Source organism: Ischnura elegans, chromosome 5 (assembly GCF_921293095.1).
Source record: "Ischnura elegans chromosome 5, ioIscEleg1.1, whole genome shotgun sequence".
Classification (NCBI taxonomy): Eukaryota; Metazoa; Arthropoda; class Insecta; order Odonata; family Coenagrionidae; genus Ischnura; species Ischnura elegans.
Window position 1 is genome coordinate 13766088 of NC_060250.1, and position 72089 is coordinate 13838176.

Genomic DNA, 72089 nt, shown 5'->3' on the forward strand with positions numbered 1-72089 from the left:
ATAAAATTTATACTTCAAAAATGAAAAAAAACATTGCATTCCGAGGGTGCAAATTACAAAAATAAGTGACTTTTAATTCATGCTCCTCAGAGTAGCAAGCAAATCGCATTCCCAATCGCAAACATACAACATCAATTATAAAAAATACAAAATGAATCACGAACTCTCATTCATACAAAAACACCTTTTCCTATTAAATCTAAAATTCACACTCTCCACCTCATAAAATCACACACTCCCAAACTAACCCACGCTCTCATTCACACCGAATTTCATACTACCATTCAAACTAAATACCATAGCCATTAATATTCTCAAAACAAAAAATACCCACATGCACACTGAATAAATCATCCTCATTGTTAATCTAAGTTATGCAGTGGTGTATCATATAATTTTACCAGACGAGAAAACACCAACAATTTTTATAAAAGTAAATTTTTCCAATAGACACAAACCCAAAAAATAAGTTTTAAAAATATTTATCCATCACACCGGGAAGATATAAAAAATGCACAGAAGTTTGAATATATCATTGAATTTTTATTGATAAAAGCATTGTAAACTCACAATTTGAGAAATATAAAATAAGTACAATGTTTTGACAATTTCAAATAGACTATAACAACTTATTAATTCCTCACATTTACATGTGAATTAAGTACATAAGTATTCCAGTTAAATATACCAGAAGATCATTATAGAAAAATATATTAAAAGATTCACCACTAAACAGAAAAATGAATATGCAATTACATTGATTTAAAATTATGATTTCTCACAGTAGCACGTCAACCAAGAAGGTACTATTGAAGCTAGATAATTTTACATCACAAAATTTTATTGCAAATATCAGGTGTACATTCAAAAATTTGTTGCAAATCAAATTAATAAACAATTTCAATACAGGTTGATCTCACTACAAACATTACAAATTCTATAGTTTAAAAATAGAAATCTCATATGATTAAAATAATTGTGGTACTTGCAATTTTGACGAATGGAAATTTACCTGTATACACTCTAATGCATACAAATACAATGAGTTACCAACTGCATTAGCCAGCGGAAAGTCATGTGTGGAAACTTATTCCCCAATTATGCACTTTGAAAACATCTATGCGGTTTGCATTAACTCAAATTGCTCAGCTGATGCTTTGAAAAAATATGCAATGAAAACTGCCAAGTAATATGAGGCATATATTTCCTACTGAACCTCGGTGAAACATGACTGTCCGCTGTTACACCCCCTCTCCACGTTGAGGACGCAGTTGGATTTGAGGGGGACATGCACTACACTACTTTCTACACTACACCACTAGATCAGTAGAATAAAATCAAGCACTACTTCCACAATTTAAATAATGAATCCCAATTCACATTCTCACATTCACACTTAAATACAGTGACTCACTCACAAGCAAATTCTCTCATTCATACTAAATCAAAGTCAAAGAAAACATTTGACAACATAACATTTTTAATTAGCAGAAAATCCCAATTGCAAACATAAAACAACAATCGTAAAAATTCAAAATAAATCATGAACTCTCATTTATACAAAATCAATTTTCTAACTTAATCTAAAATTCACACTCTTCACCTCATAAAATCACACCCTCCCAAACTAACTCACGCTCTCTTTCACACAAAATTCCATACTCCCATTCCAACTAAATACCATAGTCACTAATATTCTCACAGCATAAAATACCTGCATTCACACTGAATAACTCATCCTCATTCATACTGGAAACACACCTACTTGCATTCACACTAAAGTAATACCCTCATCAATCTACAATTAATACCATCATTCACTAGGAAAAACACATTCATTAATATACTTTCATTCACACTGAATACCATACCCTCAGTCACACTTACTTGCATACCTTCAACATAATCTCATTCGCACTAAATAACGTAACACTCTCATTGACACTAAATTCCTCATTCACAATAAATCACATTCTCTCACACGTACTAAATTAATACCCTCATTCACACTAAATAAATTACTCTCAGTCATACTAAATATTTTAACACATTGGCATTCACACTAAATAAAGCAACATCTCTCATTTACACTCCATACCATACCATTCATTCACACTAAATTAATACCCTCATTCAAACAAAATAACATAACCTAATTCACACTAAATAATTTTGCTCATTCATGCTACTCTTATTAACCATAATTTATACCCACATTCACAATAATTTGCACTAAATTATTACCCTGATTCACACTCATATTTTACTTTCATTCACACAAAATTTATACCCTCATTCACACGAAATAACGTATTCTCATTCATTCTAAATCAATACCCTCGTTCACACTTAATAAATTACCATCATTCATAAAAATAATGTATCGTCATTCATACAAAACAACATAACCGTTCTCATTCACACTAATCACCCAGATTTACATTGACAAATACTCTGAATCAGACCAAATTATTTACCACATTCATACCAAATAACATAGTCCCATTCACCCAAAATTCTATGATCTAATTCACACCGAATAACATACTCTCATTCACACTAAATAATATACCCTCATTCAAACGAAATATATACATTCATTCTAATTATCATACACTCAACCATACCAAATCAACACCCTCATTCACACTCCACAAAATATCCTCATTCACAGTGAATTTCACACACTCATTCACACAAAATCAATACCATCATTCACACTCAATAAAATATCCTCATTCACAGTGAATTTCACACACTCATTCACACAAAATCAATACCATCATTCACACTCAATAAAATATCCTCATTCACAGTGAATTTCACACACTCATTCACACAAAATCAATACCATCATTCACACTCAATAAAATATCCTCATTCACAGTGAATTTCACACACTCATTCACACAAAATCAATACCCTCATTTACACTCAACAAAATATTCTCATTCGCAGTGAGTTTCACACACTCATTCCCACAAAATCAATACCTCATTCACGCTCAACAAAATATCCTCATTCTTAGTGAATTTCATAACTCATTCAAACATAATCAGTACCTTCATTCCATTCAACAAAATATCCTCATTCACACTGAATTTCATACTCATTCACGCAAAATTAATACCCTCATTCACACTCAACAAAATATCCTCATTCACACTGAATTTCATACTCATTCACACAAAATAATACCCTCATTCACACCTAATCACGTTCTGCCAATAACAAAATCAATATCCTCTTTCAATGATCAAATAAATACAAAATGGCATTACAGACACAAATTTGCAAGCACATTTTAAACAGGCAGAAAATAATAATATAAGCAAAATAAAATAAGCTCTTCAGACTGCTGATGGCCATTCTTCATCTCTTGAGTCTTCAAATAGTTCCTCTTGTGTCTTCAATTCCTGAGTCTTCACAACTCTTCAAGTTTCACGCTGTATATTCTGTTCCTTTCCCACTGTCCTGAGTTCCTGTGTCACTGCACTAAGGCGATGTAGAGGCAGTCAACGGTTGTTTAATTCCTAATTCTACCGTTTCAAGGTCTATGACTGCAAGCTGCCGTATTCCTCCTACTGTGAGAACAACATTCTATGTAATCAACAATACCAGAGAAAGTTCTCTTTCTTAAACATAGTAAGGTATAATTCTTGAAACAACCAATTGAAAATTAATCGAAAAAATATAAATATATTCTTTTTTCATGATTACGTTCTAGTAATAACGTTCAGGTAATACATAATATTATTTGAGATTTAGAAATTGAATAAAATGTAGAGGTTGAAGAATTTAGTTTCGTTGATGAAAATTTGGCCTATCTCAAGTATTTCTGTTATCAAAGATGAAAAATTTATCATTATTCAACACATGAGCGAGACAAACAAAAGGGTAAAATGTTTGATACTAAAAGTTTCAAAAATATTTTTATCTAATGGGACTCTTAACGGTTAAATGACGTAAAAATTATTTTGCCAGCATTAAACGGGCGTGGTACCAAGAGACTGAGCTATCTATAGTCATCTTAAAAGATATAGAGAGGATTCTGAAATAACATTTATATCCACGCCAAAAAGTATGAGTGCATAAAATAAAGTAGAAAACAAAGATGATGTAAAATATCATAGATTAGAATAAGCATTGATTAAGAGCATGAGGAAATGCATAATTTGGAATTTATTCATGAGATTATGAATCCATATCATGCATTGCAGAGAATTTCGACGGAAAAACTGAGTTTATCATTCGTAAATTGTTATATGAAGCACTTCCTCATCGAAATAAAATGTAATTGGTACCAGATAATAGCTGATACACTGTAAAATCATATGAACGATAGAAATACCACTCAACTAGACGCTATACGTAAAGTAGGCTCTAATGATGAAATGATAATGATACAAATTCAGATAACCATAATGACAAGAAATTCGCTGACGAGTTTCGTGACTAAACATTCATTCAATGTTTCCATAAAGGCAGAAAAGGATTGGCTGTAAATATAAATATAGACTGGCTTTCTCTGATGTCACAACTTTACCAGTCCCTTGTGAATGGAAGTGGACGAGATAGAGACACCAAATGCCCCAAAAAGACATTGGAATGGAGGGCAACAGAAAAACCGAAAATTTGAAGGCAGTGAATTAAGGAAAAGGATTACAGATATAATTGAGAACAATGGAGCCCTAATTGGGAAAACGACGACAGTCATAATTAACCTGAAATATATAACGATTTGAATGGAAAACCAGGAGGTGGAAAAGGAAATATTAAACCTCGAAGCAATGGCGTACCCGGAATCAAAACTGGGGGGGCAAAACAAGCAGTGGTCTCTCAAATAGGGTGGTTTCCTATTATTTTTTTATTGCCTAAATCGAAAGTTTATTACTCCTGGAGTACGTATTTCACGCTTTTAGATTTTTAAATGACGATATCTATTTTTCGCGATGAAATGAAAAGTGAAAATTTTCAAGCGCGCGAAAACGCGACGCTTAAGTATGAATGTCGGGAAGTCTCTCCGCGTGACGTATTTCTGGTTCCCCCTCCCGCCCTGCGAGGTGACCTTGAGGCGAGGCTTAGCGCTGATACGACGCAGGCTGCTAGCGGCTAGCCTAGTACCCTGCTGGCTGGTAGCTCTTGGCTTAAATAAGGATTATTAATAACTTATCAAACGAGGAAAACTTTCCGACCTTAGCCAGTTTTAATAAGTGATTGTTAAGACAAGTTTCCCTGAGCTCTGCGTCTCATGCGTGCAATGGTAACCTCAGACGACGTATAACTCCTATCTTCTCGTATAGAAACTAGGTCCCTGTGACGTCACGTGGAGTGGCATCGCATGGGCGCCAATCTGGCCCTTTTCAAATGAGGATAAAAATGGACCATTGCCATTCGTCTAACCCGGTATTTCTAAAACAAAATAATTTGTATATTATGAATAGACTAATGGTGGGAAACGAATCGCAATCAATGCCTTTCGTATTCTTTGATGAAGGAAACCACCCTATTGCACAATTTTGCACGTAAAAGGTGAATGAAACCAAAATTTTAAGGAAGTTATGTCAGCAATTTGTCAGTTTTTATAATTGTTTGTTTGAAAAAATAATTATATTTATTTTAGTTCCATGTCTTATACTAATATCATTTTTCTTCAAAAGGAAAATTCGTTCATAACTTTAGTTTTGAACTAAATTTATTTTCGTTTGTAGGGGGCAGTTTCCCCCCTCATCCCCCCTGGGTACGCCCATGCCTCGAAGTACTACGAATGTTGAAATATAAACGCGAAACGCCAAGCAAACGTATGAAAACTGTATAAGAAAGTGTATGGTGTAGAAAATTTGATGTAATATCGTATTTCTTTTGTCATTGTTTATACTACCCAAAAAACGATCTCTTTCAATTTGCCAGTCAGAATGCATCCTGCACGATTTTAGCTATGTATTCCATGTCAATTCATTGCGTATCTTTTGCTGCAAGCTGAGACTTTCATTTATTGGTTCCCGAGGCGGATACATATGAGGGGGGGGGGGCGAGGGGCTGCCCGCATTGGCGAACATTGCAGAACCACAATTTTAACTTTTTTTATATCGTAAGATGATACTGTCTTGCATATGTGCATAATCAGTTTAGATAAAACTTTCTTATACTTTAGGCTAGACTTGATTACGATATAATTAAAGGTAGATAAGAAATCTTGAGTTTTTTTCTATATCCGCAACTGATTGGTTCCACCGTAAATTTAACAAGGAGGAAAGAGTTGGATGAAGTGAGTCAGAACTATGAGGCTGTTGGTATGCAAAATAAACCATTTAACGCACTCAGGCGATGGCTGACCGGATATATTGCTGATAAAGAGTGCTTCCTGCAGTAGGTACATTGCAGGGGGTCCCGAATAGTACTGTATTCCCGCAGTACAATCAAGGCTGGTGGGGGAGGTTTAGGTGCAACTAATACCGGGGTGTGTGGGGGTATGGAATACCCACCAGGATAAGCAATAGGTGCAAGATTAATAAATTTCTGCGGAATTTTAAGATAAATGGTTCAAAATGGTGAGTTTTACGGCTTTCTGAGGGATATTTTATTAATCCTTACCCTATTATATTACTAATATTAATACAATTAAGTAATATGGAGTAAACTTAAAATTTCTCCGAGCTCTGGGGGGGGGGTTTATTCCCCAAAACCCCCCTCGCTGCGTGACTGGTTCAATGAAGGGATAATTGCGCTAAGGATAGGAGATAAACCGGTAGAACCGTAGCTGTACAGGTTTAAATACCATCGCCGACTGTGAAAATGAAGTGGTCGCAGTCATAAACAGGAATAACGCCGAAGAAATAAAACCGGTAAGACGGTGAGAAAGTTAATTCTTTTATGGGCTTGGAATTGTCGGAGAAGGTCAGGAAGGAAGAGTAACGCGAAAATGAGGCTCAATAAAACGAAATGAAAGAGAAATACTCCCAGAATTCTGCACTGAGCACAAGTGAGTGGTTTCCAACGCACTGCTTAAGAATCACATACGAACAGTGGCGTAACCAGGACTATTCTTTGGGGGGGAGGGATGGGATAGCCTGGGGTGGCTATCCCCCACCCCCGTTGGAGAAAATTTTTGAACTATAAGATGCCTGGAAATTCGTTTCACATCATTTTCGCACTAAAATATTAACTTTAAGCAGACGCAGTTATTAAATGTCAAAACTAGACAATAGTTTTAAATATTTTTTTATTTCTCTGAGGCTTAGGGCTCTCTGAGGCTTTATCTATCCCACTCTTCCCCCCTCATAGTTACGCCACTGCATGCGAATAATATTTGCGTAATACCTAGTTGACAAAAAAGAAATCAGCTATTAAACATTTTAGTGACGCATAGGTTTAAAAACTATGCGAAGATGTTTGAAAGCTACCCCGGGTGTAGAGTAAGTTCAAAAAGTATTCAGACCGTTCTTATTTCCAACCACTTTTGTTATTTTGACTCAGTGGCACTTCTTCTGCGGATTTCATACGACGGCATTGTAATCATTGACTGCTCCTTTAATTTTTAGAAATTAAAGACAGGAAAACTAACATTACTTCTTTAGAAATTGAGTCCAATAGACAAATACGCAAAATAACTTTGGGGCGAAAAAAGTATTCGGATACACGGTGCACGTCTATGATTTGCGCGTGTTTCTCGGAGCGCGCCGGTGTCAGCGCGAACCAGCTTCAGGCGCACACGTCTCCTCTCGACTACACTTACCGAGGAGAGTTGCATCTTTGACAGAGCGACGACCTGAAGTGTTGACAGAAATTGGACGAAAGGCATCTGATACGGCTGAAGACGAGCGGAAGTTCATTATTAGACCCCATAATCAATGGAATCACAGAATCAAATATATAGCATATAAATGTCTAGCTATTTTCATATAGCAGATGACATAGGCCAATTATGTACGACTTAGTATAAATCAGTTCGGGAACACCAAGACTGTTCTAAACAAGCGCTAAAGCGGGCGTCCACGGACATTGACTGACGGTGACAATCGATCCATCATAAGGGAGATCAATTAGGACCCTAAAATAGCGCTCCAAAGGTGTCTGCTGACCAACAGAAGTGCGGTTTGCACGTATTTGTAAATACCGTTGGGTATGTGTAAAAGCAGAACGGGTACCACGGCCGAGTAGCAAGAAGGAAGCCGTGGATCAGCGTGGTCAATCGCAAGAAGCGGGTAGATATCGCGCGGGAGCATCATTATGAGCCTCTATAGCATTGGGATAGCGTGATTTCTGCTAACATTCTGCTCCCATGGTCGCCAAATGGTGTGGCTACAGAGAAATACTGAGCTTAATCCCGAGAACTTGAAAGCAACTGTGAAGCATGAGATGGTGTGGGGGTGAATGTGCTCGTCTGGAGTAGGTTATTTTCAATTTATAGAAGGGATCATGGACCACAAGATATGCATCGACATAATGAAGCAGAATTTGTTGGTTAAAGCTGAGAAAATGGGACTGAGGAACAAATTTATATTTCAACAGGACAATGATCCTGACAAACGCCAAAGAATATAACACACCCAAACAGTTGAACACTACTCCACAATCACGTGACCTCGATCCGATAGGATATCGGTGGAGTATTCTGGAGAGACAAATGACGTAAAGGCATATATAAAACAAGGATGACCTCAAGTCTGCTTTGTTAGAAGAATGGAACGAAATACCCCCTAGAGTGACATCAAAATTTGTCTATTGAAAGGCAAATCGCCTTCACGCAGTCCTGACAGCCGAAGGGAACGTCTACAAAAAATGAGTCTTGCGTATATTATGACTTAATTTAATTTTGAAAAGTTTAGGGGTCCAAATACTTATAGTGCTTCACAGTGTAAGTTCTTTTTCTTTTTTGTTTTAAATTTCGAAATTTTTATTTTGCTGCTGTAGTGCAGTGTATGTACAAATAAAGAATAGAACACACTGATAATCACTTCAAGCCAGAAGCAATCGCGCAACTTAGGGAAAATGGAAATTTTAGCTAGAAACAAGAGCTGTCCGAATACTTTTTGCATTCAAAGTTGATTAGGATGGTCATAATTGAAGTGTTCTAATTTTCGTTTAAGACCCTCCCCATTTCTGTTCAATGTAGTGAGAAAATAAATCTTGTAAATTATTTTTTCAATCGGATACAGGGAAAACGTGACGCATCGAACTTTAAGTTTTTGAAATGTTGGTATTTTTGGGTGTTTTTCGGAAATAACTGGAGAATATGTCACTCTTGGATTATGCTATCACTTTCCTGTTTTATACAACGTCTCGTTAGACATTTGTAAAGTATCAAACCAAATATCTTTCATTTCTGCTAATTGGTTCCCGTGATATCACACCAAGAGTCCCAGGCAGACATTTTGGGTGGCGCGCGGGTTGCATACGCTCAATATTTTTAGATCATTCTCACCCGTCGCAAAACCTTAAAATTCTTTGGATAAACTTTAATCTTCGCCAATATAATCATGATAGTATTATTATCCTACTTATTGCCACAAAGGGCTTAGTAGAAATGATTTATTCTCCATAGCTGTCTCTATCTAAATTCAACGTTAATGCTCGCAAAATCTTTAACTTTGGGGTCCGGGTTTCGGTGATAAATAATATCCGATTTTGAGAAATTTTGGATCTAAGCCCCCGATTTAAGTTGATCCCAGTGATCAAAAGATAATGAGAATGGAAATCCACCTTATTTAATTATAGTTTTGTAAAAAAGCTGCAAAAACGTGGACTACAGGAAGACGAATATCAAATTTCAGAGGAGAAGAGAAATTGTCAAGAAAGCCAATCTCATTTGCGACAGAAAAAAATACACTTGTGTGAAAGCGGAGAGAAAGAAGTATTGCTCCATGAGAATAACGAACGAGTTTTGTCAAAAACCGAGGAAAGATAGCAGAGAACCCTAGCGATGATACTCAAAATAACCCCACCCATTGAACAGAAATGAAACTGCCAATAGAAAGTAGAGGTGGGGAAACACTTATAGGAAATGTGCAAAAGATAAAAATAGCAAAATAATGGCAATAACGGAAATATTCCGAGAAAGAACAAAGGCAAAGTTAACAGATGGAAGGAAAACCTGAGTGAATCAAGACCTAAAAAACCAAAAGAAGAAAAGATAGAATGGGAAGGTGTACATTAACAAGGGAGTTGGTATCTAATGATTTCGCAGATTTGCGTCATGACACAGGGATATGGGACCTGCATAAGAATAAGGCATCAAGGGTAGATGGTATTTTGACAGAGCTAAATTTCAGGAGGGAATACTTATACCAATATCCACAAAAAGTGTGCTTAACTGGAGATATTCCAATTGGTTTTCAGAAATAACTACATCATTCTTATTATACAAAAAAAGAAGGGAGCGGAGACGTGTGAAGATATTAGGAAAATTATCCTAACGTCATCCAATAATGATGAAAGAATGGCTAGAGATAACGGCTCAAAAGATATTCATTTATGGTAGTGAGGTATAGAATCGACAGAAGCAGGGAAGGTGAGAGTGGAAAAATGGTAGAGATACCGTAGAATGATGGTGGTAAAATGTATTGATCGAGTCAGTAATTATAAAGTGCTAAGAGAAGTTTGAAAAGAGAGAAGTCTTAAAACCTTAACAAGAAAACTAGACAGCTTAATCGGCCATATATGTTAAAATAGCGATCCATTGTTAATGATCGTCGAAGGGCAGGTGGACAGAAAGATGGGACACTCGGAAAAAGTTGTTCTAAATGACAAGAATTAAAAAGACAAGCTATACTTTAATATGAAACGGTTATTAGATGGGATAGCGGAGTGTATATCTACGTCAAACCAATCTCCGGATTGATGACTCACGACGATGAATATTATGACTCGGTAGCCACAATATACCTTATGAGGAAACGGTAAAAAACCTTGGAGTCATACTCGATCGAACCCTTAGCTGGAAGCCTCAAACAAATTATGCGAGGCGTAAAATTTTGGGATCACTGCATCAACTTGTCAGAGCCAGAGAAATACTTACACCCGACATACGAATTTCATTAGTTAAAAGACTAGTCTTCCCTCACTTGAATTATTGTACAGCCTTATTCACTATCCAAGACGACGCAAACAATAATAGACTCCCATTGGCCATGAATTCAGCTGTAAGGTTTATTTACGATTTAAAAAAATTGGACCATATTAGTAACTATTACAACCGCCTTAACTGACTTAAGTATAAAGAGCGTCGCACCCTTCACATAATAACTCTAGCCTTTAGTGTCTTAACGACCGGTTACCCGCCATACTTGTACGAGAAATTCGTTAGAAAATCTGAGGTTCATAATATACCTACCCGTAATCATAACATTGACCTCCATATTCCAAAACATCACACGCCTCATATGAACAAATCCTTCATAGTAACCGCCTCACGAATATGGAACTCTCTCCCAGCCCAAATAAGAAGCAGTACAAATATCAATAGGTTTAAACACAGCACATATGGGTTTCTGAAGAATGCCTCCTTATCCCCAAGTTAAATTTCTTTTGTTTATATTCACTTTCTTATGTTCATATTTCTTGTTTATATTCACTTTCTTATGTTCATATTTTTTCGTTTATATTCACTTTCTTATGTTCATATCTCTTGTTCATATTTCTTTTTTTTGTCACCTTAAATTTTGTAATTAGTGTGTTGTATCTAAGTGCGATTATTTATTTTTTTGTTGAAAATATTGTATTGTTTTTTTAATGCACTAGACGATATGCACTGTTCACATTTCACTGTATATGTATATATATTTATTTACTTTTTTCTTTTATTTATCTATCTCAATGTGAAATGTAAAAATGTACATATATTTTCTCATGGGCCCCAGTGCCTACGAAAATAAACGATATTTTTATTATTATGATGAAACAAATAGAAGAACAGTGTGATTTTTGATAGACAGCATTCGTGTCATAGATATAGATAAAATAGCAGTCGAATGCAGTCGTTCTCCAGGTTATACAGTTCTATTCCTTATACTTTCGCAAATCTGAGAAAGTGCAGTATTTACTGGACTATAATTTCCTATCATTAATGAGGGAAGATTGTCTAAAAAATCACGTGCGACACTGATTTTCAAAAAAATCAAATAATTTTCGGAAACATCAAATTGAAAGTTTTAAGAAAAAAGGGAAGCAAGAGGCGACTTGACTATGAATATTTAAAGTCAATCAATCCTAAAACAAAAATGGAAAAACATTGACCAGTTACTTTGAAGGAAAATTCGTAACTTTATCGTCTAATGATCATTATTAGCAGGACATGATTCAGCGGGGAGTTATATCACTAGCCTTCTGGTGAATTGAATTGCGGTATTCGACCCTGACTGAATTAAAAATGGAGAAAGAAACGTTGACCATAAAGGATTCTTCTGAAGAATCGTAGCGACGGAAATAATAATTCAAACATTTTTTCGAACATTAGAATTTGATAGATTTTCTCGCATTGCCACCAATAATCCACCTTTGACCAGGAAATTTTTACTTCTCGCTCGAAAAGTCGCAGCACTATCGTAATATACGAAAACAAATCTCTAAGAAAAATAATAACACTGAATTGAACCAAAATAAACAAGTATGATCCTCCCACTTTTCAAATTACTAAGGCGCATTTACCAAACAACAAACGAACCAACAGAAAAAACGTAGTAAAAAGATATTCTTACCTTCTGCCGTGGTCGGTGCACCGTCGGAGTCCGGATTAGAGTGTTCTTCTGTCAGATTTTTCCTTCCTCATCCGCCGAGATGACTTGCTGTTGAGGAGAGATAAATAGGACAGATATAGAATTTTCCTCTCGGATTTGCATACTCTGAATTACATGACACCAAAATTCACTTGTAAGCATGGAATAATTTTATACACAGCCGTGCGCATATTCAATATTAGTGTAATATGAAGCGCATGCCTTCCCCAAGATGAAAAATTGAATCGGTGATTCATTTCGATAGGGCCGCATAATAGTCCAAATTTATGTTTAAGAAGAACATAATATAATTTATTGAAAAAGGTTAAGAACATAATATGAATTTTTTTTTCAATCATGAAGGCAATTCAAACAGGTATTCTATATGCTCATGGGAAGAAATTGAATTCATCAATTAGAAATGGAAAAGTCACGAAAATAAATAAATGATACTGTAGATTCAGAGCAACACATAATTGGATCAATGCATGGGAATTTAGAAATATGAAAATAGATCAATGAGACTGTTACATAAATTATCATGACCTATCTGAATGACCCCAGGCAAAGACAACTGCGGACTATACGAATACATCTACATTTATTTGTAAAAACAGAAAGAGGTAAGTGTAGTCTGAGACGTGCATGGGGACCTAATGTAAATGAGAAATTTGCATGGCATAGTAAGCAATACGAATTAAAAATATGAAATTCATTCGCATCAACTAAAAAATGAATAAAAAAGCAAAGAAATTATTGCCGGGTACTTGGAAAAACAAAAAGGTTTCCGTGAAATCTTAAAATTCATAATATTATACCACTAAATACAAACGTCAATGTTGACAGTGAATTCTATTTCAGTGGAATTGAGTTAAGGATTAAGAAAAAGACCAAAATAGGTTTCATGGGAAACCAGGGAGAATTATACACTTGTGCGTCTGTCAAACGTAATCGCATCAATCAAATACTAAATATAAAATCGAAACCAAAAGCAAAAATAAAAAAAAACGTTAGAAAATAACGATAACTTCGTTCTTACCGTTTTCTGGTGGCACCGCCGCATGAATTCATGGCTTGGCATGTAACTTCTTCAGTTGCCAGATGTTCACCCTAACGAGGTCTTCATTTCTTCGGCCACACAGATGTCTTCAGTCTAGGGAGAGAGCGGGTTAGTGCAAGCAAGGTAAATTAAAAACCCTTCCACCAAGGAATAGCATACGCCCCATTACAATACACGGAAACTCACAATGACTCAAAGAGGAAATTTCCACATTTCCATCCCAGTGACACAGTTTCATCCCCGTACACTGCAATGGTATTCAGCGAATGCCATACCTTGGTTCGAAACAAAAATAACTATAACTAACGCAAGCTAAAAAACCTAGCCTTACTCGACGCAATGATCACTGCCCTAAGGGCCCAAAAGCTAACCTAGTTTCGAAGCTGGGGTCCTCTTCACGTGAAGTTCCGATGTCTTGAGCCTGGGGAGAGAGTACATACAAGGAAAATAAATGACCCTTCCCCCAAGGAATTGCATCCGCCCCATTACAATGCACGGAAACTTACCATTACACAAGAGGAAATTACCACATTTCCATCCCAGTGACACAGTTTCATCCCCGTACACTGCAATGGTATTCAGCGAATGCCATACCTTGGTTCGAAACAAAAATAACTATAACTAACGCAAGCTTAAAAAACCTAGCCTTACTCGACGCAATGATCACTGCCCTAAGGGCCCAAAAGCTAACCTAGTTTCGAAGCTGGGGTCCTCTTCACGTGAAGTTCCGATGTCTTGAGCCTGGGGAGAGAGTACATACAAGGAAAATAAATGACCCTTCCCCCAAGGAATTGCATCCGCCCCATTACAACACACGGGAAGTCGCCATGACGCAAGGAGGAAATTACCACACTTCCATCCTAGTGACACAGTTTCATCCCCGTACACTGCAATGGTATTCAGCGAATGCCATACCTTGGTTCGACATAAAAATTACTATAACTAACGCAAGCTAAAAAACCTAGCCTTACTCGACGCAATGATCACGGCCCTAAGGGCCCAAAAGCTAACCTAGTTTTGAAGCTGGGGTCCTCTTCACGTGAAGTTCCGATGTCTTGAGCCTGGGGAGAGAGTACATACAAGGAAAATAAATTACCCTTCCCCCAAGGAATTGCATCCGCCCCATTACAATGCACGGAAACTCACCATGACGCAAGGAGGAAATTACCACATTTCCACCCTAGTGACACAGTTTCATCCCCGTACACTGCAATGGTATTCCACGAATGCCATACCTTGGTTCGACACAAAAATAACTATAACTAACGGAAGCTAAAAAACCTAGCCTTACTCGACGCAATGATCACGGCCCTAAGGGCCCAAAAGCTAACCTAGTTTTGAAGCTGGGGTCCTCTTCACGTGAAGTTCCGATGTCTTGAGCCTGGGGAGAGAGTACATACAAGGAAAATAAATGACCCTTCCCCCAAGGAATAGCATACGCCCCATTACAATACACTGAAACTAACCATGACACAAGGAGGAAATTACCACATTCCCATCCCAGTGACACAGTTTCATCCCCGTACACTGCAATGGTATTCAGCGAATGCCATACCTTGGTTCGACACAAAAATAACTATAACTAACGCAAGCTAAAAAAACCTAGCCTTACTCGACGCAATGATCACGGCCCTAAGGGCCCAAAAGCTAACCTAGTTTTGAAGCTGGGGTCCTCTTCACGTGAAGTTCCGATGTCTTGAGCCTGGGGAGAGAGTACATACAAGGAAAATAAATGACCCTTCCCCCAAGGAATTGCATCCGCCCCATTACAACACACGGGAAGTCGCCATGACGCAAGGAGGAAATTACCACACTTCCATCCTAGTGACACAGTTTCATCCCCGTACACTGCAATGGTATTCAGCGAATGCCATACCTTGGTTCGACATAAAAATTACTATAACTAACGCAAGCTAAAAAACCTAGCCTTACTCGACGCAATGATCACGGCCCTAAGGGCCCAAAAGCTAACCTAGTTTTGAAGCTGGGGTCCTCTTCACGTGAAGTTCCGATGTCTTGAGCCTGGGGAGAGAGTACATACAAGGAAAATAAATTACCCTTCCCCCAAGGAATTGCATCCGCCCCATTACAATGCACGGAAACTCACCATGACGCAAGGAGGAAATTACCACATTTCCACCCTAGTGACACAGTTTCATCCCCGTACACTGCAATGGTATTCCACGAATGCCATACCTTGGTTCGACACAAAAATAACTATAACTAACGGAAGCTAAAAAACCTAGCCTTACTCGACGCAATGATCACGGCCCTAAGGGCCCAAAAGCTAACCTAGTTTTGAAGCTGGGGTCCTCTTCACGTGAAGTTCCGATGTCTTGAGCCTGGGGAGAGAGTACATACAAGGAAAATAAATTACCCTTCCCCAACCATTCCCCCAAAGAGTCCAATGCTTAGCTAAGCCACTCGCTTTCTTCTTTTAATGGTCCTCTTGTCCTGGAGTCTTCTGTCTTCTCCTCCTTGTGTTGGAGGACACACGAATCACACGCAGCCTTTCGACGTTCGTGCCATCAAAAGGCAAATTGATCAATCGCGCTACGCATGTAATAAGACGCACGGTTTAGACGCATTTCGCCGATTTGGTTTCTTCGAGCTCACCGTTGATATGTCTTCTCCATCATCTACATTCGTAATCCTGTAACAGAGCGGTTTAATGAACATGGGTCATAAATTGCAATATAGTGTATAACCCAAAACACATCACAACCTCAAATACATACTCGAACACATCGCCATCCCTAATACGGTACCTTCAGGTATGTATTTTCGTGTTCCCTAAGCCGGCTTATTTTTGCATTTACCATAGGCCTATTTTGTGCATATATTTCTACCTTTGGTATTTTCGGCCCATTTTTAATTTTGGTGTAAATGTTTTTACCAAGTTTTTTGTGAACTTTCCGTTCACGAGAGCTCTCATTACGAGACTCAATTATTCATGAGTCCATACCATTTCACCTTATAGGGCCCTATTTTACCAAGTGTATAATTTCATTCCCATCTCATGAGAATGCATCGTCCCTCTTTGAACGCATTGACCAAAGGGAGACCTTATTTTACCTTTATACCTTGGTATATACCATGATCATGATCTTTTAATTGGATGAATCCTGTGGAGGAAAACACATAACATGCATGGAATATCAGGAATCACTCAATAATAAGAAAAAAATACCCTCGGTGATGGACAGCGTCCTGGCCATCACTGCAAACCCCAATTTGTTAGAAGGTCCATGTGCTGCAAACACGCCTTCAGTAATGCTAGATCCATCTTGCATATCATTCATTGTTAATTCTTCATTTTTTAGCACCTTTAATGCTTCAGATAATAGCACTAACAGACAATTTCCTTTGTTCTCCCTGGAATATATAAAAATAATAATTACATAGTAATTTAAAGTTTTAACATTTATTTGAAAAAGGAAATCACTATTCAAAATTATGACTAACTTAAGGTTATAAGCCAAATTATTATTGCCATAGCATACTACTGACTTATGTTTTCATATTTGTTACGTGCTCTCGTAATTCTGATTAAATTAATATGTATTTGATATAATAATTCAGTAATGCTTTAAAAATTGGAAATGCCGGGAAAATTAAGAACGTCTTCAACTTCCGATGGCATAAAACTTTCATTTGTTGACTCGCTAGTATTCAATTTTAAAATCCTTTTCTGGAGCGTGATACTGAAGCAACTATAATACAAGTGTATTGGCAGTAGATGTAAAAGATATCTAAAGGAAAAATAAGGTTATTTCTACGGTTTTTATAAAATTTAATACCGTTTTCTTTATCAAATATCATGTATTATCTACCTTTCAATTTGAACATAATTATTGAGAAGAACGTAATAACAGTGCCGAATAAAAATTACAAACTGAAATATTGTAAAATTGTGTCAAAAATAAGACACGAGTTGGGAAATAAATAGTGAATTTATTGATTAATGTTATCATAAAAGGACGGATTTGACGTATAATGATGATGTATTGTTGCTCCTGGATAATCTTTCGCGGTAAGTAAGTAAATTGCTGTTATTAATTTATGAGCAAACAATAACTTCAACACAATAAATTGGCCAATTAACTAATCTGATGATTCTCCTTTCGTGTAAAAATTGGCAAATGGAAACAAACTTTTTTTCTATAGAATCCTCCGTTAAATTATCTCTCGACATATTTTAGGTAAAATTTATGATATGCCAAGAAAAGAAATGAGACTTTCGAAATATGGTGCAATATAATATCGATGGAGATGCAATGAATAACAAAATAAACTAGTAAGTAACGAGAGTTGCTAAGAAGAGTTGGGTAAGAGGATTTATTAAATACCCCAAGAAGGAAGGACATCTTGATTGGCTTATTCATGAGACAGTTATTTCGTTGAAGACAATTTTTTAAAGGCAATTCGACGGAAAGGAAAGCAAAGGAGTAGAATGGGATAAGTTATTTAGGATTTAAATTAGGATCAATATATAAATAATAAAATGTTTTGCAGAGGGGAGTGGAGACCTGGTCAGACCCCTCAATCTTCGGATCGAGAGGTATGACCAGTAAACTTAAGATGATGATATTTAACTCATTTTTCAAAGCATAATTAGAGGTGCCTGATGAAGACTATGCAAAAGTAACAACTAGATCATGCCCTACAGAGGAATGTAAATATAATTATTCACTTCAGCTCTTGCGGAAATTTCGTCATAAGATTTCATTTTCCACGCGGATAACAAACATTGACGGCGTTAATAGTTAATCATTGAAGCTATTGGTCATATTACCGTGGTGTGCAGAAATTAATAGAACCACGGTTTTCAACTTAAACCCCAATATGTAAATTTTAAATTGAGACCCAAATAACCACACGGGATAAAGAACCGAAGTTTCAATTTTTACCGGAATTGGTTAACGCTGAATACTAATTTAAAATAAATTTTTAAATAAATGGGGATATATTTTTAGTCAAAGTAAATTACATGGGTATTTCCGAGACGACGCATTCGAGATACGATAATTATTGATAATTGTCAACAATAAAGATGAAAAAAATTAGGAATTGCAAAAAAATTAATTTTCATGCTATTTTTGGCTGAAACGAAATCTTAATTTAAAATATAAACTGAATAAAGTTGCTCAACGACAATTTTGTGCAGATGTGTGAGAATAAAAAATTGCATCAAAGGGAAATACGTATAGCCTATCTAAATAGCAACGGGTAACGCTCCGATAAAGCGCCGGTATGCATGAGAAAAGCCTTTTCTATGCAATGAAATAATAGTTACCACGAAAGTTAGGACAAAAAAAGGCTTCCACGCCTAAGACAAACACTAAAACTGAAGTAGTGTAAGACGTTTGCAAGGATATGTTTTAAGTAATAAAACAAGAAAAATTGAATAAAATCATATCATTCTAAGAGATTGGAACGCTATCGTCGGGAAAGGCTAAGATGGATGAGTAACTGGGAAATCTGGATTGGGAATATAAAAATGGAAGAGCAGAAAGGTTCCGGAATTTTCGCACAGAACACGAGTGGTTGCCAACGCACTGTTTAATATTCACGAGGGAAGATGCAAAATGCACTTGCAAAATTCCTGGCGAAAAACAAAATCACAACTAGTCTACATTTTAGTGGAGCAGAGGTTTTGGAACCAGCTGAAGGTTTGCAAAAGCTACTCTGGGGCAGACGTTCACGGTGATCATTGTTTAATGATTCAGAAAATCCATAACATACGGAAAGTAGAATGAATAATAGTGCCACAACATCAAAGGTCATTTCAAGGAGCAGTGGAAGACAAAGTAGTGTAATAAATAACTTAAAACTCAGTGGTAGGTACATTGAAATTTCATTTATTTTTCAACAGTCAGAATAGCTGCAAAATTATTAAAATGGTACCAGAGGAAAACGGAAAAGAAGTTCAGGGGAGAAGTGAAGCTGGCAAGAAAAAGACACCGACCACGGATTAAGTCTCAGACCTCATTGAAGAAAGAAGACCATGAAAACGATATAAGACCACTGTTACAACAATATGAGAATTTCGAATAAGGTTCATCGAAAAACCAGGAGAACTAGCAAAACATGCATGAAGAACACATTCCAAGACACACAGTATAACTTCTCCCATGGAAAAATCGGAATTTTCGATAGATTTGGGAGAAAACATATCAAGGAACGGTGTGCAAAATGCAAGGCCATCATTGGCAAGAATGAAACTTTCCAGATTGAAAACCAAAACTGAATTGAAACGATTGGAAATAATATATCGAAGAGTGATAAAACGTAAGTGAAAATTAGTGTAGAAGAAAATGGAGTAGAATAGAATGTGATGACAGCCAACTTCTTTAAAATCTCAATGAGACAAGAATGAGCAATTTTGCCCGGAAACTTTCATGGGTACATCGAAAAAGGCCATATAAAAAATGCTAACTTTATTTTCGTTTAGAAATTTTTCATGTAATTATATAAGTAATTATATTTTTGCAGAACACTTATTTTTGTGAGTTTTATTCTTGCTGAATAATCATTTTATTTTTATTTTATATACCATTTTTGTTTTTCTAAAAGGAAAATTCTGTGGTATAGTATATTGTTTGTTAAGTTAACTTAAATACAGTAAATTATATAGATTCGGTTAAATTCGTGCCAGCATCCGCGGTTATACAATTGAGTCAAAAGTTTATTATTGGGTAGTAGTACTTATTTAAATTTTTATTATTGATCAAAATTTTAGGTGAAATTTATATTTTCTTATAAATAATATATATTCATGATTCTACGAAATTTAGATCATAGGAAAGGATTAGATACCCTTTTATGCTAAACGTTAATATTGTACCTGGATAGTATTAGTTAAGTTCTTGAAACCCAAAGAATTTGGCGGTATTTCAGTCTTTTCAGAGGAACCTGTTTTGTAATCGATAATACACGCTTTTATTTACTTATGTCTGTGTTCAGTTTAAATTAATCTCTAACAAACAGAAAGAGAGAAGGCTTCAGAACTCAATGTCCATGGAGAAAGAATAAGTATATTTCCCTTTTGTGCCGACAATCCATTCATGGCCGAGGAAAAAAGGCTTGATAAAGATTCTGATCAAAATTAAAAGGAGAATAGGGAGATACAATCTAAAAATCAATAAAAAATCTAAGACATGGAGCAAAGCAGAGGAGACCAGGAATAATGTTAGCCTAGGGAAAAAAAGCTCGAAGAGATGAAAGAGTTCTGAAAACCATAATTTTGAGTTATTAGCGATGAACAAAGTTAACAAAAATATTATTTAATTTAATAAATGCGAATAAGGAAGTCCTCGTAAAGAAGAACCTACTCACAGCTAAGAATACAAGTAGATAGAAGTAAGGAAAAAACTCATCAAATGATATGGAGCATATTCCTTTATGGGAGTGAGTCACGGACGACGGCAGCAAGACAAAAGTCAACACTGGGAGCATTTGTAATGTTGTGATACCGAATAATGATAAAGATAAAATGAATCGACCGAGCAAGTGATGAGGAAATACTATTAAGTAAGGAAAACTATATGCATTCCAAAAACGCTAAGAAGACGACAGAATAATTTAAACGGTCACATCATGAGGCAATATGTTCTTATGAAGACCATTGTGGAGGGACAATTTGAGGGGATGAAAGACAAAGGACTGCCCCGAATTAGTTGTTCACTACAATCTTATTGTAATAATAAATAATTTCCTTTTTCGTGTATTTTAGTTTTAACTTAAACCTTATATCAAACACAATATTCCGACATCTATATATATCGTCCATTTGTGTCTGTTAAAGAGTGGGGCTTCGAACTTCATCTCAGCAAATGAACCGCGGTACTATAGTGTGGTTTCCTATTATTTTTTTATTGCCAAAATCGAAAGATTATTACTCCTGGAGTACGCATTTCACGCTCTTAGATTTTTCAACGACGATATCTATTTTTCGCGCTTAAACGAAAAGTGAAAAATTTCATGCGCGCGAAAACGCGACGGTTAAGTAGGAATGATGGAAATAGTCCGTGTGACATATTTCTGGTTCCCGCTGCCGCCCTGTGAGGTGACCTTGAGGCGAGGCTTGAGCGCTGAAACGACGCAGGCTGCTAGCAGGTAGCAGAGAACCCTGCTAGCGTGAAGCGCTTGGCTTATAAGATTATTAATACCTTATGAAACTAAAGACACTTTTCGACCATTGGCAGTTTTAATAGATGATTACTCAAACGTGTTTCCATGAATTCTTTGCCTCATGCATGGATTGGAAATCTCAGACAATGTAGAACTCCTATCTTCTCGTATAGAAACTAGGTCCCTGTGACGTCACGTGGAGTCGCATCGCATGGGCGCTAATCTGGCCTTTTCCAAATCAGGTCACAAATTGACCATTGCCATTCGTCTAAACCGGTATTCCAAAACCAAATAATTTGTATATTATGAATACACTAATGGTGGGTAAAGGAATCGCAATCAATGCCTTTCGTTTTCTTTGACGAAGGAAACTACCCGATTATAGAACGTTCTTCACTATACACAAAGAACCCACTGTCCTAGCCCTAGTCAAGTTATTTTAGAGCTAAACTATCACAGGTATTGTGGTCAATTATTGCAATCGGAAAAAATTACATCTGGAATCTATCAGTTCTATAGAACATTTCCCTAATCTTATGCGTGTTGTCGTTTCGGACATCTACATCTGCATAACACCCCACAACCCGCATCAATAGGCGTATGGCCGGGGGTGTTAGGACACCAGACGTCTCCATATAAAAAGGAAGTGCTCCAACGAAATCACGCCTAATACTTATGAAAGTCCTTTGTCGTGAGGGGGAAAAACGAATTCTCATACCTATCCGTTCGGCAAAGTATCTCTCTTAATTTTATAGTTACAGTAGGACATGGAAATGTATTTGGATTCTTATATGATGTTCTCCGTGTCACTCTCAAAGATAACCATTCTCAGTTGGTCAAGCCAAGCGCGCAGCCTCCGAGTCTCTTGCGGCTCCCAGCCTAATTCACTTAACATATATGTAACACCTTCAGGGTGGTGTTTCAGAGTCTCATCGGATTGGCGGCATCGGAAACGGATTTAGTCCGAGTCGACCGGGAACCTATCCTACCAGTGGCGTAACTATGGGGGGGGGGTAAGGGAATGTATCCCCCCCCCCAAAGCCTCTGAGAAATCAAAAAATTATATGAAAACCTTGTCTGAATTTGATATATAATAACTGCATCTGCTATAAGTTAAATTATAAGTGCAAAAATGATGTAAAATGCATATTCAGGAATGTTATTTTTCAAATTTTTTCCAGAAATCCCCATTTCCTAGGGGGGGGGGTAGTCCCCACTTACACCCCCCCCCCCCCCCCCCCCCCCCCCCCCAAAGCATATTCCTATTTACGCCACTGTATCCTACGCTCGTCTTCCGTGCGTTTCACACACACAATCGGAAAGCGTTCCGCTTTTGGTATGACGTCAATAATATTCCCAAACGGAAACGACAAAACGTCACAATTTTCAAGAGACAAGTAAGCAGCGAAAACAACCTCCCGCCAGGTATGACACTTCACAATGGAGACGAAAGGTATACACGGGTATGCATAAGTGCTAATTGAAACATTGTAACATAATTGACGTTATTGCGGGGTTAAATTATTCTAGAATTGTCCGTTTGTAGTTTTTTTTAATGTAATCTCCTATCGGTTAGTGAAAATTACGGGAAGAAGGGTAAATTTTAAACGAATCTGTTACTTCATTCAAGTGAGAGCACATTTGATTGTTAAGGTCATGTATCGTAAGAATTAAAATGCAGGTAGTGGTAAGACCCATCCTTCCTTGCAGCAACAAATACTCATCATTATTCACTCAATGGTCTATTGAAACTATCATTTTTTCTTTGTTTATCTCATTTCAATGTGTATTTTGGCCGTCTTCAATGATGTGGCCTTCATGATATGCTGTCAACACCTAAAAAAAATTTCGTGGTAGTGGAAGTATGTTGGAAGGGAATACAGTGATTAAATTAGGTTGAATGTAGTCGATTATTATCAATGGCTCGACTTATGTAGGTCAAAATAACGGAAAAGGTGGTTACATTGTTTTCTGTTTTGCACGTACACGGTTATTTTTATAACACCAATTAATTAGGCACTAAAATGACACTCACTCACCACTGTTGTCCCTTTTCATATACGTATCTTCTAACTAGTATTTCATTGTACAAAAATTCCACGGAGAAAAAATCATTGGCCTTGAGCGGGTTTCGAACTCGAGAGCGTCGATTTTCGGCCTTTCTTTAGTCAGTAGAGCAATCTTAGATTCTTATCAATCTGCGGAAAAATAATGGACTATACCTAACAAGATGATGTGAGGGTGACTCCGTAAAGTTATCACCGTGGCTATTCCTGGTGTGCTTAAAATAATATTTCATATTGAAACGAATATTTTTGAAGTACAATATGGAATCAACCGAATAATGTACACAACCGCGTCTAATTGTTCAATGCAACTACGATGCCAAGTCTAGCACACAATCGTAACAAACTAGACAAATTGTTATACTTCCAAACCCAAGGACTCGTTTCCAATACGTTATGCTACTACCTACATATTTATAAGTCATTACGCCACGCATTCCAACTTGTTTCGCCTTCTTTTTGCTAAATTACTCGTCCAAATAACATGTCAAGCAAACTTACGCCGACAGTGATATACAGTATCCGCATATATTGAATAATTTATGCGATAAATAAATTCACTTACACCTATATTACTCTAGCAGAACATCCACATACATGAGCACTCATGAAATAAAGTGGTATTATTTTATTAGATCCAAATAATTAATAAAAACCACATCATAACGTATCACCCTACGCTACCGGAATGACTTTCCGACACCTCCAGCCCGTTCGACTTCTGTCCTATCAGAAAACCTGCCTTGAGCCGATAGGAAGCAGTCTGAAACGCACGGATTGTCTTGCCGATAGTGAGTGACGTAGAATCCATGCCATGTTTCCCGATCCGCTCGGAACGGGTGACTCTGAAACACCCTCCTGAACACCCGTAGCACTCCTTTACGATTCACGCAGCTTTTATATGTATACCTATTTTATTATGATCACGGATCAAGTCTTTCTGCGCCGTATCCCTCATACTCGCTGTACATTCAATGTGTGGCCAGATTGGAGTGCACAACAGCACCTCTCTTTTACTTTCTCGTGCGAACATCTTCCCATTATACGCTCGACGAATCCTAACTTCTTCAGCGCTCAGCCTCAAATATTTCTTATGTGTGCTCCCCATGAAAAGTTCGAAGTTATAGAAACTCCTAGATACTTCACTTCATCTGTCTCGTTTATGATTACACTATCTTTAGCACTTATATGGGGATAGTTTGATGACCTCTGCAAGAAATATACCGTCATGCATTTGCTCAGATTTAGTTCGGGTCCCCACACATGAACGTTGTTTAAATCCAATGATAGTATTTCAAAGAATGAGTGATCACTAATTTCGCAATATATGACAGCGTCGTCTGCCAATTAACGTATTTTACTGCTAATTGGAGACCATAGGTATTTTTTGTATGATATGTAAAAAGGGGGACCGATTACGCTTCCTTGTGGGACACCTTGTCACTTCACCTACATCAGATCTAATTCCGTCGAGAACAAATATTTGCTTACGATCACTCAAAAAGTCGCGTATCCGGTTACCTACTTTTTCGTTTAGTCTTTCTGCGTGAAGGCTTTCTAAAAATCTAAAAATATTGCACCGAAATGTCTTTTCGCTTCAACAAATTTAAGTGCGTCGAGGCATAGGTATTTCCAAATAATTAAGCATAGCAATTTTTCATCATCATCATTTATCATGAAATTTTTTTCCTTGGTAAACTTTGTAGAACAACTTAGCGTGATACCATACGCGTAAAAGCGGTAATTGGGGGACTCACTAATTTTTTAAAAGTGAAAGTGCGACAAAAACACTGAGGGAGCGTATAAATCATTTAATTGATACAAAATATTTTCGAAAATTTTCAAAGAAAGGACGTCAAACCGATAAATGACCCGCAAACTCATTTTGACCTCTGTGAAGTAGTTATTAATGCGCCTATTCTTTTTATTCTATGGGTGTATCAATGACTGCTTCCAAATTGAATCAAACTTTTGAGATCAACGTTCTAGGCCGTTAGTTCGTCGTAAATATAACTCTGTCTTATCTGATTTGGTGGTATTCCATGCATAGGCGATTTTAAAGGGGGAATGTTTTTTCATGGGGGTACGTGCCCCCCCAGACGCTTAAAAATGGACAAAATATTTTATATGGTTATCATTACGTTTTGCGTGTAACGGAGCCTTAATCATTTCATTTTGTATCAATAGCTTTTTATATTAAAATAAAAAGAATATTTCGTAAAGTAGTTTTTGTATCTTGTTTTTATCTCAAGTATGAAAAAATCGTTTGCCTGTCAGATCCTTGTGCCCCGCCACCCAGAAAACAATCCGCCCCTGCTTCCATGTCACACAGTTGAGGACAAATAATAAATTCCACAGTTCTACTCAAAAGGCATGAAACACGGCTCCGGTTACAACTAATCGCAATATCAGGTGCACTTACGATATTTCCACGCTCTTCAATGACCTTTATCCTCAAAATTTTCTGAAGTGCAAATTTATAATATTTGAGGCACAGGAAAACCTGAAAACGACATACCGACACTATATTCTTTGAGATCAAGGTAATAGCAATAAGTTCAAGTTTCTCTGGCCACCACACGAAATTAATTATTAAAGCTTAAATTGGACATCAATATTTTTCGTAATATGAATAATATCGGCTTTGAGTTGCTTTAAAATTACAGTAAGTATATTAAGTGATTCCAATGTAATCACTCGGGAAACTATAATTGGAAATAAATTATCGAGCGGGACATTGGCATACTGAATTGATAATAGACAACCAATTTCTTTGAGTCTATGAGGTGGCTCAAAAGTTTACTTTCACATCGCTTAGACGAACACTTAGCAGTTTTCCCTTGAACTTCAGCAGGAAGTGTATGCAGCTAATCGTTATAGGCGCTGACGCGGGGCTGGACGACGCGGAGAAGATAGTCAAAATTCACTTCACAGTCAACTACCCAAATAGTTTCGTAAGATTTCAACAAAACGTATTCAGTATCCATGCATACATAAGAATTTAGTAGCCATGCTACATCCTCTGAACCACGTACTATGTTTTATGAAACTTAGATATCTGAAAAATGTCCACAATGTGTGTGTGCAGCATCAAATCATCCGTCACTGAGGAGACTTGAACTGTGGAACTTCTGGTTCGTTGCATGATGATTTACCCACTAAACCACCGGAGCGATTGTTTCCTTGGGTAGTTTTAATTCCCAAAACGTCTGTTGTGTTCACAGATATCCCGAGGAGTGTAAGCTTCATTCTTGGAGAGACGAGAGCGAAGCATATTTAAGGAGAATATGTGGAAGTATTCGTAGTTAGTTGTCTTATACGCGTTTTCATTATGCAATGGATATGATTAATATCTACGGCATTAGGGGAATATAGTTTTTTAATTTCCGTTTGTATGAGAGCCTTACGAGGACAAAATTTTAGAAGACGGACGTCTTCAAGGATTCCTGAGCTGGCCGCTTTCAGACGACAATGAGGTTGGCGTTAATTTTTACGCCTCTGTACTATGGGGGAAAAAAGTATCCCAACAAAGGTGGGGTGCCACTGTGGGTCAACGGGATAGTGGGTTTCCTTTCCAGTGGGTAGTTATTCTCTGGTCAGCGAGGGAAATTCAAACAAGGCAAACCAATTTCTTTTTTCGTCGTCCAAATACGCGACCGACCACTGTCTCCCGCAACCTACAGCATGACTCGCGATGAACTCCGTAGAATTGAGGCGCATTCGACGACATCATGTGCGCACGTTGGGAACGCACCTCTGAATTTTCCTTCGCATATCTCAACGAAACGACAAAAAACACTACGGGCCATAGCAAGCTTTCCCTTGAGATAAACAAGACAGTCAACGCGCAGATTCGATGGGCTACGTAATTGAATGCAGCTGATTTTGAAGAAGTTTAAGCTTTTCTGGAAGGACTGACGAGCACATCGCCAGAACGCATTTTTCTTTGGATCGAGAAGGATATGCTCCTATGTTGCTTTGAGATGTCGTTGTAAACAGGTGAGAGGGGGAAAAGCAGTCGGCTTGTTGGAGGCAGTAGCGGTAGCTAGCTTTACAGCAGCGGAAACATAGCGAAGGATGAATAGAAATAGAAGCACTGTGTTCTACTGTGAGAAACGCAACAAGGAGGGTAATGAAGCATTACAAAATCGAAGAAGAGTTGTTCAATGTACACCTGGGTACACAATCGGAAATGTTGATGCTAATGTATAATACATGGAAGTGCTGCCGAGATTTCGAATGTAATAAAAGAAGAGATATTGTCCCAAGTGAAGCGTGAATTCATTGGATTATGTTTTTTATGCCTTTTTTGTCCACAATAATTTAGATATTTTCTAAGGCCCTTAAATATTGCCAAAAGTAATTTGACAGCAATAAACGTCATGAATTGTTTCAATTTAAAAAAATTGGTTTGCAAAGCAATTGAAAAGAAAGCCATGTATTAAACCAAAGAAAAATAAAGTTTTTTGTTTGCTTTGGCCACAGGCTAAGAAAAAATAAAATGTCATTTTTTTACGATTTATGAGATTTACTTCGGAAAATTGTTTTTCGTCATTTAAATTTGTAGCAGAAATAAGTAGGATATATTTTCAATCGCTATTGACGTAATAAAACATTTTAAAGTGATGATTGCTTAGGTGTTTAGAGAAATTCATGATGCTCAAAATCGCTCCTCGCCATTGCTGCCTTGCAGATTACGTCTAGCGAATATTCATGCCGTAAATTTTCAGAGACGAGGAAATGAGGAAGTGGAGGTTGGCTTAAAATGAATTTGAGAACGAATTCCAGAGTAGTTGCGAAGAAGAAAAGGAAAGAAGGGTTAGAGGGCGATAGCGGAAAAAGAAAGGCAAAACAGATAAGGATATCGAATGCGTCAACATTCTGGTGAGCAGTACGAAATACATTCGACCCTCGGTGCGGGGCAGGCAAGTTTACCGTCACGACCTTGGTGGCTGAAAAAAGACCGTATCTGAATTTCCTTCGTCTCGTTCCAAAGAGGGAATCGCCATTAGAGAGGGATTCCATTCTCCTACGAAGCGATGATGGCGGCACAAACTCTGTTTGGATACTTTTTTCCGCCACACTACGTCCACAGAGAATATTAAAATTTTCATGAGAGGATTTCCCAGTCGGTCCACAAAAGTGTTTTTACTCACCGCGCATTTCATAGGGCTTACACAAGTCGCCGCTCGTGTTACTAACGGGCAAAGCGATCCTAAAATCACGGAGGAGTAAGTTATAACAGGGGCTGTTGACATAAATTCATAGTCGTAAAGATATTATCTATCAAATTCCACTTCACAGTCCCAATGATTTCGACACTTTCGCAAAAAGTGAAATTTGCTCTCCTAATAGCATTGACTGTGATGATGTCTGAGATTATATTAATAACAGGGATGGGATACGGAATAAAATCGATGAAACCGATATCTTTTGTATAAATTTGATGTTAGACCTCTTAGCATTAAGCCATCCTATGTTGATAAAACAAATCGATATTATTGCCAGTATTAGTGATGACAGAGTAATTTTTGCAACGTTACAAATTGATGCAGTGTCAGCTGTAAAACCAAAGCGCTATATTTAATTATTAGATAAATGCATCTACATTAAATTTGGCGAGATGCTTAATGACTCCTACACAAAATTCGTGGCTAAAACAGAGGATAAAAGAACAGATGTAACATGGAAACAGTTAGAAATTCTGTGCCAAGGAATCAACTAACATATTCCGCAAAAACTGAAAGGTTATAATGAAGAACCACGCTGGTACAACAACGATGTGAGAAGGCACCTTAGGAAAGAAGGAATACCATACAACTTTTACAAAAAGTGCATCAAGTCAGGTAATAAATCGAAGGAATTTGAAGCAATAGAAAGCTACGCTGCACGTATAGTTAGAACTATCGAATTCTGATGAGATTTATCAAACTTTTCGATTAATATGGCTCATCGAAAAATTTAGCAACAATTACCAAACCAGTTTCATAAATTCTATCAAATGTTACCGAACTGACCACAGTAGTTTGATAAAAATTACCAAAATCAAAAGGATAATAAAACCGACGTAGCGTGCACATATGAAAGATTTTCCACCCAGAAAAACATTTTTCTGATTAAAAATCATAAATTAAAAGTACACCGTAAGTTTATGCAAAATAAATACAAAAAGATGGAGAAAAATACGCCTGCACAAAGCATGCGTCGGCACCCCGCATGGTAAAAACGAACTCTAACAACTAGGCTGTATCGGTTGCTATAATAACATCTTACACAAAAGTCGTAATATACTACTATAGGGTTGTTCACCATATTTTTATTATTTAAGAAATCGAAAGATCGTGCTTCAGAAGGAGCAATGACAATAATATTATGCTATTTTCTTAATTGTACATGTTTAGAGAAGGCTTTAAACAGTGACAAATTTTACGTTACGCCAAAAAGCCCTACTTCCATCTTGAATTGATGTGTGACGTCACAAGCCTGTAGATGCCCTACTGCAGTGTTGTTTAAGTGGCTCAGCAGGGTTATTCCACTTTTTTTCAAGATCTCCAGCGTCTGCCGCCAGATCAGTGTTTAAAGAAAATCCAAATTTATCCTTTAATAAGAGTAATAATAAGCAAAATTACCCTTACTTGTACATATTTATTGCTCATCATATCATAAATAGCACTACAACGTACACATTTCACGAGTTGTCTTTTTGATACGAATTATTCGAATATATTCCGAATCAACTGATTCAATGAAAAACTTGACTCACAATAAATATAAAACATGATAATCGGTTTTCCAATCACTATGCACACGCTAAAAGAATTTGCACTCCTTGAAGTTCGAAAGATTCTCCACACCTCACTTCTCACTCATCACTAACGACTTAGAATCAGTTTACGTTATTTCACATTGACATTTCGAGGACAATGAAATGAATAGGCTGAAACAAATAGCTAAACCGGTTATTGTAACATCAAAAAACTTCGAATTTCACTATTACTCTTACCCGTACTCTTACCGTAACCAAAATATGACCAAAACAAAAACAAACAACAGCGCAACGAAATTCGTGAAGTGTAAACACTCGTGAATGCTCAAAATGAATAGGTAATAAAATCAAACGGAACTTAGAAGCGAACAAACGATTGAAAATTAATATGCGTTCGATGTATCCCTAAAGCACAACTAGCTCAAATATGAAAAATATCCCCTAGGCAATAGTTAGATACCTTAGATCGAAATGTATAGGGTTGATTGAACTAGCATGGAAGAAATAAATAATTTCGTCGAAGCAGTTACATTCACAACTCACTTCACTCTTTACTTCATCGTCTATATGCAATCATTCACTTAGGGGTACATTAAGGGCACAAATTGTGTTCACTTGCACTAGAAGCACAATGAAAGTTCACTGCACGTAGTTTCCTAGCAAATGCAGCAATACAAAACTTTCAATTCCTGTCAACGCTACATACATTGCCTGCCTAACTTGAAGAAAGGATTTCATGTCGCCTTGATCCATCCGGAAGCTTCATGCACAACATAGGCCATTTCAAAATAAGGAATAACCTTGGCAAATGTCCAGTCGGCATGCAGAGTACTCAGCTTGGCATCGAGCGATCGAGGGTACAGGCCAGCCGTACAGGCTTGTGTCGTCATCACCTCTATTTCAAGATGGCCGACCGTTTTTGGCGGCGTTTAAAATTGTTCGAATTTTGATTGCTAATAATTCCATCATTACTTTTTCAACGCATCTGTCATTCATCCCAATCAAAATGAAATTACATCAGAAGTGATATACATTCGTTTTTTTAGACCGTTTTGATAGGCTTGAACAACCCTATTGTAAATAATCAACCTTTGTTTTGAAATGTGAATAAGGTGTGACTACAGTTTCCGTTTGTAATCTTAAGCCGAATACTTGATGCACACAATTGCATTACGTAGGTATTCCTTATCAATATCTATTGCAGATACGCAAAAAAACTTTATTTGCACGCTTTTTACATCGATGTAGAGAGGACTTTAACGTGCTGGGTGATATCCTTAGCACGGATTGGGTCTAGTATGACGACTTTTATCACATGTTATTAAACATGATCGCGAATGATTATACCTCATGAATACCTCGAATTAACGTTTTAATGTGTCGAAATACACAAACATCTCCTTACAGCTTTAATATCCATGATAATACGCTTTTCAATCATTGTCTTTGATGCACCAACTTACGGATAACATTGCAATTCATAGCATAAATAAACAAAAAAAATGAACGCAACCAAAATTAAAACGTTATCGCCATCACAAATAATGAAAACAAAATCATTTCTACCAGCCTACCTATTATGCAAGGCATGATTAAGAATCTTTCAACTGTAAATGTGTATTGGTATAAACAAAAGAGGAACTACTGACCGTTCGATAGATTAAAAAACAGTTACTAAATTCTATCAAACCAAATTTGCATAACAATGTAGAAATTGATAATATTTACAAAACAAGCAGGAACATTCGTAAAATTAATCATAACTTCGATAAAAGTTACCAAACCCTGAATAGTGCTGAATTAAGTAAGTTATTTTTACCAAACTCTTTCGTGCAATTGACCAAATTATGAAATATCAAAATGTTTGATGAAATATATCAAGAGCGTTTAGTAAAATAAGTCAAGCACTTAATAATTTACATTAAATTTTAAGTAGGTATATTTAACATAAATACTCCCTATCACACCAGTTTGATAGTTTTAATCAAATCTTTTTTTCCATGTGCACAACGATCAATAAACAAGAAAGCAATGCGAAATGAAATTCGAAATTCCAAGAAAAAAGTACCTACTCGAAACACTTCTTAGAAATTCTACGCCAAGGAATCAACGAACATATACCGCAAAATATGAAATGTGATATTAAGGAACCTCGCTGGTAAAACAACGATGTCAGAAGGGAACTAAGGAAGCAGAGAAAACTATACAACTTGTGCAGAAAGTCCATTACGACACGTAATAAATCGAAGGAACTTAAAGCTAAAGAAAGTTACGCTGCACAACGCTCAATAATCAAGAAATCAATGCTAACTGCAATGCTAAAGGTTAAGAAAAAAGTACTCAGTGAATTACTCGATGAAAATCCGAAATCCTTGTGGTCGTGCTCTATTGAACCGTAGATTCGTTATTTGATAAAGATGGTAAACTTGTCACCGAAAATATTGACAAATCTAACACTTTAAATTCCCACTTCGAATGCATACACTACTGACGATACTCAATTCAATTTAGACATCCCATATACTGAGGAATCGATGGAAGAAATATCTATTCAACGTGATGGGATAACTAAACAACTACAATCGATTAAGAATGGTAAATCTCCGGGTCCGGAGGGAATACCCGCGCAGGCCCTCAAGGAGTTAGCTCCACAGATCGCGCCCTACTTAGAGATAATATATTCCAGAAGTCACTCTCCGAAGGGAAGTTACCGCCAGACTGGAAAATTGCAAGCGTTACACCCATATTAAAAAAGGGAAACAGACATGACCCAGACACTACCGTCCGATTTCATAAACATCGATTATATGCAAGATACTTGAGCATATCGTCGTTAGCAATATCATGACTTTCTTGGACAGACGTAACTTCCCCCATGGCTGTCAGCACGGATCCCGAAAAGGTATATCATGCGAAACACTGCTTGGGCTCTTTATACACGACGTTCTTAAATCTGGTGAATCGAAAAGACAAGTTGACGCACTATTTCTATATTTTAAGAAAGCTTTCGACATGGTACCTCACAACAAACTTTTACACAAATTACAGTCATGCGGATTAAACGAAACAGTTGCAAACTGGATACGCGACTTTCTCAGAGATCGTAAACAAAAAGTAGTTCCTGACGGAATTAACTCTGATGTTGTAAATGTTACATCTGGTGTTCCACAAGAAAGCGTAATCGGCCCCCTGTTGTACATTATATACATTAATGATCTCTGCTCCCGCATTAGCAGAAAAATACGTTTATTTGCTGACGACGCTGTAATCTATCGCGAAATTAGTGATCACTCTGACTACGAAATTCTATCATCGGATTTAAGCAGCGTTCATTTGTGGAGCCAAGAGTGGGGTCTTGAACCTTAATCTGAGCAAATGCATGTCGGTACATTTTTTGCAGAGTTCATCCAACTATAACCATGCTTATGTTGTGAATGGTATTAAAATACAGGCAACAGATGAAGTGAAGTACCTGGGAGTAACTATAACCTCGAACCTCTCGTGGGGAACAAATATAAGGGATTTTTGCGGCATAGCCCCGAAGATGTTAGGATTCGTCAAGCGTATTCTGGGAAGATTTTCGGATGAGAAAGTAAAGGAAAGGTGCTATTTCGCTATCGTCCGACCGTACCTTGAATATGCAGCGAGCGTATGGGATCCGGTGCAGAACGACTTAATCGAACTGAATAAAATACAAAGGAAGGCTGCGCGTTTCGTCAAACACTGCTACGGGCGTACAGACAGTGTTACCCAGATGTAAAGCGAATTAGGCTGGGAGCCGTTGGAGACTCGAAGGCTGCGCGCTAGGCTTAGATTGCTTGAACAATTGAAAATGGATACCTTTAAGAGCGACACAGAGAACATAATATTAGAACCACACTATATTTCCAGGTCCGATAGAAGCGATGAATTTAGAGAAATGTTTTGCCGAACGGATAGATATGGGAATTCGTTTTTCCCCCGAACAATAAAGGACTTTAATAAACGCTAGTCCCAACCTCGTTAGAGTCCTTCATTTTTTTTAATAGCTGTAAACGGCTTGTGACCTAACACCCCCTGCCACACGCCTTTTAGGCGGCTAGCGGGGTATTATGTAGATGTAGATATTGTAACGGTAAAAGTTTACATACCAACGTAATACAATGAAAATGAAGTGGTAGATGACGTAAGCGATGAAATCGTGGGAGAAATCAAACAGGTTAGAGCGTAAGAAAATCGTATTGTTTTATGGAATTAGAATTGTAGGAGAATGTAAGATTAACGGGAAATTATGGATCAATAAAACGAAATGAATGAGGAGAAATGCTCCTAGAATTCTGCACAGAACATAAGTAAGTGATTGCCAACCCACCAAAACTCAAGAGTGTGAAAACGGAAGGACAAAAGTACTACTCCATGAGAATAATGAACGAGATTTGTCGATAAACGAGGAAAGCTAGATAAACATGGATGAAGAACTATTGCGATGAAAATGAAAATAACCTCCCCATGGAAAAGTGGAAGCTGCCTACAGAATTCTGAGGAACCATTTCAAGGTGAAATGCAAGTTTGTAAGGGGCACGAAATAATATGTGCTGATTGTAATAGAAGACCGAACTTTGAGATGGAAAGAATACCTGGAAGAGTGATACAAAGGAAGAAAAAATGATCGAAGAAGAATGCGGTACAAAAAAGAATGAAATGAGAGCTAGCATCTTATGATAGGAACTCGATGCAGCGATGGAAGACCTGAGAAAGGATAATGCTTCATAAATGGACGGTATTCCTGCAGAGCTAATTAAAAATCCAAAAAAATAAGACATTATACCAGCTCCATAAAGCATATGCAAAATATACACATCAGGATATATACAAAGTGCCATCGAGAAGAACATCATTATTCCTCTTCCAAAAAAATAAGGGAGCAGATTACTTTGTGTGAACATCAAAATAATGAAATATTCGTTAAAGATATCGAAGAGAATCATTTACAGGAGAATAGAACGAAGACCAGAATAATTCCTAGAAGTGGACCAAGTCGGATTCAATTAATTAGACTGATAATAAACTAAAGAAATAAAAGAACAAACCAAAGTTCATAGAATTTGTCGGCTTAGAGAGGGTTTCCGACATGATGAATTGCAATTTAATTATCATTGTTCTCAAAGAAATGTTTTTTTTCGTACAATGATCGAAGAATTCCCCACAGCCTATTTAAAGGCCTAGTATCCGTGATGAAATGTGAACCAAACCGTGCAGAACATAAATAGCGAAAGGAACGATAAAGTTGCGAACTTTTTCCCGAAATTGTTCATGTTAAATCGAGAAAAAAACCAAATAAATCATAGAGAAGGCTACAGGAGAAGACATCCGTGACGAAAGAATTAGCATGAATTAGCGATTTGCTGACGAAAAACGACACGCAGAAGGGATGACCCTGATAAAAATGAAAAGGGTAATACGCAGTCGAACATCCACAAAAAATCTCAAAGATTAGCGTCAAAAGAGAGGAGACTCGGAAAAATGTTTAACCAGTAAAACAAAAGCTTTAAATGAGAAAGAATTTTACTACCCAGGAAATCAGAGAAAGCAGCGAAGGACGAAGACAAACAAGAAACAGTCAGTACAATAACTTAAGGAAGGGAGGTATTCTGCGCAAAGAATAATCTACGCACAATTTAGAATGCAAGCTTAATTGCAAGGAAATAAGTTTTCATAGGCTACGTATAGAGTATGTTTCTTAATGAGGGTTAAACATGGACAACGAAAGCGGCATAAAGTCATGAGTAAAAGGATTCATAAAGTGGTGCTGACGAAAGCTAATGAAACAAAATTGGTTCGCTTCAAAAAGTAATGCATAAGGAGTAAGAAGAGTGAAATCAAAGAGAAGTTCAAAAACCATTAGAAGAAGACGGAGCAACTTAACCTGCCACATCTCAGTTATGATGGCCTGATGAAGATAATCGAAAATTTACTGTAGTCCTCCACTCTTATTAACTCCGTTACTTTTGCTTTCAAAGGTAATGCAAATTATGATTTTATTTTGCTATAATGCTACACGGTTTTTAGCGTTCTTCAAAGACACTTCACGAAGGTCAATTTTCAGGTTTTCCTTGAATGAACCTTCAATGTTTTGGGTAATATTGAGTACTTCGTAAAAATACAAATGTGAAGAAAGCGGAATAACTGACGCTTTGTAATGATGAGAAAATATAAAAACAACGGGTTCAATAATCTGTCCTATAGTTCGAGGTTTTAGAAGTTGTTTTCAATTATAGGATCCTCCAATGGAAGAGCATTAAGCGGTGTGCAGTTCCCCATATTGCTTCCGAGGCCATCGCACACCACTGGCACACAAAATAAAGAGGAAATATTTTTTGTTATCATGTTAAGAGGGCCATTAACTCTTTTGCCCTCGATCAAATATTGTTTCGTAGAATGAATGAATTGTTTTTTCACTCCGTGTGGAATTTATCAGTTTTAAGTTTGAGAAAGATAATTTAAATTTAGAGCCATTCATTTTTGCTAGCATTTCCCCACTTCGACCCTTGATAATCAAACCATAGGTTACGCGAAACGTATGAAGTAGCGAACGAATGAGGCTATTCGAATATTGAACAGGAGGATATTATTTATCATTAGAAATAAAATTCCATCCATTTTAGTCCCGTTTAAATAAACTTTGAGAATATTCCTTCAGAACTTTTGAAAATGCCAAAAAACAACATTATTCAGTATACGATTTACAGAGATTCACTGGATGATAATAAAAAATTATCTTATGAGGTCAAAAAAGTATAGCGTTAGCTAATGAAATCATTCAATTTGAGAAGGCTCCTTAAATATCGGTTTAAGTTTTGAGACTATAGAAATTCCTGAAACATTTTGAATGTAGTACGCTGACACATGGATGTGAGACATAAACACTAAGGAAGAAGGTGACCAAACTTGAGAAAAACAGACTTGAGGTTAGAAGGAGGAGTATAAGAACTATGTCGACAATTCTAATTGAGCACGCACCAAATGAAGTCCATGCAGATAAAAAACAAATGGAAAAATTGAAAACAAGAAACTTGAGGTCATCGGACAGTTACCCAAGCAACACAACTTCAAACGGAATCTCATACAAGGAAATTTTCTTTGGAAAATAAAGAAAGAACGACCGAGACCTTGATGCATTTAAGTTTTGGCGATGGATATGGGATGCACTTCTAACAACTACATGAAAAGGATGGGCGAAGATAGAGATTGTTAAAGCCATGACGTCAGAAGAGAGGGCAACTTTTAAAAGAGGAAGGACCTTAAGAAAACAGTATTCGGAACAGTAAAAGATTTGCGAAAGCCTAAAATTAATTTCAACAACTCTAATGATAAAAGTCTCCCTTCCGCAAAATTCAGCAAGTAGAGTTCAGGAGTAAGCAACCATGTTACAATTATTCGATCGTATTTTCAACCTTATGTTTCATAAAATTTTCTTTTCTTATTGCGCAGGCAAATTCTCCGATGGAAATGTGTGACTCAAAAATTCCCACATCAATAACGTTGGAAAACAAGAAAGGGACGATGAAATGGGTCTATAAGGGTAAAAAGAAACAGCAGGATAGGTAATATGAGCGTTATACGCGAGTATCTATCGCAGGAATTTCCTAATTGCACGGAGTCCTTAACTGGCTTTATAACTAAATGCGTTTGGAAGAAGTCAACGATTAAATTAGGAGCCTTTGCCATACATTTTGATCAACCTATAGATACCAGCGCAAGAAATTATCAAAAGCTGTTGTATTTACTAATAAAAGAGCCCATTGAAGGTTAATAGATTTTCAGAAAATTAGTACGATAGAAGATTATTTTATCAAGTTAAAATACTATCGAATAACAGCGGGAGAATCGATAGAAAATAACGACGAGACGTAAACTTGTTAACATTACATAGGAACAATCCAGTGCCCCAAAAAGTAACAGCTGCGAAATGAATCAGGTCAACTATACACCAAGTGTCAATATAATGAGAAGATCAATCGTCTAATTTATTCAGAAGACGCTAATATTTATAACGAACTGTAGGTAATATTTTAGATACCTCTAATTGTAAGAGGTATCTAATTGTCTGATGGTACGTTTAGCCAAACAAGTTAACGATGAATGGGATCGTAAGTACAAGAATCCGTCAACTTCATCTTGAGAACAGCTTCACAAAAAACCAGAACCCAAAAATCACCTCGTATCTTATCTGGTATTTGAAAGTTTTTAAGAAATCACGGAGAAAGAAACCAAACAAAAATAAAATTGTGTGTAATTGCGCATGCCCGTCATTTGAAAAAAAATCCTTCTATTTTTAGAAAACACTGAAGATTGGCATAATCATGGCAACTTTTTGGCTTATAGCATTATAATAAAATGTTGAAAGAAGAAAATTGCTTACCTTTCATTCCTCACGATGTATAAGAATTCCAAGAAATATCACTTGTAAAATTGCACACCACTACTTTCACACGGCTCGATTTTCTGAAAATAATAAGAAAAAATACACACATTAACAAAGCACTGTAATCATGCAGGAATCGGGAGTACAAAATAAATAAAATCTTAATATATTGTATTATCGCAGCAAAATCAGGCTGCCAAGGCGACGGAAAACTTTCAACTAGAAATTAAATTAGCGAGAAATGATAGTAAATCCACTTACTTATTCAATTGCCTCTACTCATTGATTGCTCAGGCCATCTAAGTCAACGACCAAGGAGAGAAAATAAAAGACGAGAACTGAAAGTTCTTGGTTGTATTCGAAGGAAACTCCCGAATAATTGAGATAAATTTAAGGGATGACAACCACTCGCTGAATACACCAAAGAGAGGCGTCTATTTCAACTCGGAACACGAAATATTAAGAACTCAGTCCCGGAGGCTCCGCTTAATACTACGTGAATGATAACACCAATGCAAGGATGTCAGTCGCATGTCAAATGGGACAGTCCTACACAACTCAATCATCTTGATGACAAGCCATCGGTATATCTTCCAAAATTTTCTTGCGGCGATTAGTTGAAAACTCGATCACATTAGTTTCTAGCCAACGATGGGAGACAAATCGTAACATTTTGAGTGTTCTCAAATCCTTAAGAAATCAACCAAGTAACACGCACGAAAGACCTTGGGTAAAGCACTTCGTCAGCGATCCTCAAACACACAAATCAGGTATAATTAATCAGAATGATCACGATAATATCAATGGACAATCTACCACTATCTAATACGTGTGACATGAAAGCAACATTACCGAACCTACATTACGAGGCATCGCACTTAATGATGAACAATCCAGACGTATCGCGTCTCACAACAGCAGTCGAACCCGTGAAAAAGTATAAGCGGCGATAACAATGGACACGTTGGAAAAATATTCTCACTATTCTCGTATTGGCAGGAACAATTAAAAACTACAAATCACCGACTAAGTATTACAAAAGTACTCCCTTCAAGCCTTGTCGTACTTTGCATACGGTAAAAAATTATCGTAGGCGATATAAAGCAGTGTAATCACAAATAATTATCGACATTAATGGCAGCAAATATAATGCTATCATGAACTCTAAAATGAAAAAGTAATGACACGCATATGAAAAGAGGAACCGATAACTTAAGCATGACTTGCTTACTTACCTCCTCACTCCAAGCCGGCTAACACCATACTGAAGAATCTGAGAGCCTTGGAATGAGTAGCGCCTGAGAATAGCCACCTGATTGGATAAGGCCTGTGACGTCACGAAAAAGTCAGATATATTTTCGTAAAAAAACTATAAAATGGATGGTTTTAACATATGAATGAATAGGATTTATTAGAATTAAATATTTAAAGGTAATACTTTATATAAATTCGTGTAAAATAGTTAATTTTTCCGAAAAATAATTTTTATGGAGAGTAAAAATTGCTACGTCACATGTTGTTCGCCTATGGCGAAAATTGATTGTCTTTTGTTTTCTTGTGACGTCGTTTACGTCTCTCCCAATAAGTTCGCTAGTTTCGGTGTCTGGCCGCTTTTGACTCTCCGACAGTCCTAATGTCCTATTCAATCATGTCCCACTATATTCCATTGTTAACCTTCCACACCCACTAACTTTCGCGGTATATTTCCTCCCCCACCCTATATTAACGATATTTTTTACCTTCGGCAGACTATGACTCATTCTCACGTGGCATTTCAAACTACTTCCGCACTCTTAGCGTAACAGTGTCCACTCCGACAGACCACCGTCAGTTACTCCATTTACATCGATGTGACGCCCAACGGATACACGGATGCAGCGACTTGACTGTTTATTGCATACATACCACGCTGGAGAAATTAAAAATGAGTGAAAAATGTGTGCAAGTGAAGCTTCAGTCAGAAGATAAGACGACACAAACAGCGGCTTATTTGGACGAAATTCACGTAATCGATCGTGACTAAGCGAGTGAGTACAAAAATGTTGTGTATATTTATTGCCATTATAATTTTCATTCCATCACTTAGTGCGCCGGTTTTCGACAAATTACCATCAAAATACAAAGATAAATTCGATTTTCGAAATTAAATGATACTATTCCTATATTAATCAAACCTCTAAATAGTTCCTTAAGAGGTGATAGAGGGTAAGAACTGTTATTCCATCGAACTTTGGTATTCTCCGATGCATTCTCAGGAATGCAATAAAAACCTCTTAGTGTCTGTCTTTCACGTGCGTTTTTCAGCAACCTTCTTCATTTGCGTGTGTTTTGACAATGATCCTATGGTCTAGCATTGTATCTGCTTTACTGTTTACAGGGAATGTGATTTACTGATTGTTACGGAGTGAAGGGGGAGATTTGGTACGGACGTGCGCGCGGAGTCAATATCCAATGGAGTGATCGTGATTATTACGTGAGCGCTGAAGTACAAGTCCTATCTATTAAGTGCCGTCATCTTAGATCGGAAATTCGGAAAACCGTTTCACGCAGCTCTCAATACTGCTCTCCTTTCAGCTATAATTACCATATTTGCGTCTATACAAACCATCACTTGGTTTGAGGAATTGATTGAGCGATGGCATTGGTTATATTTTTTGTGAACCCACTCAATTAAACTTCTACGCTGTAACCCAAATTTTCAGTCGTGCACTTAGTACCGTCACTTCAATTGGCACCCATGATTAATATTCCCTAAACTTATCGCGTGGATTTTAATGTACTACCGGCATTGTTTTTCAATTTTCAGTCCCACGAAAGTTAAATGTTTTCAATTCCTCAAGTTACATTCCTGTTTCTCAGCAATATTTAATTAGCATACGAAAACTGTGGTTAATTATTTACATTTTCTGGTGCCATATGTTCGTTTAATCATTTTATCACTACATTCCCAAGAAGAGCTGTAGATGAAGATAATACTTAGCATTTATTCAACGCATTCATTTATGATGATTATCAACTGTCCCGACTTCCAGTAATATTTCTAACGTCGTTCCCTTTTGTGCAATTTTGCAGTAACGCTGAACTATGAGTTCTCCTACCAATTGATCCTGGTGTTCGTCGGGACAGCTGTCACGCCTATGACCATGAAGTGAGAAGAAAATCGGGTGTGGGCACCTGTTACGTGCATGTTCGCGGAGCAGAAATATGGCAGAATAATCGTGAGTGAAAAAATTATTATTCATTTAGATACAAGTGAAATTGTGATCTATACAGGGGTGCCAACTCCCTCCACGGCTCACCATCACAAACCTGACGATTAAATATTCCAAAACAGATGACTCGCCTCCTACCCCCGTAACCTTTAATTTTTATTTCAATAAGCCTACTTTTTCTCACAAGCGCCCCTCATCGCCATCCTAAGTGATATTCACATTGTTTGGTGATGATCCTAAAATGGATGATAGATCAATGGATATGAGGACGGGGTTAAAGAGTAAATTTATACGAACATGGATTTAAAGAGTTCCCTCTTGGGGAGGGAATTAATCTTCGAAAAAATTATACTTGTGACTACGAGTATTTTCATTGCTAACCTTCGCCATTTATCATATTAATACTAAGGTTGGGATCTCAATATTGGTCTCAGATTATGACAATTGCGCGTCTCTAGTGTATAATGGAAGAAAAAGACCGAAATTTAAATTAAATCAGTGGAGGCAACAAACGACTATCGGACCGATTTGCTTCCTCCCACGAACTTCAGTTTTACGCACATGTTGAGCCCCCACCTCCAAACTCCTTCCTCAAACTTACCCTACCCACCTCGAATAGTACCTAATTTATTATTTCTTGGAGTGTGGGTCTGACCTTTAATTAGGTTTATATACGGGTGTTAACGGATTTCAGTTTCTCTATACGAAATGTCCTTGCGCGCGTACACATTAGGCATCAATTTCCATAAATTTATCACGTACGGTTTCAATTAGACATAGCATTATGTTGATGAGTGTCAATTATATTCACCTCGACTTGTTTTTTGCTAAATATGAATCCAAATTTTTTACGTCCGTAACTGTATAGTAAAGCTTTGTTCACAAATAGAGTCATCAATTGATTAATGGTGGATCAGAACAATAAACGACTTAATCTTTCCATCATAGAACAAATCGTGAATCAATCCTGTTCTATTACATGTTCCTATCCCTTTCTTTCCTTAACTATGAATTAATATATTGTATTTCATTTTGATATGTACCTAATTTTTCTCCATCCCCGGGTTTATTAATGTCTGAATTTCCCGCGTCACGTGATACATATGATGGACATACGTGTTCACCGAATAGGACGTTAGGCAGTTTATTTAAATCGGCATTCCACCAATAACAAAACTCCAGAATTGTAGGATCTATGAAACAGACTGGAGTTAGTAATTGAAAAACTCTTTCCTCACACTTACCCAACCCACTTCGAATAGTACCTAATTTATTATTTCTTGGAGGCATTGCCACGCCACGCCGAGATTTCCAAAATTTTTAACACACTATTCCCAGCCTTAAAGGCTGTCTACAGTGCATTTCAAGTTTTTTCGTTTCTAGTAAATTTTAATCAGTAAAGTCACAGTGTGGCAGATTGTGATAATTAGGGGGAGGGGATGTGGTGGGGGACTAAAGCGTATTTCGGGGTTTTATGTTTACCAATGTCGGTTGGGGAATAATTCCATAGGTTCTGGAGTAATTCATTTTCAGTATATTCTAAGGATCGCTCGAATTTTACAAGATTTGCTTTTAGCTCCACTAATATTGGAATGATTTTAAGGTCCTTCCGAATATCTTTATTTCGAATAAACCAGGGAGCGCCTATTAGTTTCCGAATGATTTTATTTTCAGTAGTCTGGATGCGGTTGAGGTGGGTTTTGGCTGCCATGAGCCAAACCGGCGATGCATAAGATAGAAGTGGTTTCAGCATTGTATTATAGAGAAGCAGTTTGGTCTTCAACGATAACGCTGACTTTTGATGTAGTAGTGGACCAAGCGAACGAGCAGCTGCAAGAGTTTTTCCAGTTGCATAATTAATATGCTGCTTCCATCTCATTTGCTTATCGAGAATTACACCAAGGAAGGTGGCTTTCTCTCGGCGGGGAATCTCAGTGTTGCCGTAAAAGATTGGCTCTCCTATGCCTGCTCTCGGACGTCGGGAAAACGTTATATGAACGCATTTTTTAGGATTGGCCGACAATTTCCAAGTATTTGCCCAGTCTTCATAGATATCAACTTGGCGTTGAAGGAGCTCAGCTGTAGTTCTTGGGTTTGAACCCTGGGCAATGAAGGTGGTATCATCTGCATAAAGAAAGGTTGAGGCGCCGGGAATGGTAGGAAGATCATTTGTGAAGAGGTTAAACAGGACAGGGGAGAGAATGGCGCCTTGAGGGACACCAGAGGAAATAGGAGCAGTTTCGGAAAAGGAGGAGTTGCATTGGACGAAGAAGGAGCGATCTGAGGTGAAGGATAGGATTCTTGGAGGCATTGGAATTGGAGCATGGATCAACTTCAAGAAGTTGCGTCAATAGATTTTACATTAATTGTGTAATGTTATTATATGTCTATTATAATGCGATTTAATTTATACAATTATCCTTCATAAGTACCAACTTATATTACTCAGATACCTACATTTTAATAAGAACGATATTTAGGAATATTTTCCCAAAGGAAAAGATTAGACTTCTGCTTTAAAAGTTGAAAATTCTCAGTTGAGTCTTTAACACGCATGTATGACCTCACAAATAAGTCATTGCCAGGGGGGGGGGGGACGCTTTTGCCAAAATTTAATGCTGTGAAAGGCGGCACGTAGCAGTCAAACATCCCACATAACCACGATCAAGTTGGCATTTCCATTTATTAAATGCGACATATTTAATGGATAAATCATGTTGCATTTTTAATTGTATTCTCACACATCCTTCCCAGCAAAGCGCACTAAAATTATTGAAATTATAGCCACGGAGGAAATGAGAGCTTCAGTCTACTTCGTAAGTCAACGCGGCGAGGAATTCACGCTAGGTGGGAGACCATAAGATGAACCACGCCTCCTCGTGGGAGCACAACAAACCCTCTTGAGTTGGGAGGGAGGGACTTTTCTTCGGTGAGGTCGAAATGGAGTGATTAGCTTTCGAGGAAGGGAATTTGACCAACGGAGTGATTTTTGTGACTGGGTGCTCTCGAGTCCGAGCAATTGATCCTCCCCCTCCCTCCTGTTGTTCAGCGATATGGGAAGGTTGGTTCAGCGTCGTCGCCAATTCGGCGTTCATTCTCGAGAAAAATTTCGTCTCCTGGGTGGTAAGGTTTTTGTCTCCGAGACTATACTAATGCTGCGCCTTTAGGGTAAAGAATTCTAACTATATTAAGAGTGATAAATCATTCCAAATTAAATAATTATAAATTTTCCGACATAATAATTTGTTCACATGCGTGGAGTTGAATTTACGTGGAAATTTTACGTGTCATTGGAATTTTTTTAATTATTACTTCACAAGGCGGGATAGGCACACCACTGAGAAATATAAAATCAGCACTCCCATCGCACGGTTATCCAGCGACTGAACTATGTTCTGAGTGGTAAATCTAATTAAGGTGGCACGAATATCACAAAATAGGGTATTCTCCATTCAGCTGCCACTCACCACGCCTGTAAACTGGTTTACAAAAGAGAGTGATCCGAACTTCATGGGGATATTATTAGATAAAGTTAATAATTAGTTTAAAAAAGTTAAAATCATTCTTACTTGTTTGTTTCCTTAGATTAGTAGCCTCGACTCTTTCAACAGGAATGAAGTTTAATCCCAAGGCCCCAGTATCGCTTGATGTGTTATTCTTCCTTTGTAACTCTCATTGTATCACAAAATGCTAAACACAATGTAATACAATCACCACAATGTGATTCCACACACACACACACCACCGAACACAATTATCACTATGCCAAGGGCTGACTCAGTGATTTCCAAATTCCGATTTCATCCCACTCCACATAGACCAATGCACTTGTTCACAATGCGCAACGAACAGTAAACGTTTTTTAGATGCATAAATCACTGTCTTAAATTTATTGAAAAATGGAATAATTACTTCACAACACGGAAAAGGCACGCCATTCTGAAAAATTCAACATTCCCATCACACGGCAATCCAGAAACTGAACTATACTCTGAGTGGCTTCGCACCGATCGGAAATTTTCTCCACCCTCAAATCAAAATTGAGTCATGCCGAAGTCCTAAAGCCACGATCAACTCAACCAGTCAGTACATGACCCCACAAATTGTTAGTCCCTAAAAAAATTACAAAAGTACGACCGGTTTAACAGTAGTGATGCTTTTTGTCTACCGCACGTGCAAATTCTAGTTATTACTCACGGTGGATTCGTATGGGCATTCTTCGCTTCGAGGGCATTGCCTGATTCAGTATGAAGCGAGAGATAAAAGACCAACTCTCACCGTGCCATAAGATAGATTCGACTGAATATTAAAATCGTAAGGTGAGGTGGGGAATCATAAATCCATAAATATAATATTATAACGATCGCCATATTTCTCCTTCGGCTGGAGCATAGATGTCCCCCACGAGACGTATCACGGGGACTGTGCACTACACTTGGGCAGGACCTCGGCACATTTATTTCAAACAGGAAAGATTCGGCAAATGCTAATGCAAGAGACACGAATGTTACAAAAGAGAGGACTCTAAATAGGCTACGCCCCGCGAATTTAAATGGCTTTACAAAAGAATCCGAATTTTACGGGGAAATAAGATAACATTAGGGGTGTTAATCGAAATTCATATTCGAGATGATAATCTATCAAAATCATTCCATTTCCGCGCTATTCCTCGTGATGAAAGATTATCTATTGCAAATACATGTAATGGGAATAAATTGATCACTCTGACCTCATCTCTAGGATAGAGTTTTTGAAAACCGTTTTCCATGCAACCCAAGCAACACTATGAACGTAACGTCCACGAGACACACTGGGGTCTCCTCTATGTGGAATCATTTTCGAACATCAATTTTACTAACACTTTCCATGCGGATGGTTTCTTAAGCAGTCGTGCCAGTCACCGCTGAGAAGGGTTCTCTTTTTGGCCTGTCGTCATCAATTGAACCCCTAGCCTCCGTGAGGCACTAGTCGTTCTTGACGAATATATAAATAATATAATATACTTAAGCTATATCGCATGACTGCAGTAATTCTTAATGCTTTTTTTCGCAGAAATATGATTATATGACATAATGGTACGATAATCAGTCTTTTAAAAATGAAATCAGCGAAAAATTAGATACGCCGTTGCATATGAACTCAAAATTTATACCCGCACTGAAAGTGTTGAAGAACAAAGAATACTCTCTGAAATAAGTTTTCTGTGGTAAGGAAAAAAACCGGAAGAAATAAAACAAAAGTTATACAGAAGCATCAAGTTATGGGAATATGATTTGATGTTTTCCCCTGCGATTAATGTGGGTAAAATCTTCTCGGGATTCCCACCGGGTTGATTAATCCATGTAAGACAACGATTAGAGCTCCGACTCGGGACTCGAAACGTTGGCTAATATAGAGAATTTAACCCGGTGGGAATCCCGAGAAGAGTTTGCCCAAGTTCTAGGAAGCTTCCTGTGTACCACGGAGCCGGTGCAGCCCCGAGCCTCCAAATGCGGAGCAGAAGCCGAGTCGAAGCAATCTTGTACCGCATGTGCTGTGGTGTATATTCCCCTTTCGCCTCCGATAATTATGTCACATTAAAATATAATTTTCTTCTCCCTTTAAAAATAATAATCCTTAATCCTTCGTGTAGGGAAAAGTTTTTAGTGTTGATTAAATATTCATGTTAAATTTATTGTTAGGCTAAACATGGAGTCTCTAATTTTTACCTCTAGCTATAGGAATTTGAAAGTTGGAGAAGCGAGTGGTAACAATCCGTGATATTCGACTTTTCTAATAACAGAATTGCTTATTCTTATTCACCGAAACTGATAGAGAAGCATAATGTAAGGACTGCAGACTTTTAGAAGGAGCACATGACGTCAGGAGTTAATCATTCCATTGTCCCCCCTGCTTCCACTTCTGCACAGACATTCCTTAAGGCCGAATTGGAGCCACGGCAGAAGCCGCTTTTTACGGGTATATGGAACACCTTTTAAAACGGACTGTAGGAACCTCTTTCCCCCGAATTGCGACGGAGGGGCAGCCTAATCAGCTGATTTCTCTCCATGACACGACGATACGAATCAAATCAACTGATTTTGGCGTTACGTGGTGGAACATAGTTATGTTCATGGTACAGCAAAGCAAAAAAAGCCCTGCTCCACAAATAATTTAACGTTGTCCACTAGTTTCAACGTCATAGCGTTATTAACAAGATAAACAGACAGATCACATACATTACAGGGCACCATATTACTGACAACGGGTAAAGGGGAACAGAGATACGGTCAGGTGGTGATGAGGCTAAGGGGGGGGAGCAGAGAGGATTAGCAAGGAAAAAGTCAAATTTGAAAACAGTGGAAAAGAATCGGGAACTTTTAAACAAGCCATTTAAAATACTAATGTTAGGTGCAAGGGAATATTTAGAGGCAATATTGAGACTTCAAATCACATTTATCCAACCTTTTCATAGAAATGTGATTTTAACATTAAATTTTTACATAAATTTGACAAAAGTCTGACTCTTGTTGTTTTTGAAATTTTTGAAATCACTAACTGCTTTCTTGCACTTATGTTTACAATTTTAAATGGCATGAGTGAATTTAAATATTCCTAATTTTTGTCGACTGTGTTTAAATCTGTCTTTTTCCTATCTAACCCTCCCTCTCCCCCCTTAACCTCCTCACTGCCTTCCCTTCCCTCTGCTCCCCTCCTCGCTCTTATACTTTTATACTTTGACCCCCCCCCCCTCCCTTCACCTCCCTTCCACCTTTCTCTTAATCCGGCTTCACCATCCCCTCCTCCCGTTGTTGAATAAATACAAGGCAAGGCTATGTACACGATCTTTCTGTTTATAGCTATAGTCGTTGGAGGTAGTAGAGAGCATTTAATTATTTGAAATATTTATTAAAATTATTAATTAAATTATTTAATGTTATTACTTTTTATTTAAATTAAGTTTTGAATTAAAATTAAATTAAATTAATTTTTTACTTAAATTTTAATTTAATATTTGATTTAATGAACTCATTTTCTGTATTCTCCCACTAATACAACGATACGAAATCTGCGTTGCGGTTGAAAATACCTCCCTACTATTAAATTGCACAGACCGCTCTCTTCTTCCTCCCTTCACCCTCTCTCTTCGTAAAAAACACTTCATTTCCCCCCCCCCCCTTTCTTCCTTCCCTTTCCTAGAGCTATAAATACTCTACAATGTATAGTAATGTAAGCTCTATGCGTAGAACTCAGGAAAACAGGTGCAGTAGACAAAACGTAAGACCCCAGTTCAACCGGGCCATTTTTGAGGCATTAAAAAGTCGTGAACTAGGCCATTTACTAATTGGTGAACTTTCTCAGGGACTGTCCTGCGATAACAATTGTTCAAACGCGGGGCTCAAAGATTCCATGACTTACATCCGGGCATAGTATCGCATCCAGGAGTTGAATGGCGTTCGTTTACGCGGCGCGCGAGCCTGTGGAATCAGTCGTCCGACCATAATTAAGAGTCCTGCGTCAAAACCACAAGGTCTAGCTGGGGCAACTGGAGACCGAAACGCATGGAAGCAGTTTGTACGAACAACATGCATTTTTGAACGTTGCACTGATGTATTGCAAAACATTTCGGAATAGTTTTCATACCAAGTGTTTATCGTCAAGCATCATATCTACGGTCTGTAAAGAAAAGTAAGACACCCGACTTCAAGGAGCTCTATCCTCTAAAATAATCAATTAATTTCAGTGAAACAGAAAACGAACGAAAGAGAAATTATTTCTGCGTTGGATCTTTTACAAGAAACAACTTTGAAAATGACCAAAATATATAATTTTATTTTGATAACTTACATCATTTTAGAAATATTAATCACTTTCTAAAATCGATCTAACTAACTTAAATAATCTTCAGCTCCACATTATTTCCTTCACTTGATTTTTTTTCGTAAAGGAAGTACCTACCCGTCTTTGCGTGTATTTTGCGGCATTCCCGTAATTTTCGTCCAGTAGCTCGCAATTTTGACGTAAGAAACACAGATCTTGTATTAACAGTTTGCAAAAACAAATTGTCTATACCACTAAAACTGATGGATTTTTTGTAAACAACGTAAATCTCTGCTAACTTCGAAACCAATTGATTGCTATTGAACCTCGTGTGCTCCTTCTAAAATTCCGTAGTCCTTTATTATGACTCTCTATCGGTTTCGGTGAATAAGAATAATCAATATGGTAATTTCCTTCATCAAAGAAAACGAAAGGCATTGATTGCGATTCGTTACCCACCACTAGTGTATTCATAATATACGAATTATTTGGTTTTAGGGATCCCAGTTTATTCGAATGTTAATATTCAATATTAACCTCATTTGGAAAAAGGCCAGATTGGCAGCCATGCAATGCCTCTCCACGTGACGTCACAGGGGCCTAGATGTTATACGAGTAGTATAGTAGTCTTGCACCATCTGAGATTACCAATGAATGCACGAGTCACAGAGCTAAGGGAAAGATCTCTCAGTAATCGCCTATTAAAATTGCCCATGTTCGGAAAGTTTCCTTCGTTTGATAAGGCATTAATAATCCTTATTTAAGCCAAGCGCTACCAGCTAGCATGGTTCTCAGCTACCTGCTAGCATCCTGCGTCGTATCAGCGCTCAGAGGCTCGCACTAAGGTGGCCTCACACAGCGACAGTGGGAACCAGAAAGACGTTACACGGGCTTTCCCTGCATTCATATACAGCCGTCGCGTTTTCGCGTGCAAGAAAATTTTCCATTTTCATTTAAACGCGAAAAATAGATATCGTCATTCAAAAATCTAAATGCGTGAAATAAGTACTGCAGGAGTAATAACCTTTCGATTTAGGCAATAAAAAAATAGGATGCCACAATATTGTGTCATTAGAAAAGTCGAATGTCACGGATTGCTGCCACTCGCTCCTACAACTCTGACATTCATACATTTAGAGGTAGAAATTAGAGGCTCCATTTTTAGAATACTATAAATTAAACATGAGTATTCATTAAACGCCAAAATACGAGTAAGCGTCATCATGCACAAAAGTTGCATGGATGGATAGTCCAACTTGGTTGTCTAAGATATCTACCGGTTAAAAGATAGAAGAAATTTCTAACGGTGGGTTATTTCTCTGATGGAAACCAGGAGCGTAATAATTAAATTTAATGGAACACTTAATACAGCTGGGGATATTCATGCGCTCAACATTTGAAATTAGGCGCTCATAAGTTTGTATTTCGCATGTTTCCGTCGTCATTGAATCCCAAAAGGCTGAACCTGGAATCAAGTTTTCCAGGGGCCAGATGAACAGAACTTGATACACCTCTACAGTCACCGCCACCGATATGTGGCTAATTGCTACAAAATAGCATATCCTCATGAAATGTCTCCAATCTTACTAATGCATTTTAATAGTTTTTCTCTATATTGCTCTGAAATTCCTTGAGCAACGGAATATCCCCACATCACTAGGCGAATCAGAAAGATTATCCTTCTCAGTTATGATTATCTATGAAGCCGTTGCAAGGAATAGCTGCTCTCATTATTCAAGTGGTCAACGCAAATGATTTTTGTCTTCGGATTTTTCGCACAATTTGTGCATTACGGATGACTCCCGTACAAGTCATCACCGTGGCTAGTCCTGGCATACTTAAAACTAGGCAACATGGTCGATGGTAATCCTAAATTGAATCTGATAAACGAAGTACCATCATCGACATTGAGATACGGCTTTGAATGAAAGAATGCAGGCTGCTTATCATTATCCAGATGTTCTGTTGCATTTAGAAAACCTACTCATGCGAATTGATGATTTGATTTTTCCCTACACAGTATTATTGTTAGTGTAAAAAGCGAGCGAAATCGGTCACAATAGATCACCTTAAATTCGATTAAATAGATTTCGAACCGTTGTATCTGGATGTGAATATTAATATCTTTGATTGCTGTAACACAGGCACTTCACGTATTTCAATAGTTCTATCTGCTGAATATGCAGCCTGTATAGCAACGGAGTATCTTTGCATTAGATGCGAATGCGTTCCAGAGTGACCTACATGACAATAATTTATTCCCATTTGATCATCCATCAGCCCTGATTAAACGCTGTGTTCGACGGCAGGGAAGATTGAAGTGTTCCACTATAGTCGACAATTGTCTCGCATGCGTTAAATGTATGGTTAATGTGATTTTTTACCATGGTTACGTATTACTGCTGCTTATTCTCTCGCGAAAGGGGGTTATGGTTGACTGGCAGCTCCACGAGTGTCGGATTTTGGAAACTGATAATTCTACTAGCATTCTTTTCTCTCCGCATTTCCACCAGAGCCTTTCGTAATGACCACCTTCTACACCAACCTAAATCCTCTTTTCTTGAGTAGTTAAAATTTAATTAATAAATGCGCGCGGAGCGACAACAATTCCATCGGAAGACACGAGAATCCTCTAATGTAATATTCGTGAAAAATTCAACAAATGAAAAACGTGCAGAACGCGCGGGAAGTTGATGTTTGGGGGAGGAGCACAGCGTCACCGCGGCAACGACCCGAACTTTCGATCGTCCTTCTGCGTCCTTCCCCTCCCCCTCCCCTTCCACCTCCGTTCGGGAGGGGGGGGGGAAGAGGAAAGAGAGGAACGCAGTGCGCACGCTCCAGAGAAAATGGATATCACAGGAAGTGCAGAGGCGCGGAATATTGAGTAAACACAGATTCCTGTTGCTCCCTATCTCTCCCACATGACACATATCACCCGTTTATTTTCTCGCTTACCTTCCACCTCCTAATTTTAAACTAAAGCTGGCAATTTTCCACTTACTCGCACTTCAATTTTCTTGACACAAACTGACGAAGGTACAAAATGTACTGAAACTTATCGCCTAAAGAAATTTCAAGTATTTGTGATAAATTGCCGGTAAGTTTTAATTTACAACATGTTAAAATTCCACCAGATAATGTAACTCTCTATGTAAGCAACTGAGGCATTTACCCATTCAATCCTTCTTCAGCTGCTTAGCTTTACTCCTACCTACTTAACTTAGCTCCTTGGTACTGAGGTAGACGTTGTAGCTGAAACGATTCAGGGTCGCGCAAAAATTCGTGCAATTGCCTTTTCAAATAGGACTAGTGCATCATGTATACTCAGGTGGTATACTTGGATTGAAATGCGACCAAAATATGTTGCGCAAAGCAATAAAATGAATGGATACATAGATGAAAACACGAACGCAAGGAAGCAAAATAGCTCCGGTCCTAGTTTAATAAAATCATTACGCGCCCGTTTTACAAAAAAATGAGGCCTCTTAATCCGCAAATTCGTGCCCCGTGAAAAGTAGGATTAATAATTTAAGAATTCAAGCGAATACGAGGGTTAAAATCGATTAAATTCCAGCATGGATGAGTTCGATTGGATTTTAGAAATCAAACATGAACGATTCATTTAATTACACGGGATCAATTATTAAAGGCTCACATAACTTGAACGTGTTTTATTCATAAGGTACCTAATTAATAAGACTCGCACATCAAACAAGCAGTAAATATTCATCTGCTCTTTCCAAATTGTTGAGCAACAACTACGCAAATTGATTCCACGAAATATCTTTCTCACGTAGAATCGGAAATGAAATGTGTGACTGACCCATTATTACTACATTTAACTGAATCCATTGTGTACCTAGTACTCGCTCCATTCAAATATTCCGTCTCCTTCGTAGCTCATCTATAAGCTGCCTCTACCCACCCACCATGCCCAGCACTTTTCACGCGAATGTTATCCCAATTAGCATTGTTATTAATCTGAGGTTTAAAAAAAACTCGCGTTTCATAACCCTTCCTCACCCTCCACTTCACCTCGTCCATCCTCATCCACAACCACATTTCAAAAGCTTCTATTCCTTTCTCGTCTCCCTTCCTCAACTTCCGCGTTTCCTCGCCGCAAAACGCTACACTCCACATCAGACTCTTCATTCAACATTTCTTTATGCAAGAGTTTACAAAGTTCTCATTTCATGCATGGCATTCATTGATTCCTAGAGATTTACAGTAGGTACAAATTCATAAAAAGCAATGAAGTTAACATATTCAGGGATTTTACGAGCGAAGGACAATGAAAAATATCCTTAGTTTATCGTTTGGCAGTGGTAGACGGAGAAAAAATTAAGGACGTAAGATTGGATTTAAATGTCATTATTTCGTCACTATATTAAGGATAGCAATGGTGCCTCATGAATAAAATTAATGGCGTCGGTCGCTGAGACAACTCATCGCATATATTTTTCCATAGTTGTAACCTTGCATGTATTTAATTTAGGAATTACTAACCAATGGAAGGTTTTGCCATTTCAAGTTTATCGTTTGTCCGTCTCTTTATCGTAATATTTGTATGACCTCTTGTTGTGCATTTGGGGAATACGATTGCACGCTGCATGTTGCTGATTTGCCAAACACCTTAGAGGTGGCTCACGGTGTATTATGGAGATGCAGATGCATATTATACGGGTTGATCATTCGGAAAGACTCAAAGATTTTCAGCACAAATTCATAAGGACCCATTCAGAGATTTATCGCATGAATAACTGTTATTAATTGCAGCGTTCGCCGATGCTCAATTCGTTAATCATTGCGATCCGCGCCCCAAACATTCCTCTGCACACGAAAGGGCGTGAGTGAATCGGAATTTTAATTCCCCCCCTTACCCATTTTCCCCTATATTTTTCCGCGTTGCTATACCTATTAACAAACTCTTCGGCAACTTCTGCTTCACAATGAACCCCCTCCCTCCCCTTGGAAACGCATTCAGGCTCCGTTCAGGGCTTTTCATTCGACCCGTTTCCATAAAGACGACCCCTCCCCTCAAAGGATATTTCATATTGTTGCCTCCCCCACCCACTCAATTCGACCCCCTCCCCCCCCTACAAAGGAGGAGGCAGCAACACAGCGAGCGCTGCCTGAGAGAGAGAGGTCGACGACCCCTGGCGGGCACGTGGAGTTGTGTTGGAAGGGGGGGACGGATTAGGCAAGGAAAGAGCTCTATAGCAGCGGCTTCTTCTTCTCCTCCTGTGGACGGAGGAGAAAACCACGGAAAAGGATACTTTTATCCGTGAGAAGAAGCAGTAAAATCCTTTGCATAATCTGATCAAATGCAAGGCAGTGCATTTCATGTGTGGGTTGTGCAACTATCTCCATGAATATGTTCATCTTAAATCATTTGTTTATAAAATCACTTCAACTCCTCACTCCCGGAATCCAGGTTCACTTGTAAAATGACAAAATGTCTTTTGTATTTCTTTCCGAAGTATCTTCATAATTGTCTCCATTTTCTTACTGAGTAAAAACTGTCTTTATCTAGATTATATCCTCTAATTATTATTTTTATCATTATCCATCATAATGAAATAATTTTGGTGGTTAATGTGCGTGCTTGACAATAGAAATCAATTGTATCGCACCGTACGATTAACTAAGTATAGCTTCGTTCATGGCTAATTTATAGGTTTTAACTGACTTCGCATCAAATCATGTAGAAACTACTGGATATATACATTACATTGGATATATACTTGTACATTTTTGTTCTCCGCATGACTCCTCAATGGTTGTGTGGGGGAGGGTGTTCGGACACCAGCCGCTAAAAAAATTAAAAAGGAATTGCGCCTACTGATTTCCGCGTAGCATACCTCAACGCCCGTTATTGTTCGGGGGAAAAGTGAATTCCTATACGTATCCATCCCGCATAGTATATCTCTCTAATGTCTTTCTGTAGGCTTTCGCTGAGCGGTGTAGTTCGCTCTGCATCCCCTGACATCTCTCTGAACTTCTTTGCTTCTTTCTAACCAAGAAATATGGTGATGTTTTAACTAGATGTTCTCCGTGTCGCTTAGAAAGACATCTTTTGTCAATTGCTCAAACAATCTTTAAAACTTTTCGGGTGCCCCTTGGGTCGAGGTCTCGCAGGTGGAAATCTCCACATCTGCCCCTCCCGGGCGGGCCAATTGGCCTGGTGTCGAATTAAAGTTATCCGGTGTAAGGAGATACCCATTTATGAGTTATTTTTTGGAACAATATCTGTTTAGCAGAAATGTTTATGGCTTAGCGTAAGACAACCATGAATGCGATCGTGAGCGAATTATAACTTCCCTTAACACGTTATTTAACATGAAGCTCAATTGCGGTTCATCGCGTCGGCTGGTATCAACGGAACTAAGTGTTTCAACAAAAAAACCCGAAGAAGTGTAATATGTTTCCATAGTGGAAATCTAGCACTAATTGTATCTTTAAGCAATTATCATCAATTTCAATTACGCGATTTTTTTGCCGTTTTAATTTGGTCCACTGCGCAGAAGCCTAAGTGCGCTCCAGGCCCTTTACCGAGAATGCCATTTGCACAGTATCTCTGTTTTATCATGCAATGGAATTAGACATTCGTTTGCTCCTACAGATACATTGATTGGTTTGGCATGGCTTAATATGATCGAAATTAGCTGCATGATACTTCTTACTACCGCCATATTTATAGCATAATTTAATCTGGTCGTTAATTTCTTGATCTCTGAATAGATACTTGAATTCAACGAATACTTTTTATAAAAGAAACAGGATTTTTTTATTTAACATAATGAAAACGCTTATCTCTTTCCACACCTTTTTTTTAATTTTTACCGACCCAGACTTCGGTACATTATGCCATCTTCAAGGCATTGCCGAGCGAGATGAACATTTAATACAGTATTGTATGTCTAAACCAGGGTCGGTAGAAATAAAGAAGTGAGGAAATATACAAGTACTTTTATTGTGTTAAACGAATAATTATGCTAACGCATACATCAAGTAATACATTTATAAGTACCAAAAGAGCAGGGGCGGACTGGTTACCCAAAGGGAGAAAAAAGAATATGAAGCTGACCGAAGCCCATCTCGACCGGTGTCTATTGCAACCGCTGCAACTCTATCAAGACCGATATCAATATGTTGACGACCGACATCGGTCGCGAACGACCAAAAAGAGCGAGTCGTTCGTCGGACTGATTCCGTTCATCAGTCGATCACACAAAAGAGCTGGATCGCGCATGTCGGTCGTTCACTACAGGGTAGCCCGGGACAGAAGTTCGGGGGGAGGGGGGGGGTAAAAGATAGGAACCCCTGGGAGGGGTATAAGGGGAGGGGGAGGGGAGGGCACGCGCTCGAGAGAGGTCGTTGAACCCTGGGACACAAATTTCTCCCCTCCCCACAACAAACACCCCTTCCCCATTCCCTTCCTGCGACCCTTGCCAGACCCTTAAAACCCCCATCATCCATCGTTTCCATACATGCATCCCCTCCCCTAGGAAATCCCTCCACATGGATAAGATATATAGCTGGTGCATTCCCGGCGAATAGACTGAATAAGAGATTTCACGGGTTTTTAGTCGGGTGAGAATGTCCATTTCTCCAACGCTTCGAGGTCTGACACGTTCCTCGTCATGAGGGAATGTTACTACCATGTTACTACTGCCATGACCATGGCCTGTATTTAAACTTGTATCACAGTTGTGGTCTCTTCCCGTTGGATACCGCCGAATTTCGTTCCACAATGACTTAATTGTCACCTTATATGAATTTGCATGTTAACGGCTGGTGATACTTAATGATGACTTCATATACATATAAAGTAAACATGTAAAATATACAGCAGGGGTGTCAAACACGCGGCCCGCAGGCTGCATGCGGCCAGCTTCCTTACCATCTGCGGACCACGGCACCATGACTTCTACATCGCAATCGACACTTCCTTTCTTCCTTTAAGATTTACAGCTCTTGCAGTTGAAAGGTCAAAACTTTCTGGCACTTCATCCAAATTACCCACATGCGTTTCTTCTACTCCGAAAATGCTCTCTTACACAAATTGTCTACATTTTATCATCTTGGCCTCCTAATCTATATAATTCTCCTGTTATTGGCCCCGAAATCCATAAGCGGCCCTCAAGGTGTTTGAGTTGGCTAATGTGGCCCGCCAAGGTGAATGAGTTAGACACCCCTGATAAACAGGGTGTCCCATTTATCTTGACCACACGAAATAACTTTTTGTCCAGATGCAAATTCAACAATGTGTCAGGCAAATGTTCATTTGCCGTCAGGGGGACATTAATCAGCATGATTGCCTTCCTTGTAGCTTTGTTATTTACAAATATATGAACAGGAGGAGTTATAGGAGAGGAAATGAATTGCCGAATAAAAAATATAGTGTGCCATTTAAAAAAACATACCGCTGTTCATATCTTTGTAATTAACAAAGCTACAAGGAAGGCAATCATGCTGATTAATGTCCCCCTGACGGATAATGAACATTTGCTTGACACATTTTTGAATTTGCATCTGGACAAAAAGTTATTTCGGGTGGTCAAGATAAATGGGACACCCTTATACATGTAAACGGCTGGTGACCTAACACCACCTGCCACATGCCTGATTGGGCTGCTTGCGGCGTAGCACGTAGATATAGATGTAGACGAATAGTTCTCTGCGGTGGCCCCTAGTGTTGCTCAGCCCGTACCAGCTGGCTATGTTGAAAACCACGATTCCAACGGCTAAGTTTCATGGTCACGGTTAACAAAGTTTTATTGTAAACTTTGACGTTACTATGACGCTAAGTCATGGAAACCCTGGACGGCGTATAGTAAATATGCAATGCTTTATTGAATTCAAAATTAATTTTTTCTCAAAGGTACGCCGGACGGAATTGGCTTCATAACATGCATTAATTTCAATTCACTGTCTCTCTATTTTCAAAAATCTATCACAATCAAAAGCACAAACACTTAGCAAAAGAGGTTTTATACCTTCGCCAAAAATATAGCAAATACCCTTCTACTTGGACGCGTGCAAGTCAATACGTGGAGAAATCGAGGAGAATGGCAATAATCACCGATAAGACTTTTGGCTGGAGGTGACCAATAAACGGTATGGAAAATGTCAGGATACCCACAAGTCCATTAATGGGCCATGATAAATATGCAATAGCAAAAATAATACGTACACACTCATGTAGGTGGGGTAAGCTCACACAAAGCGTGCACGCCCAAGCCACCCGAGAAATGAACCATTATGCAATTCCATGGATAGCTAAATTTTGTTCTCAGTTAGCAATAGGGTGGTATTTTTTATTACCTAAATCGAAAGATTATTACTCCTGGAGTATGCATTTCACGCATTTAGATTTTTTAATGACGATATCTATTTTTCGCGATTAAATGAAAAGTGAAAATTATCAAGCGTGCGAAAACGCGACGGCTAAGTATGAATGTTGGGAAAACCCCGTGTGACGTCATTCTATTTCCGGCTTTCGCCGTGTGAGGTGACCTTGAGGCGAGGATATTGTGCGCCGCTGCGATGCTGACTGCTAGCAGGTAGCGCTTGGCTTAAATAAGAATTATTAATACCTTATCAAACGAAGGAAACTTTCCGACCTTAGGCAGTTTTAATGTGTGATTATTAAGAGATGTTTCCCTGAGCTCTGTGCCTTATGCATGCATTGGTAATCTCAGACGATGTAAAACTCCTATCTACTCGTTTAGAAATTAGGTCCCTGTGACATCACGTGGAGTGGCATCGCATGGGCGCCAATCTGGCCTTTTTCAAATGAGGTTAAAATTGACCATTGCCATTCGTCTAAACTGGGAATTCTGAAACCAAATAATTTGTATATTATGAATACACTAATGGTGGGTAACGAATCGCAATCAATGCCTTTCCTTTCCTTTGATGAAGGTAACTACCCTATTGCGTCGTGTAAAGCGATGAATTGGTAGAACGCATGGGAGAATGCGTGGATGTGTGAGATGGCAAAATAGTCCATGACCCAATTTCTTTCGTGTATTCGCAAAATTTCGCACCGTAATGAGAAATTAAATTCAGTAATTACCTGCGCGATTTCGAGCCTCCTAAATGGCCTCTTTTTCAGCGATTAAGAGAACTTAGTTAGTGCATTGCATGCTGTATGTTGGTGTAGGCTCACCCCCTGCCAAACACCCTTGCGGTCGTTCTCAGGGTATTTTGTACGATTAGATCATTTGATGAAGTAACTTTTGATTGGCTCTAAAGAAATTATTTGCTTTCGCAACAATGGCTCTGACTTAATAGATTTCTTTTGCGTCCTACTCCTATTATAGAATGAGCGGGACTAGATATACTCCCGTACCACAATCCCCGAGGAAAATACGCCTCATTCGAGAGGCTTATCTTACGTCAGATCTTGCTCTTGCACCCGCGTATGTAAGGAAAGCACGTTTATAGCATTACTAATATCGAGCCTCTCCTCCACAGATTATGCCGCAACGCAGGGCCGCCGTGAGGATAACAGAACGCATCCCATGGATCCATACGGACATCATGCTTCCAAGGAAAGGCGAAATCTCCAAGTCCAACGGAAAGAAGATCTTCTCCCCACCACGATTCATCAGTGACCACCGCTACCTTTAGCATCAGGACATAGAAGTACCAACGACAGCGTCGATTCTATCAGCGATTCCCCTCACCCGAGACGCTGGCCATCACCTGCGACCTCTCCCTGAGGTGGTGGATAGTGAAATACTATTTATTCATCAATTTATTTACTTATCTATTTATGCATGTATTCAGTAGATTCAACCTATTCTTGTTATATTTAAATTTTATGCATTGTTAATATCGAAATGCATTGTCTCACCTTGCTGTATTGAAATTTTATACAGTTTATTGTACTGTGGAGGCCTGACGGTGGTTTTACGTGTTTTCCGCTATCTTTGACTACTTCCTTATCAGTGTTCTACCCCAGTAATGCTGAAGAGGCGCCAGCCGAAACAGCTCCGCGAATATATAATAATAATAAATAAAAATACTTATATTCGTGGAGCTGTTTAGTTATACATATTTTTGTTATGATTTATTTTGTTAATATGTGTAATATTTAATGTAACGGTTATTATTCGTGGAATCAGCGCCCTGAGGATGATGGCGGAGTTAGGCATTGAAACGTCGGCAGCAGAAGTTCTGACCCGATTGGACACCCGAGAAGAATTTATCCCGTTATATGGTATAGTGTTTGGAGTAGGCAACCGACAGCTAAGGTCGTTGGCGCCATGAGGGAAGGGTAGGTAAGGAAGGGCGGAGAGAAACCCGGCGTCGGCGTTAGCCTGCTCTTAACGAAAGGCACCAAGGGGACCACGGCTTAACGTCCCATCCGACGGACGGAGTGTTGCGCTTGAAATGTCCTCCACACAACACTCAAGCAGGGATCGGGCAGTCTCTGATAATTCTCTTCCACCGCCGGGATTTGAACCCGAGCCCGCCACGTGGGAAGCCAACACACTAGCCACCACACCCACCCGATGCCCTTATCCCATTAGATCGCCGGGAAAGTACTGAATCATATACGTATATACAGAGGAGAGGAAATTATCTTGTAGAACCGAGTTGAAGGGAAGAATGGTAAGTAAGGTGATAAGAGTAATGGTGAGTCAATTTATTACGTGAGGTGACCCCCCCCCCCCCCCCCTGCCCCTCTTAGTGAGATTAAGCTCGGGACCCTCCCTCTAATGTCGGTGAGGTTGATTAAAATGCGCATTTTCCCTGCATCTATGCTTCTTTGCGTACTATCTGTTAAAAAAATGCAATTTGTTTAAACAGTTTGCAATATGAGATAAGTTCAGACTCGCATTTAATATTACTGAGATCGCAATTTTAAACAGTTTCTTGCGGAAAGCAACTAAATATTACTTGCCAGGACGTGCCCTCTACCCCACGTGACATTCGGCTTGACCCCCAAAACCCTCCTAAATACCTTACGTAATCAATGGATGCACCGGATGAATGGAATGGGATGAGAGCAAGGCTTAAACCTCGGCAATTTGCCGTAAACGGAGTTGTTCTACGGAGTGGCACCGAAAGCTCATGGTTCGATTCCCGGTCCAGGCGGATTTTATGCTAAATGAAATAATGACATTTTCACCACCGTTCTCCAGACAGGATTGGTAAGGTATCCACAGGATAAGTTTTAATACGGTATCCAAAAAAATGACAAATGTAACTTCTGTATAATGGGGAAAAGTGGCGGTCATCTTAAACCTGTTGTTTTAAGGAACAAGTATAACCCGACATTATACCAGGGAAAATCAAACTTGAACGTCATTAAATGAGCACATTCATAAATCAATCAATTAATCAATGTTAATTATCATTACCACGCATGATTCATATTTGACAATTTTTCCCTCACCATAAACGACTGGAAGTTCAAAATGCTTTATTTGGCCTGAAATTGAACTCTTTTTTCAAACGTTTTTTTGATTTTGTAATTGGATGCTGCTCAGAAGCAACACAGGATGAGATAAGGTTAAGGCGCTTTTTGATGATATCGTATCGTATTATAATTGATGTGGATATATAAACGATTATCGGGCAGTAATACAAAATAGAAATATATTGTATATGACATATATGTATAGTTGTTTTGTATTGCAATTTTTGAAATAATAAATATGAAATGGGTATTCCTCCCGTAAATAAAGGATATCTATATATCTACTCTTTATGTCAATAAGCAGACCAATTAAAAAGTGAGCCATACTCTCTTAGTGCTTGTATGCGGCGTTTAAACAAGTGCCACTAGTTTTTTTTTTTTTAAAGATTCATTCAACTGCTCGCGTCAACGCACCTGATGGATGGGCATCGATGGGTGACGCTTCTTCCGCCCTCAACTGTTTTCTTTTTTTTCCCAAGTTCCAATTTTAGCGATCTTCGTCGCAGCTGGGGGAGTGATTTATATTCGGATGCCCTTCTTTGATGACCTCCGCTCTCTTTTCTCTGAAAATAGACACAATTTACATTAGAAGCACGATGATCTAGTTCGAGGGCAAGAAACTGCGACCGGAATGGAAGGCGGTTGCCAAGGAAATGGAAATTATAAGTATCGTGATTAAAAGCTTGAACCCTCGCAACTTCCCGTTTTACCGGCCAAAAAAATTGACATTTTCTCGGGAATGCAGATAATTTGACAACCGAAGAATGCTTTCGTAAAAAAATTTCTAAAAATTGGTAATTCTTTAATGTAAATTTTATTATAAAAAGTTTTCTCGAACAAAATTTGTAGATTCTGATATAGTTCTTGTTTATAACACGAAATCCAGAATCTAAAATTCTAACAGTTATATGAGATACCAGCAAATGTGGCTTCGGAACATAAAATTTATTGAAACCCTTAACTGCACTACCAAAATGGTAACCTAGAAAATGCATTAGGGGAGCAAATGGAAATTCACTACTTGAAAGTGTAGTCAGTATGAAACTTGATGAGCCGAGAAAATAGCAAATTACCTAGAGGATGAGTCGCCATCCAAATCGTCGACATTCAATTGGCAGCATTTCATTCACTTGGATGTAATACCGGAGAGGAGTTCACCATCAGCAAATGCATCTCCCTGAATCATTCGATATTTATACTGACTGGAGTGAATAAAATCCGAATCGCTCGGCCGAAAATCAAAGAGTAGATAACCAATATTTGTTAATTAACCAATTACTTTCCAATGGGTCATAAGCTACCTATTCCGAACTTGCTTCGTAATGTAACTCAATTATTCTCCTTAATACACGATGTTGTTGTCTCTTTTTAACTTATTTATTCATCTGCTCTGGTAACTTGTCAACAACTTTTTACCCTTGACTACCCTTTGCTTATTTATAAACTTCAACATTTTCCCTTATTGATTTAAATTTAAATTTTGTTAAAAAAAATTACTATTAACTTCAACACTTCATAAGTCATCAGGTACTCTTTGATATTGACGGGATAAGATTTTAGAAGATGTAATCGGGCGCAAAAATCATTTAACTATCAAATTTTTAATTAATTTCAATTAAAGATTATTATTTTGAAAATTAATCGGTGGGATTACATATACGATTGCAATTACTTATAATTTTTCTCCTATCCATTAAGCAATCGTGGTTAATACTTTCTCAAACAGAGAGTACCAGCATACGAGCCAGACTTTTAACGAATGCTTTATGTTACTGCATAAAATATTAATTGGAATATTTGATTTAGCGACTGTGGTCATAAATAAATATGTTCTATCTAAATTTAAATTTGATGAAATGGATGCGGTTAGTGTGGCTGGAGTTGCCTTTCGAATTCGTAGAATTTCCAGGAATGAAAATGCTCACTTTTGATCACTGAAATTCAACGATTCATCGCAAAAGATTTAGAGCATGATTTCAAGTGAAAATTGCTTTTAAAAAGTATGTATCGATTACAAGTAAATATTGCATGAGATGAGCTCGTTAACTGTAATTTCATTACTGTCACTTAGTTTCATCGCATCACTTCTCTTTGAAAAATTTCTATTGTTTTTAGAATATCACACCATAGCTTCGCAAAATGAAAGTAAATTTATTTTAAATCTGTAAATACAATACTTTAGAAACAGGTTTCCTAAGTAGAGCTCCGTAGTAGAGACCGTTATTTTTCCGCAATGTCACGAGGGAAAAGGTTTTCATTCAAAATAGTACACCCATAAAAACTTATGGAAACCTGTTATGCGAAGATGAAACCGCAATATTCTATATTGTCAATGATCCATTATTTCTGGCATATTATTAATTCTAACGATTCTAAAAATCATTTGGCAGAGCAATTTCATTCGAAATGATAAACCCATGACTCGCAAAGCACTGCTTTTTATTCATTCAATCAATCAGTGAAATACGACGACCACTGATATGGCCTTAAACGAATTTACAATTAGAATATTTAATACGAGCGATGAATCGACATGAATTAATTCTCGATGCACGTTAGATCTAGAGCAATTTCACCTGAAGAGAACAATTTGAATCTTGAATGTGGTGCAATCTACACGGAATGATACGCAGGGTTTCGGACCCAGGAAAGGTCAATGACTCGTGTGCAAGGAATTCGGCTGTGGAGTGGGATGGGAAGGATCATGTAGGAAGGAGGAGGGAGAAACGGTGGAATGGAATGGGAGGAGGAGAAGAAGGAAGAGGAGGAGAAAATGGAGACCGAGGTACCGAATCGAGAGAAAGGCCGGGAAAAATTAATAAAATCTTGCGTATAAGTTTATTAGAACAATATCATCGTCATTTTAGATCCAATAGCTTCATATTGGAAGCAAATATTTCCCATTATTCGCAATGATTTTGCTGTTATTGTAGCATTTTTTTTAAAGAAAATTAAAAAATCCGAAATATATTTTAGTAATTAGAGTACTTAGACTTAGTGAATAGAATTTTAGTACAATATATTATCAAAGTATTCTCTACTGACTAAGGTATATTTTTTATGAAGTATATAAGAAGTATTCTAGCAGTTACCCCTCCCTTCATGGACTTCCGTCTTCAATTCACAATAAGTCCTACTCCTTTTCATTCTACGTAAAAAAATCCAATTATCTTCCTTCCTTTTCCACGTTTGCCCCATATTATACCCTTTAACACTGTTTTCAACATCCCCTCACCGCTCAGTAGTCGCTCCAATCGTACCTTCTGTCTCTCCCGTATCTCATCAACTAGCTGCCTCTCTTCACCCACCATATCCAGCATTTCGTACTTTCTTCTCTTCTTCATCCCCCACTCTTCTCTCTTCCTCTTTCCTACGCGTTTGCGTTTCAGCACTGTAAAGCGCTACACTCCGAATAAGGGTCTTCACCAGTCTTTTCTTTAAATATTGAATTATTTCTAGTGAAAATACTTCATAACAGCGCTATGAGTTACATATTTTATACTAATGTCACTTTCGTTGAATTTAAAGAACATTTTTACAAAAATTTCGTTTTGAACTAAATTTACTTTTGCTGCCACTCCTACCCCCCCTTACTGAGTACCCCCATGGGCCTGACGATGACAATCTTCGAGGGCAGGAATAGAAAATGAAGGACTCGAACAAAATATACGGAAGAGGCAAATAATCACGCGAAAGGGAAGAAATATGTAGGTGCGATAAGATTAGCTGATAGGAGAATTGAGTAGAGAGCTGCGTCAAACCAATCTTAGGATTATTGACCAGTGATGATGATAATGACAATGGTGCCCTAACACCACCGCCACACGCCTATTGAGGCGGCTTGTGTGATAGTATGTAGCCTTAGATGAGCATTTCGTTTGAATCTTTAGGATTACTGCTCCCCCTAAGTACATAAAAAAATTTACAGACAAAGAAATGGACACGAAATAAGGATGATGAAGGAAGAGAGGATGGAGCGGCTATCTCTTTTCCATAATCCGCAGACGCTGCGGGGCATGATGCAATTGTGGCACGGAGGGAGAGAAAGACACACAAATGCTTTCTTCCCGACTTGCTCAATTTCTCCCTTTTCCCACGAGGGATCCGAGGAGGCTCTCAGAGTGAAAAGAGAGGACTGATGGATGAGGAAAGAGACAGGAACGGAGATGAAAGAAGAGGAAGATAAGGCATTGGAGGAGAAGATAAAATAATGACTAATATGGGTTGAATGAACTTCACATACATCACAACTTCGTGATAATTATTTTTCATCTCCTCAGACATAGAGGAACCTCATAAATAGCAAAAATAAATAAGGAGTCTATGAATAAGTCTGGGTATGGCTGAAGTTGTCTCTCTTTTAACAAATTCATCAAGTACACACAATAAACACCTTTATTTCTATTGATGATCTTATAAACCTTCAATTTAATTTTTTTCGACTACCTAGAACTAGAAAATTTCCCTTAGACAGAGAAAATAGAATTTTGAGAAAAAATGAATCTGTGAAAAAATTTGGTGCGAGTATTCTTTGCCTTTTCTATTGAGATTCCTACGTCTCCTCAAGCTTAAATTCAATATTTTTCCAAACACCAGGGATTTGGAAAGGCCATTAAGAAATAGCAAAGTTTGAAATGTATAGGAGTCGTTGAAACTCTCTCTGTGAGCCAAATAAACACAATGAACCATGACGACCAAATTAATACAATTTACAATGAGAAGAAAAAGGGATAATAGCGATCAAAATGAACCCTGCGAACAAAACGATGACGCGAACTAATATGAAATAAGTACAAGATTTAAATCCATCGAGGATTGCGCTTCATTAGGTTATTTCATTGGCTATTCAACAAATTTCCAGAAACAACGCAGGTATTTGAGTTGAAATGTTCAAAAGGGCATTTTCGAGGGAAAAAAATATTATCTATGCAATACTTCAAAAATTTTCATGCTTCACCTCAATTTATAGCTCCCAAAATTTTGACTGAAATATATATATTTTTTAATCTTCATTACGCCATTGCATCCTTGAAATTCTCCGAGTGCCATAAATATATTCGTTATTATTTTTACCATCACCGCATTGAGCCCAGAATTTTTAGTGTGGAATATTACAAAGGGCCAACTCATTTTCCGTGCGATTTCATTTCCCTTGGTGCGACGATTCTTCAAGAACCACATGAGTGACACAAACTATTCCATGCATAATGATTCATTTAAAACGAATGATGTGATTCAGTGGCGGATACAGGTGAGGGGCTCAGGGGGCGCGCGCCCCCCCTTTGCGGGGCCACCAGTATTACCAAACATAGCAGAACCACAGTATTAACTTTTATATAATATGATGGCATTGTCATGAACATGTATATAATCGATTCAATTAAAAATGTCTGAATATCTGCATGTTACTTGATTATTTTTTATTACGATAAAAGTAAAGGTAACTCCAGATATCTTTTTGCGCCCCCCCCCTCCTTGAGTTTTCTCCGTATCCGCTTCTCATGTGATTCAATTAATATAAAATGGTTCTTGGCAAAGGAACCGTTCAAATTGAACGATTCACTCCCGAATGACACGTACAAAATGCATCGGGAAAAGAGGAAGTAGGGAGGGTATAAAGGCCTTGCTGGGCGTGCTTGGGTTCGCCTCAGAGTCGAGGTGCGTGAGTGCGGCAGTGTTATAGCGTGCGTGATCGGGAAGGAGCGCGTGTGTACACAGTACACACACACTCACGGGGAAGCAGGGTTCAACGACCTCTGCAGTTGGAGGGGAGGGTGGGCGAAAGCGAGAGGAGGGGAGGGACGCATTTTATTCCTTTCTTTCTCCTTCCCTCCTTCCCCTCTCTCTCCTAACTTCTCCCCATCCTCTTTTGTGAGCTTGTTGCAGCGGTACTGGAGTTTAGAATGGATTGTATGGCGCAAGGGTCCGATGGATGAGCTTCGGTCACGGCAATATTTGTACACATATTTTTGCGCAACTAACGGTTTTGTAAATCATCGCGAGCGAGGCAAGTGGAGTTTAAAAGGCTAGGCTTAGGTTTTTCGAGAAATTGAGAATAGATATATTTCACAGCGGCCACGGAGAACATCATATTAGAACCTCACACTATTTCCTGGTTCAACAGAAACGGTAAATTAAGAGAAATAACTTATCGAACGGTTTGGTATTGGAATTCGTTTTTTCCCAAAACAATTAAGGAATTCAATAAATTCTGGGCTTCCTTAATTAAAAATATGTAAAGATTCAGTTCCCAAACAGAGGTGACGGGCCCCAAAAGGTTAACTGATCGATTTTAGAATGATGAAAGAGATCATTTTCAAAAATATGACTTCAACTATCAATAAAAATTATTATGCCATACCTAATATACGTTCAGTGGCGAAAAAATATATTCTTTTAACTAATACATTTTTATAGTATCTTCCAACTCGACTTCTTGAGTTAGGTATACATCCATTAAATGTATCGAATGTAAGTCGTCAGAGTGGTGGTTTCCATGTACCTACATCAAGCTAATTTTTTTTAAATTTCCATTAATTATATTTATCTCACTCACTACCGGTGTTGGAGTATTCATCCAAATTGAAGTGACTATAATGATGTAATCATTGACCACATTCTAAGATATTTACACCTTATCAGTCTTGGCTTTCGGGCGTACCTCCGCATTGAGTTGTCCATAGGTGCCGACAGTATCTCCAGCCATCCTGCTGGCGTCTTCAGGTCAGAAGTGACCTGAATAATTTGAACCTGAAAACTATGGAAAATATGGAGAAAGGCCGCGGAGACCTTAGGTCTAACTTGATATTTATGCCTCTCAAAATTTTATCGATTTTGTTTCATAAGGAATGAGATGTAGGTGTTGCACCCTCATACGATTATTTTTGTGTTGGCCTGAAGATTGAAATAATTACACTCCGAAACGTTGACGAAGAATGATTTCTTAATCAAACAAACTCACGACCTACATTCGGTATTTTAATGAGTGATAAATTCTTTTGTCATAATAAAATGAATTTTGAAAACGGAATTTATTTTATCTATTTATCGATCGCCAGTGGAGATTATCCAAATCTTTCCCCACTTCGCACGTTTAAAATCACTTCCGTTAAACCATATGCATGATTGGTTAGGTGGACGACTTCTCTCGGTAAACCAAACGTAGAGGAACTTCCTCTTTCTCCACGACAGGATATCTCGACCCGTGACACGGTTCTGGCACCAATCCATAGCTTCCTCATTACTGTACTCTACTCCATAGGGTCACACGAAGTATGAACTATTTCCTTTCCATCTCTACCAACCTTCAAAAGCTACTTTCCCCGTCATAATGGAAGATCGACTTCCACGTAAAAATTTAATAATTAGAAAAACAATCGAGGACATACTGTGTGAATCCTACGGGCCAATCTCGCGTTGATCGCTATGCATGATCGGTGAGAGCTCACTCCGCCTGCTAGCATGGATTTATATACCTATAGAGCCACCTCAAGGGTGTATGACAGAGGGCGGTTAAACACCAATATGAAGCATGTAATAAGCTACTTCTTTGTAGCCATGGAAAATCTCCATAACAAATGCACATGACAGCAGGCGGTGTGAGCTCTCATCAGTCATGTATCGACATCTTAAATCTCTATGTTTCGCAGACTATTTCTTTTTACTTTCTCTCATGATTTCTTCTATCGTAATTCGACGTCGGGTACAGTACAACTTTCATATCATCTGTGAACACGTCTTCTCTGATTCCGCTTGATAGGTTTAGCCTATTTTTCACGCTTCGATTCAACTGTAGGTAACGAATAAAAATTACTTTCGAATGTTTTGATCCTGATTATAACAGAAATTAGAGATATTTTACATCTAAAATAAATTAATTGTCGACGGTTTTTTAAACTAACACAGCAGAAAATGTGCCGGTCCTTTTTCAGCGTAAACATAGAGGGTGGAGAAAAATTGCGTCACGAACTTTTGACCCTGGATATGTGATGCCAGCAGGAACGAAAATTACTAATGATATTTGGACCATTGTTAAACTACAGAAACTTTTAGCCGAGCGCTCCGATTGGCCACGAGTTTGCCTTGTTGCCTTGGATAAATCGCGATCTACGGCAAGCCAAGCATACGAAGTCATGAATAGTCCAGAGCATCCGGCAACAGTACAAACTCGAAGTTAATCGGAGCCTAGGGCTCAAATTTTCCGTAGTTTAAAAATAGTTCGTTTCTGACCTAATCATCATTAGTAATTCTGGCATCGGCTATCCACGGTAAAAATCTCATGACATAATTTTTCTTCCACCTGCATATGCTTAATCTCTCTCGTATGTCGACGTCTTCTCTGAATCTGCCGAGAAAGTTCAGCGTAAAGGCCTGGTTACACGGTACATTAACACGCACAAGTTAATGTACGTTTGCGTGAATGATTTTGGCGAACCGGAACGGAACATGTACGAATGCATGAACCTAATTAGAACAGGTTCTATTTTCTGTGCATGCATTCGCACAAGTTGGGTGGTTACACGGTGCATTTCGGCGTTCATTCTCGCGTTCATACATTTAGACGTTAACCCGTACGTGTTAATGTATCGTGTAACCAGGCCCTAAGCGCCATTGAGGAAATAGTAACAATGGGATCTTGCGAGATTTTGGTTTTAAGTTAAAAGCGTAATGAAGTGCTTTGATGGTTAGGACCACAGGGTAACTATATGTACCTTTTCGTTTTCCTCCCATTTTTTGTGCGCTGGCTTCCACGTGTGACCACGGGACGTCGCCGCCCGTTCCGAGCCGTTACGCGCGAATGGCGCTCAAGTGAGCCGGAGGCGCCCTGCTAGCACGCAGCCTCACCCACGCTCAGCGCCGCTTCAGACAGAAAAAAATAAATAAGATCTGTTTATCGCTTTGAAGGCGTCGTGTTTCATGGCCTAGTGTGCCCATATCAGAGTAAATGTGCATCTACAAGAGCAATCAAGGTGGATGTAGGGCAGAGAGATTTAATATTACGTTCATTCCTAGGACTAACACGGACAGTAACAGATTTAATTAATCACTGAACTCGCTATGTCGACTAAATTCATGTATTATTTCTTTTTTCCCTTCTCTGGTTTGGATTTGTTTGTCCTTGTTTTTCTCTTCGGCATCTAAAAATGGCGTACCCAGCATCAAAACTAGGGGGGGGGGGGGGGAAGCCATGGTTGTTCAAGTTAAACGTAAGATTAAAACATGGAAAAGGTGAATGAAATCGACATTTTAAGGAAACTGTAACAGCTCTTTATTAGTTTTTAAAAATATTTGCAAGAGAAAATATTATTTTCCTTAAAGACATTTGCGATTTTTACTTCTGGGGGAGGGGGCATCGGCCCCACCCCCTCCAACCATCATATTGTATCCTTCTTTCCCCTACCATCTGATGTTATTTTGTTTCTCAAATAAACAAACACCTTCAACGTCTGCAATGCTTGTCCTAGGAACAGCTCCATTCTTGTCACACCTTGCTTTTTTA

At 38.2% G+C, this 72089-nt stretch overlaps 1 long non-coding RNA gene across 1 annotated transcript; it reads right to left on the reverse strand.

The window, feature by feature from the left end:
• Nucleotides 1-16650: 16650 nt before the first annotated feature.
• Nucleotides 16651-46308, reverse strand: LOC124159651. The gene is made up of 3 exons (XR_006865005.1): nt 45924-46308; nt 39140-39222; nt 16651-17148 (listed from the first exon to the last, which is right to left on the reverse strand). It is a non-coding gene; the product is annotated as an uncharacterized LOC124159651 (long non-coding RNA).
• Between the last annotated feature and the right edge of the window lie 25781 nt (nt 46309-72089).